This window comes from Capsicum annuum, chromosome 11 (assembly GCF_002878395.1).
Source record: "Capsicum annuum cultivar UCD-10X-F1 chromosome 11, UCD10Xv1.1, whole genome shotgun sequence".
In the NCBI taxonomy this organism is placed as follows: Eukaryota; Viridiplantae; Streptophyta; class Magnoliopsida; order Solanales; family Solanaceae; genus Capsicum; species Capsicum annuum.
This window is the reverse complement of record NC_061121.1, coordinates 217,878,804-217,950,892: the sequence shown is the minus strand read 5'-3', so window position 1 is coordinate 217,950,892 and position 72,089 is coordinate 217,878,804. Positions and strand designations below refer to the sequence as shown.

Below are 72,089 nucleotides of genomic sequence, written 5' to 3'. Positions count from 1 at the left end.
CTAACAATCTCTTACTTTAACATGCTTATTTTTGAATTTGGGATAGCGAAAGTTCATTACTTTTTCTGTTTTCTTTGCATGCAATATATTTTTTTCCAGGTTGTTAGGAGCAGTGATTCTGCCATTGCTTAAAATGGGAGGAATTTTTCATTGGATAAATTGTCGCAAGAAAAGATAAACAGTTAAAATCAAGAAAGCTTTAGCAGAGGTATGTACAAAATTTGATTTTGATGTTGTCGCATTAAAAACAAATTGGCAATATTAATAAACATTTTATGGTTATTTCGGAATTCTTTTCGTCTGAATTTTGAGTATTTTCCTGCTTATGAAGGAAAGGAGAAAGCTTTAGCATAGTTATGTGCAACGTCTGTTTTTGATGATTTTAATGGTGTCTTACAAAAGCAAACAAGTTATGGTTATCTAACTCTTTATATATATAATATTAACAATGGGATGTTCTTTCTTGTAAAATACAAACTTGTGGGTCAACTTTTGCATTTAAAAGAACCTCATATCATGATATGAAATCTCAAATCACATTTGTTTTTAGAGAATTTGAAATTTCATATTATGATATGAAATCATGAGATAAAATCACACATCTAAATGTTAGTTTCATCTCATAATTTTAAATAACAATACTTCATACTTCATATAGTATTGGCAAAAAATTTAGGAGGGGGCCTAGGCCTAACCTCAATACAGAACACTTATTGAAGATTACATCTCCCCAACCAAAGAACAAGGACAAAAAGCCTAACTAATATGAAAGTTAGCTTTGTCAAATTTAGATCTTATACTAGGCATTTGCCACTTATCACGTTGAAAAGGCCCTTTTGAGTCTTTGGACGAGTCAAAAAAGGAACGAATAATGCAATTGTTGAGAGAAGCCGAGGCTAATTTAGCCAAACTATTCGCAACCTAATTGCATTACCTGTAATAGTGTTGCACTTGGTAGCTGACCGTATTCTTGAACTTTATCAAGCTATCAATGATGCTCTTCATCTTCACATTAGTGGAATCCCATTCCACTTGGCAACTATTACGGAGTCAGTTTTTGATTCAACTATTTAAGTGTTGCCACAGGTCATTACGACTTTATCAATATGTTAGATTTGATAGTAGTAAAACTGGGATCTAGCTATGAGTTTGTGTTAAAAATAATACAGATAACGCGATTTTCATCGCTTCTTAATTATTTTAGTTACTGTCATAGTTTGGATTGTTGCTATCACATTTTGTAAGAACCGGAAATAAGTAAATCATATGTGACTATACTTCATCGATTATTATACTAGATCATTTAGTTTTTGGTTGTTAATTCTCCTTTTTATACAACATTTTGTTGTTGTTGTTGTTTTCAGGAAATTTTACGTATCGCACTTCCGTTGAAGCATTCATCAAATAGCAATCGAAACAAATAATCAAGTAATTTGCTTTTCCATGAAGCTGTTCATACCTGTTATACTTGTGGATTACAGGCCTATGTTGCTCGGACTCTTCAAATATGTTGGCGGGGTGCGTGTCGAATTCTCCAAAAAGCAGTGTATTTTTTGAGAATCCGACACGGGTGCGACATCGAAAGTGAAGAGTCCACGCAACATAGTTACAGGCACCTGCGGGAGTAGACATGCATCAAAACCCACGCTTTCATTTTCCTGATATGTCGCTCGGATTACAAGCACATGGGGGAGGAGATATGCTGCAACTACATCCAGCTTCCGGATTAGGTCGGAAGGGGACTTCACTATTATGTGTCGACTTTACGTCAGCAGAGTGATTCGCCTTATGATGTTTACCTTAAGCCTGATAATGCTCATATTTTTAATGAGTTTATTCAATTTAGAAGAGAGTATCCCAATTTGGTTATACTTTCTCCTAATGGACACTGACACCAAGTAGCTACAACCAATCCACTGAGAAGAATAATAGCAAGATTCAGCTCTCTATTAATGGGAGCAGCTACAACAAACCCACTGATAAGAATAATAGCAAGAATCAGCTCTCTATTAATGGAAGGAGCAAGGTTACTGGGAGAGAAGGATCCTATAGACATCGTGGAAACTGTCAAAGTCATAGTATAGTTGTGACTAGGGGTGGTAAAATGAATAAATAATATGGTTATCCGTCAGTTTTATCATGTTAAGTGAGTTGGATATTCAATCAATTTAATAGTAGGTCAAATATGGGTCAACCCATATTATCCATTCTAAATATGAATAACCTACGGGTATCCTCCAATTACACTCTCCTTAAAGTACGACATATGAAATGTATCAACCTCGAAAATATTTATAATCTATAATATATAATATATAATATATAATCTATAGCTATATCTATATCTATAATATATTAAAAGTGTGAAAACTTTAGAAAAATGATTTGAACTTTTTATCCATCACTAAAAGACTTTGTAATAAACACAAGCGTCTTTTCACCTTTTTCCTTATTATTAATTAAATTTAAAATATTTAAAATTAAAGAGTTATAGAATTTTTTGTTATTAATTTTTTTCTTTAATTAAACAAATAAAAAAGTGCATTAATTGTTTGCTATAATAATAATTACACGTACACAACCATATTAGATTGGGATTTGGACTCTAAATCCTAAAAAGTAATGGGTGAAATCATTTTCCCTCCTCAAGTTTACTTTAAAATCAAACTCCTCCTCTACTTTGAATAATAAGTATTCTCTCTCCTTTTACCTTGATAATGTCTATTTTAACCTTGGTATTAGCAATATCTTCTTATAATATACATTATTTATTTTAGTCAAGTATTTATATATTTTTATTTAAATTTTTTAGTTTAACTTTTTTACTGAACTTGTCACAAAAGTTAATGTTATTTTTTATGATTGTTATTTTATTGAAATAACACGCATGTATTTTTCAACTCCCCTAAAAATAGAACAAAAATATTCTGATACTTGATGGCCAGATCAATAAAAAATGAGTTTAGGTGGTAATAGGTCCCCGTAAAGTTTAAGTGTGTCATAACAACTTTAGATATAGTTTAGGGATACCTTGTACCTTATCTCTTATTTTACATGCATTAAGTTTGTGCGTGTGTAATATATATATATATGCACATGAGTTTCGATATACTCCCTAAGTTCTTTTTTACTTGTCACTTTTTGTTTTTTCAGGTCAACCCACATAAATTTTGATAAATATTTTAAGATATATTTTTTTATTTTATTAATATGAAGAAGGATTGCAACTTATAGCATTTTTCATATATTTTCTGATCATCTAAATTTTAAATTTAAATATTGAATTATACATCTTAACATGTTAGTCAAAGTTCATGCAGGTTGACCTCAAAAAGCAAAATAGTGACAAGTAAAAGTGAACGGGGGAGTACATATTAATAACATAAGTAAACTTTTGAATTAATTTAGTATAAAATATATCTCCATTTTTGTTATATGTTATTAATATTACATGCATTGGAATATGTTTATAAAATTATTTTTATTTGTTATTTTCACTAGTATAAATAGATATTACAGTTTTAATTATTACTAATAAACAAATTTCCATATCATGGTCATTTATTACATTTAGAACATCACTAACTTATATATTTAATATATGTTTCTCAGTTTTGTCAAGAAAATAATTGTCTTTTTATTTACAAAAATTTACTTTCTATATTAAAAATAAAAAATATAATAATTTTAAATAGGTAAAGAAAAATAAAGATTAATAGTGTAAGGGTAAAATAGGTATTTAAAAAAGATAAATAGGAAAAGGGGGAGAATGCTTATTATTTAAAGCTGAGGGGGGTTTTGATTTTTAAAGTAAAGTTGAGGGGGGAAATGATTTTCACCCAAAAAGTAATACTCCTATATATGTTTTATTTAACTTTTTTGAGGAACAATTAATATTTTAGAGGAAGAATTCATCCAGACCTTACATGCAAGAAGAGAGATTTGTTTTACTTCATTGGCATTGCTACTGTCTCTATTTTCATGGGAAGAAAGTTTACATGTATTTTAGCATTTATTGTTATTTTAGAAAATTTGTTGCTCTAATATACAATATTTTAGTGATTGATATGATATATACACATACGATTATCTAATAATGTTATAAATATAAACTGAAGACTGTGTTTTAATTTTAAAGCATAATATTCAAATATAATATATAAGGTCTAACATTATATTAATTTGTAGGTGTTCATCAGCTATTGTCACATGCATAAAGTATTAGCTTGACGTAATTTAAATTTCTTAATTACATGAATTTTTTTGTATGTCATGGTTTAGAAAAATAGCTATTATTATATATATAGTTGGAGGGTATATGCAGTGAGCTACATTTTTTTGTTGAAACCTTGGTAAGTTTTTTTCTCTAGATGAAGATTGTTATTGATATCTTTTTAGTTTGTTACAAACTATATATGGTCCTTTTTATGTTATAGGTTGGATCGAGTCGAAATTCTACTTTCACCAACTTTGTATAGCTTTGAATGTCTCAAATTATAGCTAATGTATGAATTTGCTTGTTGTCTATATTCTTTGATTAAATATTTTTTGTACCTTACTACTGATTAGAGACGTTTGTACACTTTTCTTACTAATAATCAAAAACTCACGTAGAATGTACGTATGCTATATTAATATAGAAAAATCCTTAGAATAAATATCACGTGCAAAGCACCTACTTTAAACTAGTACTTATTAAAGGTGTGTTTGGAATGAAGAAAAATATTTTTATTTTTTTTTTAAATAGAAAATATTTTAATTTTTTAAAATTTTTATTTTCTTAAGATTTTGAACTTTTAAAAAAAAATTGACTTTTTAAGTTAAATTATTTAAACTACCCTTTTTCTCGTTTTTTTTCTTTTATCATTTTTTTATTTATTTTTTCTTTTTTTATTTTCTTTTTTTCTTTTTCATTTTTGTCTCTCTTCTATCTCTTACTTCTATTTCACTTTCTTCTTCTTTTTTTGTTCTTTTTTCATTTTTTTCTCTCTTTTTTCCTTTTGTATTTTCTTTTTTCCTTGTGCCCCGTTTTTTTTTATCTAGTTTGATTTTTTGCTATTTTTTTCATTTCTATCTTTCTTTCTTTTCTCTCTAGTTTTTATTCCTCTTTACTCTTTTTTTTGTATTTTTTTTTTTTTATTTTTTTTTTTTTTTTTTAAATTTTTATACTTTTGAAAAATATTACTAGACTGAGAACAAAAAATATCACAATCGCTTATTATATTTGTATGTGTATCATCATTTATATTTTTATATTCGTTGATACAATTGTATTTGTATTTTATAATTTGCATTGTTTATATTTTTAAATAATTAAAAAATAATTGCTTGAAGTATTCGTTGATACAAATGATAAACTATACATATTCACGTTTAAACTATTCAAACAAAAATATTAAATTTATTTGAAGTACATTGTATGATATAACTAAATATAAAACACAACAACAACGAAAAAAAATGAGAGGAAAAAATGCAAAATAAAAGATGACAAAAAAGAATAAACAAAACAAAGAAAAAAGAAAAAGAAAATACGAAAAAGGGGGGGAAAAGATGGAAAAAAAGAAAAAATGAAAAAATAAAGAAATTTTTTTAAATGAAAAGATGAAAGAATCGAAAAGAAAAAAAAAAGAGAGAAATGATGAAAAGAAAAATATGAAAAATGAGGAAAAAAAGAAGAAAAAAAACGAAAAGGAAAAAAGAAAGAAAAGAGAAAAGAAAAAAAAGTTGGAAAAGAAAAAGAGAGAAAATTAAGAAATAAATGAGAGAGATTATGGATTGTTTTTAATTAGCAAGAGAGGCTATGGAGTGTAATTAATAGAAACTTAGGTTAAATTAAATAATTAGAAGTTTATGTTTGATAAGTCATGTAGTTTTTCTTGTAATATAGGAGTACTTTTGTCTTTACATAATAACAAGTAAAGGATAATATGGATATCCATATTATCCATTGGGTTTAGCCATTTTATCCATATCAAATATGGATTGAGTCAGATATTTTATCCATTTTCGACCCGCCCATATCCGACTCGATCCACCCGTTTGCCATTCCTAGTTGTGACTTATATAAGGTGTTTTACATGTGGAATAACTATAACACATGTCTTTTAATTTGGCCTCAAATCACATCTATAACCTCCAACTTTGAGTGTGCACAAGTAGGCACTTAAACTTGTATAAAGTTGAATAAGTAGACACTCACTTCTTATGTGACATAATACAGGTACTACGCCATGTAAGATGAGAATTGACCGCGTAGGACATCACATAGTACCTCTGTGTCTACTTGTTCAACTTTATACAAGTTTAAGTGTCTACTAGTGCACACCCAAAGTTAGAGGTCATAGATGTGATCTGATGCCAAGTTAAATGGCATGTTTATGTATTGTGTCTTTAGAATAAATGTTGGATAATGAGATAATGAAACATGTATTAGACGTGTCAAATCAAGCATCACTTAAACTGAAAAGAAGGGAGTATGTAACAACCAATTAATCGTCCATTTTTAGTAGCAACATAAAAAATAATCTCACGTCCCTCCTCATTTTTGCAGTCATAATAAATTTTGTAAGACTTTGTAATCAAACTTCTACGTACCTTTTGAGAAACCATTCATTATGAGATTTCGACTTCTATAATTCTTGAGAAATCAATTTAAATAGTTGACACCCAATACTTACACCTTTACCCAAAGTTTTCTTAGCATCTACAAATACTTATTATAATGAATATATAAGGTAGTTCAAAACTATCGGGTAAGCATCTGATTTTTTGGTTGATATTTTAGCTTCTTCTCGAGCAAAAGTTTCAATAAACTTGACCAAATTTTGAAATTTGATCTTCAAATTCATTCATAAAGTTTTAAAAAAAATTGAGTAAATTGTATATCCAAACACATCTTCAAATCCATTCACAAAATTTTAATTTTTTACAAGTAAGATACATGTTCAAACACATCTTTAAATTCCAAAAATCACAATTTTATAAACTCAAATTTAAATAAATAGAATTTCACGTTGACAATTTGAAATTCTCAAAAATACAAAAATATTTTTCAATTTATGATCTTCACCAAGTTGTAATTATTATGTTTGATCACTTTAGTTCATAGAATATTGAATCACTTCGGTCTCTTACGGTGTTTCAAAAGCAATTTCTTTTCTCAACGAGGTAAAGATAAGATCTGCATATCTTTACTTTCTCAGAACTTCACTTATTAAATTACTTTGAGTATATTGTTGTTAAATCATCACTTGTATCTTTTGGTATTTGCTAACGTTGAATTTTAATAATTATAAAAATTTATAATATATGATTAACATTTAGAGAAAATACCCAATTACCCCCCTGAACTATACTCAAAAGGGTTATGTCACACCTCAACTTAAAGAGGGTCTTATTACCCCTGAACCAATTAAAAGTGCAATTTCCACCCCCTTAGTGCCTATGTGGCACATACATGGCACACATGTGTGCCTACGTGGACACTTCAGTGTGTTGTGCCATGTAAGTGCCACGTATGTGCCACATAGGCACTAAGGAGGTGAAAATTTCACTTTTAATTAGTTCAAGGGGGTAATAGGACCCCCTTTAAGTTGAGGTGTGGCATAGCCCTTTTGGGTATAGTTCAGAGGGGGTAATTGGGTATTATCTCTAACATTTAAAATAATTATATAGTAGAAAAATATAATACAAATTATACTTATTTAGTAAAACTAATTTAGGTGTACGCTTCTCGCGCGTGTATCTCACTTTAATGAGTTCAAACGTTATATTAAATACGATATGTGTTTAATTAATTAAAATAAATACAATAATTAAATTAAACATCTTTTAAACATGTAAAGATGGAGAATTTATTTAATTAGTTATATAGTATTTGTAAATATCTAAGATACAAATAAGGTAGGTAAAACGTATTGACAACACCTTAAATTTGCATAAATTTTATCTAACCACTTGAATTACGGTTTATTTCATTGATCACTTAAACACACGATAAAGTATTTTTAATAGAGACCTTCAGTTTTAAAATAATTTACACATAGAGATACATTGCACGTGTATGTCATGTCAATATTATTAACTTGAATAGATATTTGAAATTTGGTGTTCGAAATCTACATATATTGAAACTCGACTAATCTAAATTTGATCAATACTAACATAAACAAAATTCAACACACAAACAGGGAATGCAGGAGTGAAATTAACCCAGGTCAAACCACAAATCAGGACGCATAACTGAGAAGTATTTAGAGCTTTGTACCAATGAGATTGCCTTAGCAGGAATGCTATACAACTTTATCTGGATAAAGCTTTTAAAATTGTTAGGACAAGGCAAATGGTACATCTAAGATATCAAATGGTACACGGTTATCTCAAAGTAAGTATCATGGACAAACATAACAAATATTTCAACTAACCCAAACACAAGTCTTGTAGCTAGAACAAAATACATTGCACTATTTCGCTTGAAACTAAAACCACTTCTCTAAGCTTCAAACTCAACTAACTATTCAATTATGTTAATATTTATAGTTTTCTATTATTCTCTTCAAAACATGAGAATGTAAGTAGAGAAGTTGATGATAAATATTTCGCTTGAAACTAAAACCACTTCTCTAAGCTTCAAACTCAACTAACTATTCAATTATGTTAATATTTACAGTTTTCTATTATTCTCTTCAAAACATGAGAATGTAAGTAGAGAAGTTGATGATAAAAACACTTCAAAAAATAAAATTCACCTAAAAGTATCAATAAGTCATGACTAAAGCAACAAAATAGCAAAAATGTATATATATAATTAAAATTCTTTTTTTAGTGAAACATAAATTAAATTTAAACACTAAGAAAATTAAATTCTTAAAAACTTACACGTAATCGACTTTGTTATGGATTTCTTTGTCACCAACGTTGAATCAATTGCTGTTGAAATTATAAACAACTGTGTCATACCTTGAATATATAATGTCAATAAAGTAAGTACTTAATTTAGAATTTGTGCTATAGTCAAATAAGGTAAGATTTATTAATAATTAAAATTTTAACCATTGATTTAAAGCAAATTCATCCCTTCAATCATAGACATTATCAAGATTTCACACACAAAAAAAAAATTAATTAGCAATTATTTACATGAATACATGATAATTTATTATTAGAAACTTCAAGAACATACTAAAATTTTAAAAAAATTACATCAAATCATATGATTCTTAAGTGAAAAGTGCCAAGTTCATATAAATTCATGTTGAAAACATGTAACCTAAAACATTGATCATCACAATCTCTTATTTCTAAAAGCAATTGAATTGGATGATGAAAAACACAAACGAAAAATAATTAATTCAAAATTATAATAAAAAATATAAAACAAAAAAAAAACTATGAACTAAACATAAAAACACTATTACATAATAATAAGTTCAAGAACTCACCTGGCAAGGAGGAATACTTTTTTTCAAAGACTGTCGGCTTAAAGAATTTTAGTAAAAGAATTCTAAAATTAATATGGTATTAAATACTTAAACTTAGACCTAATTTTTTTCCCTTTCCTTTGCAACCTACGGCAATTTTTGTGGAAATAATCCTAAACCTAAAGTGAATTCCAAATATAAACAAATTCTAATTCAAAAGTGAATCTTAAAACTAATAAACAAAAGATTAAATTAATAATAATTTAAAAAATAGTAAAAGATGATTTTGTCTATTATAGTCTTTTAATGAAGAGCAAAAAGTTCAATTCACTTTTTTAAGGGTCTTCACACTTTTAATATATTATAAATTATAGATTATAAATATAGATTATATATTATAGATTATAGATATAGATATTACATACTACTATTTTTTTAATCCTCCTAGAACTAGTAGTAGCAATATAGCATGTATTGATGTCAAATTCTAAGAGATATTTTTGTCATTTTCTCGCCAATAATGCTTCCCCTTTTCAATAAACTTTAGAAATTAATTTATATACACCGTAAGTGAAATGACTATTTTATACTGTCAAAGTTTTTAAGACTTATAATAGGTAAAAGATTCTCAACTATTTCATTTTTTTAGTATTTAGACATAATAAGAAAATAAAAGTATAAGGTAATTTGGACTCTAATTATTTTCTACTTTCTTTCCAGATCTCCATCTTCATCTCCTTTTGTATTTTGTATATACTGATCGAATTACTTAGTACTACTATATCCAATACTTCTAAAATTTTGCTCTGATAAATTAGAAATTTTTAGTTTATATTATTACTAGAGGCAAATTGCTAGGTTATATTAAATATGACATTAACTCTTGAATGTGGGAAGATCATAGGTGTGTGAGAAAAATAATGAAGACGTGGGTATTTTAGTAATTTGAAGGAGGAAATTATGGACATCTATTCATCAATAATAAGATTAATAGTCAATTTGATCAATGTTTTTGAGAGATCAAAAAAAAAAAAAATTCTAAAAGTGCTTATTTAAAAAAAAAAAAAAAAACAGAAAGGTGTTTTTTTTCAAATCCAATTACCCAGTGAAGCCTGGCTTATGTTGTATTATTTGAATAAGAAAAGAGGAGGGCGAGACCATACCTCTATTACAACACAAAGGTGATGCAAATACTTCGAACAACTGAAGGAGGCACACATCAAAAACTTACATTACTCCTGATGAACAAGTATGTACAAGCAACTTACAAAAAAGTTGGCGTTATCATACCTAGTCTTAAGACTTGGCATTTGCCATTTATCTAGTTGAAATGGACCTTTTGCACTTCTATGAAGCTGCTGAAAATTGTAGAAAATCTCAGATTAACCAGAAGTAGACACCTATTTAGCAAAGCAATCGGCAACCTAAATTTCCTCTCTAAATATGCGAGGGATATGCACATTGCTTTGTTCCATCATCTTGACAGTTCTCTGAATGACTTGCTGAAGCTTATGCTTGGTTGTCTTCTTTGCGATTAACATATTGATAATTAACAACGAGTTCAATTCAAGCGCGAAAATAGCATATCCATGTTTAATACGCCAGTTTCCTCCAAACACTATGACAAATGCTTCTGCCATGTTATTATTTTTGCACAGTATGGGGATGGAAAAGGCCATTATTAGGTCACCATTTCTATCCTTAATTGTATATGCCCCCAATGCCAGTTCTTTTTGTATCAAAATTGAAGCTCCCATCTGTATTTACTTTGACGTTATCACCTTGAGGTAGTGACCATTGTACTTGCTTAGTTCTTTTCACTGACGGAAGCTTTTCAATCAATTCACAAAGATCAGTCCACTTCAATTTGCATTTGAGTTGGCCATACGATTAATCTAGACAAAGCAAACTTAATAACCCAAATACTTTGGTGCTTCATCCTTATACAATGAAAAGTTTCTTGACCCTCATATTTATATGCGTATTTTTGTTTCCAAATTTCATAACATATAAAGATAGGAACAGTCTTCAAAACGTCTCTTGAATATTATATATTTTGATATGCAGTAGTCCATCATCTATTTAGCACTGAGATAGTAGGTTCATTTGATGGTATTGAATTCCAAAAGGATCGTTGATAATGCTCTACAACCTAATAGTTCCTTCATAGTCAATAAAACACATGTTGTATTGTCTCACTTTGTGGTATCCAGTGGCGGAGCCACATGCAATTCACGGGGTTCAAAAATTATACTATTTTTATATGGTCAAAAATATTTTTATGTATGTATTATAGATGTTGAACCCCTTCGACCAGAAGCTTCTTTTTAATCAGTCGCCAAGTAAGAAAAGAGACCATGAAGGGGATCCTAGCATGCCAAACATTTTGGAGAAGGTTATTTCTCTGCTAGTGTTCCATAATTAACTGCCAAGCGACTTTAGTAGATAAAGTAGTTTTTTCCAAACGGTGTTTAGGTGGGAGTAACAAAAGCTAAAAAAATAGTTTTTCCCAAAAATACTTCCGTAAAAATCGTTAGAATATTTTTTAAAAATTCGGTCAAACACTAATTAATGTTTGTACCTTTTAATTTATTGGTCAACACAAATTATTTTTCGCAAAAAGTACTTTCCTAAAAAATCATTTTTCAAAATAAATTAATTTCAGAACTCTGGCCAGAGTTTCATTTTACACCATTAACAAAGGAGGCAAATAAATATCTCTGAGTTGATCAAGTTTGGAAAGAAGAAATTATTGCCCTCCATATAGTGTGCTAATTAACAACTTAATTGTTTAAGAGATATCGAGATATTGATCATTTGTTTCCAGCAATATTAAGTATTGGCAATATTGAACTCTCTAGCTATTGAAAGATAGAAAGTCAATTTTAAAATTAGGGATAAAACATTGGCAGCCCCTAAATTTGACACAAATTTTTATTTGGCACCTCAACAACAACAACAACAACAACAAACTCAGTGTATTCCCACAAAGTAAGGTCTGGGGAGGGTAAAATGCACGCAGTCCATACCGCTACCTCCGAAGAAGTAGAGGTTGTTTCCGATATAAACCCCCGGCTCAGTATAGAGAATAGTACACAGGGTCATAGTGGAACATGAAGCAGGATGGATGACAAAACAGAAATAAGGACTAAGAGAAATACTAAAATAGATATTAGAGAAATACGAAATACGAGAAATACGAGCAATTCAAATAAGAGATAGGACACCCGCCTAGTAGTAACATATACTCACGGACCAAAGACACCCACCACTCCCAAACTCTCCTGACTAGAGGCTCCTACTAAAGGACACAGTCCTAGGATTACTAATCCGGCTACACAAGAGCTCTCCTAACACCTTGCTACAACTCACACACTCACCCTAGCCTTCTACCCTTATCTGTAACCTTCACACCTTCCTATCTAGGGTCATATCCTCAGTAAGCTGTAGTTGCTCCATGTCATGTCTAATCACCTCCCTCCAGTATTTCTTTGGTCTACCTCTACTCCTCCTAAAGCCATCCAAAGCTAGCTTCTCACACCTATGAACTGGGGCATCCGTGCCCCTCCTCGTCACATGTCCAAACCATCTCGGTCTTCCTTCTCGCATCTAGTCCTCCACCGAAGTCACTCTCATCTTCTCCCTGATAGTCTCATTCCTAACTCTATCCCCTCTAGTAAGTCCACACATCTACCGCAACATTCTCATTTCCGCCACCTTCAATCTTTGAATGTGGGAGTTCTTGACTGGCCAACACTCCGCTCCATACAGCATGGCCGAATGGACTGTAGAATTTGCCTTTAAGCTTAAAGGGCACCTTCTTGTCACACAACACTCCCGAGGCGAGCCTCCACTTCAATTAAGCATTTTTCATCTTAAACACTCCAAGTAGTGTTCTTTGTATCATTTTGACAATCAACTAAACAAATAAGAGTGTATTGATGACGTGGCAGACAACAAATAAAATAATTACATATGTCACTTTAAATTATAAAAAACCTTTGTCCACCTCTTCCGGGGGATCATTTTCTCCATTAAAATGTGATACAAGCTTTCACCATTTCCTTAAGAACTCCTTCAATGGAGATAGGATTTTGATTCTTTCCATTTTTCTATATGTTTAATTTTTTTCAAGTTTAAATTATATCTTTTTTATCAAAATTAATATTCGGTTAAGTTAAAGATGGTAAAATCATGGATGATATAATGATTTTTGATGATGAATATTAAAATTGGGTGGTGAAAGTTTGACAGTGATATTGAATTCAATTGTGATACAAAAATTTTAAAATTTAAATAATAAAATTAATCGCCGGAGTTCAGTGGATGCTGAAAATGAAGGTGTCTGGTTCACAGGTGATGTAACAGAGGAGGATGAAGGAAAAGTGGTGACTAAGATGGGTTTTGGCGGTAGAGTTTGTGCTGAGGTTCGCTGGCCGGAGTCACTGGTTGTTAATGGAGGGATGGTGGAAAGTGCTAATTTGTGTTTATGGAGGTTCAAAAATAGTGAAGAAAAGATAGAGAGAAAAGGTTGTGGTTGTGTTCTGTTAATAACGTAAATAGTAGGTTAATTGGTGAAAATAGGAATTGTAATATTTTATAGTGAGTGAATATTAATCTATACTATTTTAAAAGTATGAAATTCCTTATAAATGCGGTTTGAATTTTTTGCTCCTCACTAAGAGTCTTCGTAATAGATAAAATTGTCTTTTTACTTTTTTCTATTATTTTTATGGTATTAAAAATTAAAAATTAGGTACAAAAATAATATCCAAAAATAATTTTTAAAAGAACATTTTCCAACTAAAATATGATTGATCCAAAAAAAGAATAGCTGAAAAAACCTTTTCCAACTAAAAAATAGGTACTTTTTGCCAAAAGTTTTCCCAAGTATAACTTGGTTTTGTTAATGGGTTTAATCAAATCTATTTAATTAGGGTATTACGACTTATTGTTTCTTTCTTTTTCTTTCTAATCTTGAATTTATTTTTGACTTGTTGATGTAGAATGGGTATTACACCTTATTGTTTCTACCTCACATTCTAATCTTTAAAGTAGATATTGTTAGCTTCTTTTGAAATTTCCTCTTTAATGCTTTTACTCTAAAGTTATTGATCCTTTATTTCTTTTTATGTATATTTTTTTGATAGTAGAATCAATATTTTATCTGTGCTTCTTATCTTCCTCTATGGAATTAGAGCTATGTGAAAGTTAACTCAGACTCCACGGTTATAAAAAAAATATTGAATATGTCTACTCATGAAAGAATTAGCAAGGATCCTAAATATTTTGAATGTTATTGGATTATGAAAATCTTTTGATTTTCTTGAGAGAAGAAAAAAATAATTTTCTTTGAATTGTAAATTTTGGATCGGTTGGTCAACTCTGTCATTTCAACTCTGAAAATTATTTCTACTAAGTTATCAGTTTTGTGTTTTGATTCTTCTTTGTTTGCAGAAACAGTGCGAAAATTTCTGCGTAGATACAATTCTTATCTTGGTTTTCTTAACTACCATACTTATAGGTGTTTTCGTTAAATCTCGAGATTTTAGGGTTTCCATTCGGCTACTATTGATCAAACTAAGGTTTTGGAATTTGTGTTGTGATTCTTCTTTGCTCGTAATTGATTATTTTAGTTGCTTAGGTTAGCTTTTGAGTTTTTTTTTTCTATTTTATCGGTGAATTTGATGGATTGAGTTATTTCACCTTTGTTTGAATATTTGAGAGATATGATATTAGTGTTTCCACGATTTGAGGTTATGATATTGTGGCAATGCATGGTCCATGAATCACTATTTTCTTGGAGAGAAAGACGGCAGATAGCAATAATGAAAAGAAGAGAGTATACACTTTCTGATTGTTCAAGCCAATATAAATTGACTCCCTCATTCCACTTTTCGCTCAGATTCTCATAAAAACAGTCTTCGTCGATAAAATGTCAACTCCGATGGCCTAGGATAGTGACTTCGAAGATGACTAGCTTCATGTTATGTGATAATATTATTAGGGCTTCACGTCGTCTTGACAACGAAATTAAAATCATGAATGTTCCAACTTCTCTTTGTTTGTCCTACTTATAGTTATTATGTGTTTGTTGAATGCTTTGTTATGTTTTTTGTCTCAATTTTGGGCGCGCCCATAACTTGTCAAGAAATTAACTAGATTCATCACTAGGGAATATGGCACTACAGAGAAAATGAGAAGTAATTAAAGCATGACAAACTAAGTTGTTAAAAAAGAGAATGTTGAAGTTGTATGTATTCCGAAAACTGGGATACACTTATGGAGTACGTTATTATCTAATAGGATAAGTTAAGAACGACTTTCAACTATGATTATATAACAAATACAATTACTAATTGTTTTTGTTTTTTTTTGTCCTGGAGATTAATTAATAAAATGTCAGTAAAGGTCTGGAGCTTTCTAGAAACTAGTTTTTGAGCAACATTAAGACGTTCGATTTGTTTTTAAGAACTATTGGTTAGACATAGAAAGAGTTGGGGAGTCTATCAGAAACCACCTCTCTAGTTCATCTCTGAGGTAGTAGTATGGACTGCGACACTGCGTACACTTTATCCTCTCCAAACTCAATTTGTGAAAATACACTGGATCTGTTGTTGTTGTAGAAATACTAAGGGGTCGTTTTGTAGGGTGTATAAGAATAATGCTAAATATGGTATTGTGACACCCCAGATTCTGGTCCTTGAAAAACTCCCTGAGTTCCGAGCTTACTTCCATGACTACAACTCATTATACGAGTCATAAGGTGTCTATACAGGTCTTACGACTCCAACTGTAGCTTGATCAGTGTGATACCCTGAAGTTTCTATTGTGACTACGACTAGGGGTTTTAATTTGTAATGACTCTATATGAGTGGTAGTGTATCAGTCGTAGGTTAACCAGTGTGTATCTTAAATGCTTCTGTCTTGGTTACGACTATGACCTTATAAGTCGTAGGATCTCTTGATAAGTCATATGGTGTGAGTCATCGGGTCACAAGAGAAGGGTCCCTCAGCTACTGTCCAGACTACAACTCATGGTGACAAGTCGTAGTGAGTCCTTATGAGTCATTTACTGACCCATAATCACTGGCGATGAATTTTCAGCTTTTAATGAAGGGCACTCTGGACTTTCCCTCTTTACCCACTTAAGACCCACGACCAAAAAGAACCTTTGGTGCATCATTTTCAACACTCATCAAGCATAAATACCCTCTCAAAACTCTCTCAAATTCCTAAGGCAAGAACAAGCTAGTGTTCCTCGAAGTTGGTCATCTAAGGGCTCAAGGGTTGATTTCTCTCCATAATTCTCTGTACTTTCAGGCATGTTACTCTTCCCCTGATCTTATTTTATGAAAAATATATGTTTTAAATGGTTTATTTATATGGATTTGAATGTGGGTTTTGATATGGGTTGAGGGTTTAGGAATGGTTGATCCTTGAATTGTTTTCCTATGATTTTTATGAGTTATTCATGCTTTGAATTGAATGTTTTTTAAGCTAATGGGGTCTATGGGTATGGGAATTGGATTGGGGGTCAAGACATTCTCCCAAATTGATGTTTTGAACTTGGAATTGATTTTGAATAATTGTGTACCCTCAACCCACTTGTGTAAATGGCTTTGAATTATGGATTTGTCACTTGGTATGACTTACTCACCTTGACTATTGCATTGCATAAATGGTTAAACAATGAACATGGGTTTTGAAGACCTTGTTGGCTATGTTTTGATTTAATGAACAAAAAGGGTTGAGATATTTCCTCAATTTAATTTGATAAACTAAAGGAGGTCGAGGCATTCCTCCAACTTAATTTAATAAACAAAGGGGGTCGAGGTATTCTCCCAAGTTAATAGAATTATAATGGCATAATTACGAGTTTGCAAGTGTAAGGGTATGACAATACCTGTGGTATGCCATAATGTGTAATTCCATGGTTTAATTATAGGGCTCTGTGAAACTTATTTTAATATAGGATTAAGGGGGTTATGTAACTAAGCCATGAAGGTGTGAGTCTTGAAGAACTTGTACTGAAAACTCATATTTGCCGGCGTGAGTGTTGATCTTAATGATTGTGTACTTGCGACACACTTGGAATATATATATATATATACATATATATATATATATATATATATATATATATATATTTGTGTCCTGGATTGACGTGTGGTTGGTGCATTCTCTGGTCTTTCTTGATACCTCCAGTTCGTTCGGCAAGCACACACCGGGGCCCTTTTAGTAGGGAGAGCTGAACCGATATAGCCCGTGGCTTCCTATTTATGACGGTTGAGCCACATAATCCAAGTTAATGTTTTACTTACATGATAAACCTTGTTTTCTACCCCAACATGTTATATATATATGTGTGTGTGTGTGTGTGTGTGTGTGTGTGTGCATGTATGTACAATGTGTGCATATGAATTTTTACTGTGGTTTTGACTTTATGTTATCCCATTCCCAAGTTACATACTAGCGCTCAATATGATAACCGTTCTCGAATGTTGTATCCCCATATGATGCAAGATACAGAGTCACATCTACTTTTCCTGTGTAGTGATAGAATTTTTGGATTGTCAGTAGTCAGCTTGAAGTGGTGAGCTTTCTTTTTTTGGAAGGTCGTTGCTTCTTAGTCTATCTATTATCATATACTTTTCCTTGGACTTATTTTGGCTATCGTTGGGGGCATGTTTCGACTTAGATTTATTTGATTTTGTTAAAGGCTTTGTGGATTACTATGGAATAGGTATTATCATTGTTGTTCTTAGTCTCTTTGGAGATTACATTATTCTATCTTGTCATATGTTTGGAATTCTGCTGCTAGCTGTATTATGCTCTGTTTGGATAAGCAAAGGGAGTAGTCTCCGGTCCTCTATGGACTTGAGATGTTCGTCACGTCTAGATCCTAGTTCGGGCCGTGACAAAGTTAGTATCAGAGCCTAGGTTCATGGTCAATTGGGTACTCACAAAGCTTTGTCTTTATGGGTGTGTAGCGCGCTACACTTATAAGGGATATGCTAGAGACCTTTCCTTTCTTATGCGCTATTTTCAATCTTCAGAGTCTAGGATATTGAGGTCTCCTCTAATTTTCGTTTGTTCACATTTCAGATCATGTTTTCCCGAAGATCTGATGCTCGTGGAACTTTTTTTGGCCCACCTGAGGACAATGTTGATGAAACTCGTCCTACTTATGGAGTTCAGACCCAATCTAGGGTCCCAGCTTCTGATTGTACTGCCCCTCATGGAGTTCTACCTGTCCCTACAGTCATCATCGGGCTTCCGAGCTAATGATAATCATGCACCATTGCCCGAAGAAGACATTTCTAATGCTAAGTTTCGTCGGTCTATTCATCTGCTGACATAGTTGGTGACTTCTCAGTCTCGTCAGCCTGATCATGTTGCTCCTATTGCTCCATCTTTTGAAGACACTGGGGTTGGCCAGCTTATGAGGCTGAATTTCTCGACCTTTACTGGCTATAAGGTTAAGGAGGATCCTCAAGGGTTCATAGATGAGACGAAAAAGATTTTTTTAGTGATGCATGCTTCTAACTTAGAGGGTGTGGAGTTTGCCGCATATCAGTTGAAGAATGTATCATATTAGTAGTACGGGGAGTGGGAACAATTGAGATAAGATAATGCTGAGCCAACTACATTGGATGACTTTTTTGGTTCTTTTCTTGATCGTTCTTTTCCTCAAGAGCTGAGGGAGGTGAAGACTGAGGAGTTTGTGAATCTGAGACAGAGAAAGATGACCATAAAGGAGTATGTCCTAAAATTTTATCAGTTGTCTCGCATACTCCGGAGTTGGTGTCTTCTATGAGGGCTAAGATAAGAAAGTTCACTTTGGGATTATCTCGAGACTTGGTGTTGGAGTGTAAAGCTGCCTTGCTAAATAACGACATCAATATCTCTAGGCTTATGGTGTATATGCAGTAGGTTGAAAAAAAAAACAAGCGAAATGGGAGAAAGGCGAAGTAAGAAGTTCAGGTATTTTGAGTAGGGTAGAGGTCGCCAGAATAGTGGTAGAGATGGAAGGCAATGGTCTAAGAAGAAGTGGGGGAAATTATGGTTCTTATTCTATGACTAGTGTTTCATATCCTAAGGCATCTAGTGATTGTCACTTTCAAATGGTAGGTTTAAGGCACAAGGTGCCCAATCTTAAGCTAGTAGGGCCCAATAAGCTCCATCATATCCTCTTTGCAGATTTTGTAGATAGTTGCACCATGGTTTTTGTGATGAGAAGAGAAATAAGTGTATTAGATTTGGCCAGCGGGGTCATATTCGGAGGAACTATCCTCCCTATGATGTTGCCATTAGGGCTAATAAGGTTTCGATTGCTTCTTCTTCAGCTCCTACACCAAAGGGTGCTACTTTTAGTACCGACACTGGCTGAAATCATCTGTATACTCTTGCCAGCAGTCAGAAATATGAGGTATCTCCTAATGTTATCATTGATACATTACAACTATTCTCTCGTGATGTATATTGCTTGCATGATTTGGGGTCTAATCTTTCTTATATGACCCCTTATGTGGCTATTCATTGTGATTTTTGTCCTGAGTGTATTTTTTATCCCTTTTCCATGTCTACATCGATGGGTCACTCTGTCGTGGCTAGAAAAGTTTATAGGGGCTTTGTGGTATCTATCTATGGTAGGTAGATGTTAGTGGATCTAATAGAGTTGGACATGTTAGATTTTGATGTAATTTTGGTAATGGATTGGCTTCATTCGTGCTATGCCTCTTTAGATTGTTAGACCCATAAGGTCATTTCCAAATTTCCTAATGAGCTTGTTATAGAATGGGTAGGGAGTTCCCTAGTGCCTAAGGGAAGGTTCATTTCTTATCTTAGAGCCCAAAAGTTAGTATCCAAAGGGTATATTTATCAGTTGGTCCTGGTTAAAGATTCTAACTCGGAGGGTCCTCCTTTGCAATCCATTCATGTGGTTAATAAATTTCCTTAGTTCTTTCGTAATGATCTTCCCAGTATTCCTCTCGATAGCAAAATAGACTTTGGGATTGATTTTCTCCCAGATACTCATCCTATCTCTATCCCTCCTTATAGAATGGCTCCAGCTGAGTTGAAAAAACTTAAGGAGCAGTTGAGAGATCTTCTTAATAAGGGTTTTATTCGCCCTAGTGTTTCTCTATGGGGTGCTCCTGTTGTCTTCGTAGGCAAGAAGGATAGTTCCCTTTGGATGTGTATAAATTATCGCCAGTTGAATAAGGTGACAGTGAAGAATAAGTATCCTCTTTCTAGGATTGATGGCCTGTTTGACCCCCTTCAAGGTGCTAAATACTTTTCTAAGATCGATCTTCGATCGAGTTATCATCAATTGAAGATTAGGGAGGGGAATATCCCTAAGACTGCTTTTCATACCCGATATGAACATTATGAGTTCTTAGTCATGTCTTTTGGGTTGACTAATGCCCCAGTGATATTTATAGATCTTACGAATCAGGTATTTCATCATTTTTTGGACTTATTCATCATTGTGTTTATTGATGACATCCTGGTTTAATCTAAGAATGGGGAGGACCATTCCAATCACCTCTTTATAGTGCTGCAGATTTTGAAAGATCAACAGTTATACGCCAAATTTTCTAAGTGTGAATTCTGGTTAAATGTTGTGACCTTTTTTGGTCATGTTATTTCTAGTAAGGAGATCACGAAGGATCCACAGAAGGTAGAGGCATTAAAGAAGTGGGCTAGACCTACGACTCTAACCGATATTCAAAGCTTCTTAGGCTTAGCCAGGTATTATAGAAGGTTTATAGAGAGTTTTTCTTTGATTACTGGTCGTTGACTAAGTTGACTCAGAAGAAGGTGAAGTTTCTGTGGTTCGATGCCTGTGAGGGTAGCTTTGAGAAGTTGAAGGATAAGTTGACTTTGACTCTAGTCTTGACCCTACCCGAGGGCACCGATGGTTTCATTATATATTGTGATACATCCTGTGTGGGACTGAGTTATATGTTGATGCAGTATGGCAGGGTAGTGGCGTATGCTTCTAGGAAGATGAAATCCCATGAAAGAAATTATCCAACTCATGATTTGGAGTTGTTGGCTATAGTTTTTGCTTTTAAAATTTGGTGTCATTACCTGTATAAAGTTCATGTTGATATATATTTAGACTATAAGATCTTGCAGTACGTGTTCACCCAGAAGGGGTTGGCAAAGGAGATGGCTTGAGTTACTCAAGGATTATAATATGAGTCTCCATTATCATCCAAGTAAAGCTAACATGGTTGTTGATTCTCTTAGCAGGTTGTGCATTGGGAGCTTATCTCATGTTGATGAGGAAAAGCGAGGGTTGATGTAGGATATTCACCATCTGGTTAATCTTGAAGTTCATGTTTTAGATTCTGAGAATGGTGGGGTGATCCTTTAGGAGGTGGTGAAGTCTTCTCTTGGTGCTGAGGTAAAGGAGAAACTGGTTTTGGATCCTACCTTGATGCAGATTAAGGAAGATGTGGGTCAGCAGAAAGTCTTGGCTTTTGAGATTGATGGTGATGGTATCCTGAGGTACAAAGGTAGATTATGCATCCCCAATGTCGATGGGTTGCGGGAAAGGATTTTAGCTGAGGCTCATGAGGCGAGGTACACTATTCATCCTGGTTCGACGAAGATGTACCATGATTTGAAAGAGATCTATTGGTGGAATAACATGAAGAAGGATGTAGACAATTTTGTGGCTAAGTATATGGTTTGTCAGCAAGTAAAGGTGGAGCATTCGGGGACTAATGGTTTGTCTTAAGAGATAGAGTTGACCGTATGGAAATGGAAAGTGATTAATATGGATTTTGTTACCGATCTTCTGTTGTCTCGTAGTCAATTTGACTCGATTTGGGTCATCATGGATAGAATGACTAAGTCCGTTCATTTCTTGACAGTAAGGACTAATTATTCTGCAGAAGATTACTAATTATTCTGCAGAAGATTATGCTAAACTTTTCATTCAGGAGATTTTCAAGTTGTATGGTGCACCAGTTTCTATTATATTTGATCGAGGTACGCAATTCTTTTCTCACTTTTGGCATTCTTTTCAAAGAGGTTTGGGGACTAAGGTGAACCTTAGCACCGCTTTCCACCCTCAGACGGATGGACAAACGGAGAGGACTATTCAGACTTTGAAAGATATCCTAAGGGCCTGTGTAATTGATTTTGGTGGATAATTTACTTCTCTTAGAGTTTTCATATAATAATAGTTATCACTGGAGTATTCAAATGGTCCCATTCGAGGCTTTGTATGGTAGGAGGTGTAAGTCTCCCACTGGATGATTCGAAGTTAGCGAGACTAGATTGTTTGGTCTTAAATTAGTTCATCAGGCCATGAAGAAGGTGAAGGTGATTAGGTATAGGCTTAAGACCACCCAAAGTCACCAAAAGTCTTATGCGGATGTGAGGCGTAGGGAGTTGGAGTTTGATGTTTATGATTGAGTATTCTTTAAGGTATCTCCCATTAAAGGAGTGATGACGTTTGGAAGGAAGGGGAAACTTAGTCCCCGTTATGTTAGCCCTTACTTGATTTTGAGGTGAGTGGGCAACGTGGCCTATGAGTCGGAGTTGCCTTTGAGTTTGGGTTCTATCCACGTGGTCGTTCATGTTTCAATGTTGACGAAGTGCGTGAGCGATCCTTCCTTAGTTATTCCTTTGGAGAGTGTTGGTATTTTGGATTCCTTGTATTATGAGGAAGTCCCAATGAAGATTTTGGATAGGAATGTCTGTCATTTGAGGACTAAGGATGTGGCTTCTGTGAAGGTTCTATGGAGGAAACATAAGATTGAAGAAGCTACCTAGAAAGCTTAAGAGGACATAATGTCTAAATATCCATTCCTGTTTTCAAGGATATACAAGCCTAGGTTGCACTATTACAATGTAACTTTGGACCCACCAGATCCTAGCAAAGTCAAAAACAACACAAATGGGGCTAGTAGACAGAATTTAGGTATGAGTCCTTTGGATTTTGTATAAGAGATGATAGGGGAGACTTAATTTATGCTAGAGCTAAAGGGATAGGGATGGAAACAAATACTGAGGTAGAGGCCTTAGCAATCCTTGAAGCAATTATATTTTGCCAAGAGAATGAATAGAGGAATTCACAACTGAAACTGAATCTCTCAATCTCAAAAATATGATTCAAAATAAATGAAGAGCACCTTGGGAATTAGTGGAAAGAGTAGAGGACATCAGGAAGAGAATCGAACAAACACATGCACAGAAAGTTCACATTTTTAGAGAAGAAAATAGTGTAGAAAATTACTTAGCTAATGAAGTGATTGAAACTCGGTAGTTAATGCAATATCATTTATTTCAAGATCTTCCTACTAAAAAATTTAAGGTGCACTTAACATAGACAAAGCACAATTTCCTTATCTACGGATGAGAACTCGTAAAATCAATTACACATCAGCAGAGATGAATAAGAAGCAAAAAAAGGAAGCATCACAATGCATCATATACCAAACAATAGGCAACAATATTTACGGCATAGTTATAAACAGAGCTATTAGAAATCACATCCAGGAGTTTAATAATGTATGGCTGGAAGGAAACATCAGTGTGAAAATAAAAGCTAGAACTACATGCTCTAGCTATCAAAAAACTTCACCAAAAAGTTGAAACAGTTGGGTCTTTCAATGTTGTAGCAGATAAGCTGCAACTACTCAAGTCTAGCCGCAAAGAAGGCACGAAAAAAGCATGAAGCTATAGGAAGAAACAAAGGAAGAGGAAAACTAAAGAGGAAGAGAGAAGTGTGGAACATACCTGATATACCAGAGCTGATCAGCCAAGAGGTGTGTGTCTTGTCCCTTGGAGATAAATCCCAACCACCTGACGAAAAATGTATTAGATCTAGAAGAAATCATCAAGAAAAAAAAGTGAAGAAGCAAGAAAGCTCACCAAGTAACAGTGAAGATGATAGAAAGTGAATCATCAGTGGAGTCCATGGCACCAGTATACTGATCACCCAAAGAAAAAGCATCTTGATATTGGAGTTCCATCGGTAGCAACTGGGAAGCATCTTGAGATAGTGGCGACAAGTTTGTAAGGGAAGTACAACATACCCTCATCTGAATTATAAGTACTTGTACTTATTGGATTTTTTTTTTTTTTATGGACCACAAGTTTATTTAAAAAAGATGTTTATTCTTCAAAAAGTGCTCCAATGATCATAAAACCATCATAAATCAACTTGAAATCTCAAGGGTGAACTCAATTCAATACCAAATCAGTAAGCTAGACCAAGATTGGCCCACGGCGCACCTTCACGCGTGGTTCGAGCTAGACAATCTTTGGTGTTTTCATCACGCGTGAGTTTCAACTCGCATCTCCTCTGGCCACCAGATTTTGGGTAATGGAGGATTAGAGGGAGATGTTTCTCCCTAGGCAGTTCTGCCAGGCCATATGTCCGTGGGTGTAGGATTCTTCAGAAAAGAGCAGGCTAACTCGAAGTTAACTTTCACCCAAACAAGATCTGTGAGTGCTTCTCCAACAACCAGTCATGCCATTTCTTTTGGATCTAAAAGACCTTTTATTGGTTGTTCCCCAACTGAGCACGCACCTCCAGTTAAGTTTGTATGAGTTTTGGTTTGGTGACAACTAATTTTGAAGTCACATAAATCGAAAATAAGGCATTGGTAATTCCGACACTCGCTAGTGGTGACGTTCACATAATTCAAATCTCACACCTCCAGTAAGGCTCTAATACAATGTAAACTAATTGGAGAGAATCACATGTATATTATTCAATAGGTAAATATGTATAAATACAGTAACATTAGAAGCTAAGTAAGGAAAGATACAAAGGTGAAATCATAAAGACCTACAACCTATTTATGATTTTATATAATATAAGAAAATGAGTCTATATATATTTTGTAACTGATATCACATCGAACACCCAAAAAAAAATCTAGATTAACTCAAAGATCAAGATGGAAACCTCAGTTATACCAACAAAGAAATAACATAAATCTTAAATAAAATGCTAACAACAGAACAAACTCAAGCTAAAATTTAACGTAATTAAATTTACAAATATGACCAAAATAAGTGAACATGAGTTTACAAAGCAAAAGCTCAACGCTCAACTTCAAAATGATTTTAATATCAAAATCTGACACCAAAAACACATAATGACGCAGCTTAACTTGAAGCTCAAGATGGAAACATCAGTTATACAACAAAGGAACAACATAAATCTTAAAGAAAATGCTAAAACACAAGTTGAAGCTATAAAGTAATTGAGCTTCCATAAAACATTAATCATAACCCCAATTCAGCAATTTAGGTTTTTACCTGAATTAATGCCAACAAAGTTTTGAAGCAAAACCACTGGTAATGATTTTCTCAAGAAAACAAGAAAAACAAACACCCATGAACTAAATAGTGAAAAAAAACAAGAATTCAATAGAATTGAACCAAGAAACGACTTAAAACTCCAAATTCACAAAGAAAAGAAAAAAACCACAACAACAATATCAACACCCACAAGATAGACACACATATATGACCAAAATAATCTAGTTTCTTCACTTTGGAGGCGTCAAAAGCATAGAAAAAAGGGAAAGAATACAAAGCTACAATGTGAAATCAAGAAAATGCTCAACTTAAAAACAAATGGACAAGAGAGAAATTTAAGAAGAGTTCTGAGACTAATACACTCATAATCTGATATCTTGGGGTGAAATTTGTGGCAGCCATGCCCCTTTAAATGGCAACTCCTCTTCTTCAGAGCCCAAATGGCCTAAGAAGCATGAGTTCCCTTCGAACAAACTCAGATGGCGAGTTGGGGTTCACCTTCCCCATTTCCTTCTATGGAGTCTTCCAATACTTTGATTCAGTCTCCTCCAAATGAGCATACTTATTCATGCAGTTTGTCACCTCGAAACAATGGCTTTTTTTACGCCATACTTTATGGATCACAAACATCCAAAGCTTCAATGAATTATTCACATTAGGAGACTTATTCTGATGGCTAATTTGTTTCCTAGTCTCCGAGAGATTCAGTGGGAAACTTACACTGATCCAATCTCCCCTTCAGGTCACTCTATTGCATCGGTATTTTTTGAATACACCCCTGGTGAGGTTCATTGGACAAGCACCAGTCATAGCAACAATGAATGGTGAGAATGGTTTACTATCTGCACAGTTGCAAGTGTACATATGTTTATGCCTTTTTTTTTTTTTATGATTTTGAAGGATATGATGTTGATCAAGAGAAAGCTAGGATGATACATTCCCCACAACAGAATGTGGTAAGAACCATAAAGAAGTCAAATATGCGTTTGTGTCTGCTCTTTTTTTATGGTTATAGCAGGGACTGAAAGCAAATGGCTAACTGAATAGCCACATCAACTGGTTGTGGACGCGATTGTTGTGCATGGATGATGGGTTATTGTGTATGATTTCTGAACCTCAACGAGAGCATGATTTCTGAACAAAATTTTGATAAAAATGTAATATCCTCTGCAAACCTCCTGTTTTAGTAACATTAGTCTTAGTTAGTTATAGTTTGTTAATCTGTTTGCCATCTTCAATACTGCTGAAGCCTGTTTGTGGGATATTAAACAGTACCTATACCACTGCAGATACAGTTTTACTGAATTGGTCAAATTGGTTTCACCACTAAATGAACTCAGCACATCCAAAGCAGGTATCAAAGATCGTGCGGAAAACTTAAATGTCTGTCTTTCCAGATATTAAGGTAGTTTTCAATAACAAGAAGTGCTGGCAAAGTAGAACAGAAAACTATTTTTTCAGGTCAAAAATCACTAGATTAACTTCTCTTCAGAAACAATCAATAGAAAGCACTAAATGGTAAGATACATATTTTCTTTCACAGTATTTTATCTTCCAACAACACAATTAGAAACTCGTAACTACTGCTAATTCATCCAAAAGCCTAAATGATAACAATATCAGTAAAACAAAGCTGATCCAACATCTTTTTACTATACAAGAACATGCTTGAATGCAAACAACACTATCCTTACATTGAGGATTTACAGATCAAGTTTTACCTTAACTAGCCAACGTAAACCAGAACTCGGTGTCATCAAAAAGGTACCAATTGGTGCATTTAGCAACTTTCAGGTTACACCACACGAGACGTTTATCAAAGATGCTACAGAGAACTAATGAACATTTACCTTTCTATTAGTATTATTTTTCTAGTTTCATGACATTTCCAGCATATCCTCCTCCAATATACATACACAATAAAACAAATTTAACAATTTCCTATATCTGAAATCAGGTCCGTTGCCTGACTCTCCTTCCGTTGGTGTCGCCACCGTCTGAAAGCTGTGCCCAAACACTTCTAGACTTTCCACCTCCACTGCTACAATCATCCTCACAACCTGCCACGGTTTTAAGAAGCTCTGACTGAAGAGAGGGACAGTTCTCCTTAAGGTATTCAAAGTCATCTGATTGCATAACAGCTGCCAAAAACACAAGAAATAGATTAATGGAAATCTTTAGTGCAACGACAGTACAGAACACAAAGATAACAACTACACTAAGTCCCATACAAGTTGGATCAGCTATAAGCTCTTCTTTTTCTAATCAAGTAAATGTATTTTCATTCATAAACATAGCCAAAAAACTGACTGTATACCAAACGGTGAAGAATCTACAAAAGAAATGATCCTCTACAAACTCCACCCAGTCTTCTATATAATTGGGAACTCTATGGTGTACCAAAAGAAAACAAGGTATCGGAGACCACTCCTTAATTGAGAAAAGCTGGACTCCACCTCCTCAAAAGCTCTCCTACTTCTTTCTCCACACCAACCACATTAATCAGGTTCCAACCCCCGCATCCTCCTCTTTCTCCCACTCTTCCAACTGAACATCAACTCTTTCGCAGTTTTTGGCATTGCCCAAGGAGTGTCAAGACCACCAAAATGTATCCCACTATAAACTCAAAAGTATGACCACAATGATAGATAGATTCACATCCTCACCCGCGTCCTTGCACATAACACCAGTTGATGCGGACAACCTTCCACTTTCTAAGATTTTCTACCATCAAAAGATCATCCTCTAGTAGTTAGCCAAGTGGGGGGAAAACATCTTCCTCGAACCTTTGGTATCCAGACTGCACTAAAAGGAAAAACTTCCTCTTCCCTAACCAAAAGTTTCTCATAAAGGGACTTGACGGAGAACATACCATTCTTCCCCAAACCCACCAATGTATGCTCATTTCATATCATCATCATCTGGACACAAAAGATGCAAATTCAAAATATGTTATTTGCAGATGTAGTATAAGTATTCCAAATCCAACCTAACTCTTTTATATAGGTAAAATCCAACTAAACAGTGACACTAGTGGAACTGTGAAAGCCTGACTACTTAATGACAGTGCTTCACACATTAGCATAAGCACGGGACGGGAATGTGTAAAATCGCATTCATAACAACATCCAAATAAATAGCAATCACTCACAGAGTAGCATGGATTACTAAGAGTTCAGAAGACTCAAATTATTTTCCCTCTTCTATAGAAACTTCTATTGTCTTAATCAGTTTCAGTGGTTTATCAGAAAATTTGTTTAGAACAAAAAGTCAAAATTTACTTTAGAAGCGGCCTACACAATACCCACAGAGAGTGACAGAAAGAATTCTAGTAGATCCATGCATTGCACCTAACTACACAAGCTAGCAGCTAGCTATTGTTTTTGACCTTCTTCCCTTCCTAAAATAAGTTAAAATGATGGTGCTGTAATTCTTTCAGGATCTTCTACTCGCATTGGACATCCTCACGTTCAAGGCACTGACTAGTTGATTTCACGATTGTTGCAGGTGTAATTTGAGGGGATGTAGCGACTAATAAAGAAACCCAAGACGTATTAACTTATAAACTCATCATCAACTGAACTTAAGTTTGCACCAACAACAACATACCCAGTGTATTCCCACGTAGTGGGGTTTGGGGAGGGAGAGTGTATGCAAACAATACCACTACCTCAAGTGAAGTAGAGAGGCTGTTTCCGATAGACCCCCAGCTTAGGACCGATAATAGTAAGTTTGCATCAATAAGTTTAATGATAAGTGGAAACCCTCGGGCTTTAGACTGAACGTGTGATGTGTGACTTAAGCGCATTATGGGTTCAAATTCTTTTTTTTTTTTTTGAAACTGGTAATTGTATTCTTTAGCATTAAGGGCTATGTTGTCCACCTCCAAAAAGATTACAAAAAGAAAAAAAGATTACTTACGGAGAACCTATAAAGTCCACTAATTGGATTTCCTCTTCTACACTCTGTTCTTTACACCAAAAACCTAGAGAAGTAATAACTTTCCACTTAATTTTCTGAATAGTGGAATCTTTTCCTTCAAAGATCCTCTGGTTCCTCTCCTTCCAAATGATCCACCAGATGCAAGCTGGAACTATCCTCCACCATCTTTTCTGGCTCTTGCTTCCTCCTCTTTTGATCCGGCAGCTGAGCAAGTCAGCAAATCTGCAGTATGCTCAGGCATGATCCAATTAATTCCAGCAATGGAAGTGAACATTGTTCAAACTTGTGATGTCATTTTGCAATGCAAGAAGAGATGTTTGTTGGTTTCTAGTGCCTCTTTACACAGAAGGCATCTACATGCTATGTTGGACCCCCTCTTCTGTAATGCCTCATGTGTCAAGCATGCTTTCCTAATTACTAGACAAGTAAAGCACTTTACTTTAGTAGGGGCTACACTCTTCCAAATAGCAGTCCAAGGTCCGGTTGATCTGCCTGCAGCTTCATTCAATCCCCTCTTGTATAACCTATTAACAGTGAAAATTCCATCATTGTGGTGCTTCCAAATGAGGTTGTCCAGATCCAAATTAGTGTCGGGGAAGTCTCCAATTAAATTAAGAAGATCAGTTACCCATGGTATTTCCCAATCATTTAGGAATCTTCTGAAGGTCAGGTTCCACCCTTGAGGAGTCCACACTTCTTGTAGTCCGCAATTTGGATTCAAGCTTATAGAGAACAGTCCAGGAAAAAGAGATTGGAGAGATCCATGACCACTCCAGTCCTCCTTCCAAAAAAGTACCATGTCTCCCCTACCAACTCTAGCTTTAGTGTGAGTCTTGAAAGTCAACCAGAGATTCCTGATTGACTTCCAAACCCCAACCCCATAAGTATTAGTCACCTTATTAGTGCACCACTGCCCCTCTAGACCATATTTATGTAGAATAATCTCCTTCCACAAGGAAGGTTGTGGAAGGTTCTTGGTTAAATGCAAACTCTTACTATGAAGTTTTAGGTTTCTCACTCCCTGACCTCCAAAACTCTTGCTTTGCTGAACTGTGCTCCAATTCACAAGGTTGAAGCTCTACTCAATCTTGCTTCCTTGCCTCAAGAAATGAGGAGCCTCCTCAGCTTGTCTAAAATTTTCACCACCTCACCAGGGATGGGAAATAAAGACATTACATATGTTGGCAAAGAATTTAAAACTGCAGTAATCAAAACTACTCTACCTCTTAGGGAGAGATACTGAGATTTCCAAAGAGCTAGTTTTTTTTTTCTGTTTTCTCTATTATTCCATCCCAAATACTCACAGCTTTGTTTTTAGCACCCAAAGGCATTCCCAAATAAGTAGTGGGCAACTCCTTTGTCTCACCCCTCAAAATATCTGCAAAAGCGTGAATTTGTTGAACCTCTTTGACCGGAAAAATGTTGTTTTTTCTCCGTTGACCTTCAACCCAGAGCAAGCTTCAAATACAACCAGAATCACTCTAAGGAAACAAATTTATTCTTCTTCAGCTTAACAAAATACCATGGTGTCATCGGCATACAATAGGTGGGTCACCTCCATAATTTCACTGTTCCTGTTTTTAATGGTAAAACCCCTTATCCAGTTGCTTGTTGCATCCTTTCTCATCAGATTGTCCAGCCCTTCCATAGCTATGATGAATAGGAAAGGAGATAGGGGATCCCCTTGTCTCAAACCTCTTTCAGCTGGAAAAAAACCCGCAGGTTCTCCATTAATACAGAACTCCATCCATTTAAGCCACCTGCATCCAAATCCCATTTGTCTGAGTGTGTTCAACGAGAAATTCCAGTTCAAATGATCAAAAGCCTTTTCTATATCGAACTTGCACATAACTCCTGGTACATCTCCTCTAATCCTAGTGTCAATGCACTCACTACCAATTAGAGCGGCATCCATTATTTGTCTCCCTTTGATGAAGGTCATCTGGTGGTTGTTTATAACCTTGTTTATCACCTTCTTTAATCTCTCAGCCAGCATCTTCGCTATGATTTTGTAGACACCAGAGATTAGACTGATGGGTCTAAAATCTCTTAGATCATTAGCCCCAACCTTCTTAGGAATTAAAGCTACAAAAGTAGCATTGAAGCTCTTCTCAAACTTATGATGAGAATGAAATCTGTGGAATGTCTGCCACAGATCATCCTTTATTGTTTCCCAAAAAACTTGGAAAAAAGCCATGATGTATCCATCTGGACCGGGGGCTTTATCTGCCGCACACAATTTTATCCCTGCCAATACTTCTTCTTCAAAAACTCCTTCAAGACTATCTCTTTCCTCTGATGAAATGTTCTGTACTTCATGAAGGTTCAAAGCAGGTCACCAATTTTCTAATTCTTTGTAAAGATCTTGATAAAATTTAACAATGTAGCCCTTAATGGCTACAGGATCATTGGATTGCTCTCCATTGATCAGCAAGGAATCAATAGTGTTGAGTCTCTTGTGTGCAGTGGCTATTCTGTGAAAGAACTTAATGTTCTTATCACCACTTTTGATCCACTGGACTCTGGATCTCTGTCTCCAATAGATTTCTTCATTTCTGGCCACCTCCTCAAATTCCATAGCTAAATGGGCCTTTATCAGTTGTTCATCATCATTTAGAGGTCTGTTCTCTTGGATGGACTCCAAGCACCCAATTTGATACTTTTCCTTGTCTTCCAGTTCGCTCTATGCTCCTTGCTCCATTCTTTGAGTTTGGCTTTTAATAAGCTTAATTTTATTGCCAGGATGTGGTCAGGAGTACCAGACACAACAAAAGAACACCACCATTCCTGGACTTTTTCTTTGAACCCTTCTACATTCAACCACCATTTTTCATACTTAAAGGAAGACTTCCTAAAGTTTTCATCTCCACAAGTCAAAATAATGGGATTGTGATCAGAACCAAGGCTAGGAAGAGAACTTTGCCTAATCTGAGTGAACATTTCATCCGTTTTCATCTCCACAAGTCAAAATAAGGGGATTGTGATCAGAACCAAGGCTAGGAAGAGAACTTTGCCTAATCTGAGTGAACATTTCATCCCAAGGAAAAGAATACAGAAACCTGTCAATTCTAGAGGCATTCCTGTGATTTTCCCCTCCTCTCCAAGTGTAAGATCCCCCAAAAAGAGGGGGTCTATGAGTTCTAGTTCATTTATGCAGTTGGAGAAATCAGCCATTGCTCCGGATAAGTTAACACAATTGGTTTTTTCTGAAGGAAATTTTGTTGTGTTGAAATCTCCACAAACCACCCAAGGACCCCCACACAAGCTCTTGATTGCCCCTAGTTCTTCCCATAGATCCCTTCTTCCAGTCCTATCACATGATGCATAAACAGCTATGAGAAACCAATTTAAATACTGGTTGATCCCACTAAGTTTACAAGTAATCATCTAACGGCCACTCTCTACTACTTCCCCCCTCTAAGCCCTATTATCCCACATGATAATAATTCCACCCTTAGATCTAAAGCTTCCATCCATACTCCCTCCATCCATCTATTTCCCCCCAATTGGTGAATATATCTACCCACTGTCCCATTTCGTTTTGTCTCCACCAAGACAATTATGTTTACTCCCTTCTGTTGAATTCTACTTCTAACTAGTTCTCGTTTCTCCTTTCTCCTCCCTGTTCAACCCCATGACATTTCATGCTAGAATTTTCAGCTTCATAACGGCTGAATGGATTATTTCCTCCTCTGCTTTTTGAATCACTCTTTGGTTCTGAATCTTTGAATTTTACATCAAAGATAAGATTTTTGAGTTCCTTTGGAACCATCTGTTTGTCAAGATTTCCTATTGTTGGGCCGCCTTCCTTCTCTCTCCTTTGATCAATTTTGAGCAGCAACGATGTGGCCTCTTCTATACACCCCTCAAAAGCAACCCCAAATTCTTGGCTAAGTCTGAGAATGTTTTGTTAAACCCATAGGTTTGCTCTTTTCCCTGCTTTTTTACTACACTTTGATGGGACGAAATGAATTGGAATTGGATCCCCCAAAAGAGTAATTTGATTCATATTGCTTTGGTTTTCTATCTCTCCTTCACTACCTTCCTCCCCCTTATAGTTGAATTTACCTCTCCGGCATGCAATTGAATTTCTACTCCCAGATGATTGATTTCTTGTTGTTCGAGCAATATCTCAGCTTCGGAGGCTAAGCTTTTATTTCATCTAAAAAAGGCTCAGCATTTTTTGGTTTTAGAGGTCCGGCCCTTGGCCCATCTGATATATGTTGGTTTGAAAAGCTAGTGGGTTCCACTAACACGTGGGATTTTTCCCCAAAAAGGCCACTATCAACTTTATATTTTGAATTGCTCTGACCCCTTTCCTTATCCTTGTCTTGTCAAGATGCTATGGACCTAGGATTTTCTGACGACCCTTCACCTCGAAAGAAGCCCCTTGTTTTCTGTCTTTCTCCGGCATGAATGCTATCATCTCTTTTCCGGTAGGTGGTAGGTGATTCCACCCAAATGGGTAGTGAAAAGACATAATTCTCGTCGGCGAAGTCGATTGATGCCAGAATTTTGGTTGCCAGACCTTTTACACAAATTCTGGCCCATCTCATGTGATTCTTTAGTTTTGTTTCTTCTTCTGTTTCGAGTCACCCCACACACTTTTCACCTATTTCCTTCATCAATGAACTGGACCAGAGGTGGAGAGGAAGCCCTAGCACACGAATCCAACACCTGTTGAATTCATGACTCGCAGGGAAAGAGCCGGCAGTCGGATTCCACCATTGAAGTTTGAGCGTACAACCTTGTCTCTTCCAGGATCCCATCAGGATGTGTTCAGCTTCTTTCCTAGAATGGAATTCAAAAAGAAAGATTTCTCCGCTCATGTCATAGACCGAGACTCCTTGTGCTCCCTTCCAAGTTTATTGAGCCCAACGCCTCACCTCATTTCTAGTGGGTGTCCTCTTTGCCAGAGAAAAATCTGACTAAGCACCTGTTCAAAATGTCGTTCTCTGCAAGATGGACTTTCGCCTTTATCACATCTCCTTCGGCAGAATCCTCTATTTGTGAAGCTATCTTTGTTTCTGTCTTTGTCCATTTCCCTTTTCGAAGCATCTCCCCATAACTCCAGTTCCCCTTGTTTGCAGCCTGTTCTGCCTCCCCCTTCGTATATATACACTTCTTTGGTGGTTGAATCTCTATTAATGAAGGTATTTATTTTGCCTGCAAGTTTCCCCCACCAGCATTAAAAGCCTTTTCTGGAATGATAATAACTGTTCTTTCTGACCCCTTGACTGTAATCAAAGATAGAAACCTTCCATATTTGTTGGCTTTCGGAGAAAGAAAAATGTTAGTGAAATAGTCTTTGCATTTCCAAGTTTTAAAAGATCCCCCTCTCATTTCTGATGCTTCGTAAAATCGCTTGCAAATCTAGAGAAGAGAATCTTTGCTCAACACCGTTCTCCTCAGATGGTATCTGCCACTTTCTACCCGGTTATACCAAGCTCGGTGATGTCGTAGGATTTTCCCCCAGCGAAAATAGATCCTATTTTCCATCCTTTCATGAGGAGAGGATGGTAGATGTAAAGAAAAAAAGGAACAGAAACTGAGAAGGAAGTTAAGGAAGAAGGACGAGAGTGTTTTACGGTGGAAGAAGTCCACCGGAGACAATCTCAAAGTCCAGAAGGGACCTTAAGTCAATGCCTCGAAAAGAGTGCCTGAGAGCATTTTTTCATGTTATAATGAGTATTTGATTTCATTCATAATGGGTTCAAATTCTAACGCTAATAAAAACCTGGTTTTGAAGTGGAGAAGGGTACATGAGCCCATTATCCACCAAGTTTTGAGTGCTCACCATACCTGGGGGATTTCACAGGATACCCAACAACAACAACAACAACAACATACCCAGTATATTCCCACCAAGTGGGGGGGTTTGGGGAGGGTAAGTGTACGCAGTCCATACCACTACCTCAACGTGAGATAGAGAGGTTGTTTCCGATAGACGGATTTCACAGGATACCCAAAAATAAAAAAAAATTAGTGACAAGAGGATCCATGCCAAAGTTCACTAGCACGAGTCTAGCTACCAAAGTGACCAAAAAAAGGATCAGCTGGAGACAAGATGTCCTTTTGATATTGGACTTGTTGGTATGTATGCTGGCTGCAGAATATAGTCTGGATAATCTGCAGCCTAGTTATACTTGTACAGAGGGGGTGGTTGTACAACGGAAGAAGGCAAAGAAAGATGTCATAGCACCTTTTTTGATAAGGTAAATAATTTTATTAACAATTGGGGGAAACCCGAAGAGAGAGAGAGAGAGATCTTATGTGGCCTCGGGTGATGCAACTTTTACATGATCAGGGGATAAACTTTCAGTCTTCTCTGCGTTTCCATGAGAAGATAGAAGGGAAAAGAGAGAACTCCCTTGTCAATGAACATAGACTAAGCTTTCCAACAGCAGTTTTCCCTTTCTCCAAAATACTAAGTCAGCATACTTCTTTTTTCAGCTTGATTGCAATCTTCAGTCACAAAATGATTAGCTCTAGAGAAGAAAACACAAACTTCAACTTGCATGGATTTCAAACTAAACATGCTATATTAACCATCAAAACCTAAAAATACTGTATTATCCTGGATATCTCCAGAGTGACTTTCCAATGATGCCGCACTGAAGGTTGATAACCTTTGCATCTTTAGGCCCCTTCACTAACATGGATCATTATCTTTCACCCATCTACCAAGCTTAATTTCTCCCCTCCGTTCCTTTCCCTTCCCTGAAGAAGTACTCATAAATTATCTCAATCTATTAGAGGCCTCCTTGGCACACAAAACAAATGCTTATATTATGTCTGAACATTTGATACAACGGACTACGACAAAGGATATTTTTTTCCCTTCCCCATCACTCAATTTATAAAATTTGTGAATTATCAGCTGCCACAAATCCTTAGCACTGAATTTTCCCAAAAAGGCAACCTCAAATATGTAACCAACAGTTCGTGTCTTACAACACTAAAATTTGCCAAGGTATCAATGTTTCACAAAACCCACCGGCACTAAATCAGCCTCAAACTAAATCAATGTTCTAAACAAAGTATTATCTCTTCCATTGACTCTTTTTTTTCCTTTTGAAGCATAAATGAAAAAGCATGCTGAGAGTATGTAACTGATACTGGAAAACAAAGTAAACAAGTCAAGCTTTATAATAGGACAAACTCCATCAGTAAATCAGTAATATAAGTTCACTTAAGCTCACACGAGCTACTGAAAATGATTACTCTCAATATCATAGTTCTGGATCCTTCTCTACATAAGTTAAAAAGGATCCTCGTGTACGATGAACTACAACAATGCTAAATGATACTCACATAAGGACACTGAAACTGTATCCATGCCCACTACAGGTAAAGTACAATATCGAGATAAAGAAAAGAGGTAGGCAGGTGGATGGCAATGACACCTGAGAAGGAACGTTGACATGCCAAACATTATCTATGTGACAAAATGAGGAGTTTTGTGTTTGGTCAATGTCTCGTAGCAAAGATACATAACTAAACATAACCAATCCAACAGATGATGAAAGCAACAAGTTATATCTACAAACATGAGATCTCGACAAAGAAGGGAGCATGATACAGATATATATCTCTCGTACCAGCAAGATTTTCAGCAGCAAAACTTAGGCAAACTGATTTGAGCTCGGCAGCATGGTAACGGTCTGCTAAAGCAAGAATTTGTGCAACAGAGTTGACGGAGATATCTTTGCAAAGATGAGACTCGCACAACCTCCTCAGTCGTGTTAAATCATACCGATCAGCTGCTGATAGCAATTTTGCCGTCATAGTGTCAGATATACGGGGGGTAGAAGAAGAAGTACTAGTTGCTTCTAGCTCTTCTTCTACAAGAGCATCCCTGTATATGAAGTGCAGCATAGCCTTGTCCAAGAAAATTACCAAGAACAATGAGTTAGAATTCCACTTCTAGTTTGAAAGAGCTCTAATCTATTTTGCCAAAAGCAAATATGAAGAAGCATTATAGCCAAATAGATGGAGAAGTATAATGATGATATTAAAAACAGATAATAAAGTTTCGAAATGAGATCAAAGGAGATACTCACTTTGAAGACCTCAGGTTCCATATCATTAACCACAATTTCCTGCTCATTGCCATCCTGTTTATACACAATTTCAGTGCGGAATACAGGAGAACGAGCAGCCATTACCAACTTATGAGCATGAAACTTTTCACCAGCCACATTGAAAATAATATCTGAGGCTTCCATGTTTTCCAAAAGCATGCCAAAATGTGCTCCAATGTCCGGATCCGGGACCTGAATTGTATGCAAGCTCGAACAATCTATCGTAGAGCGCACAACTCCAACAGTGCAATTAATCTTTAAGCAGTCATCCTTCAAATAATCTGAAGTCTCAAGCAATGCTCGTCTAAAAAACCGTTTGTATCCCCTATATAGCACATAGATAAACTACTTCAGGAAAAGTCGTCAGTTTCAGTATAAAAGATTACAGAAAAAAGTAAGAGAAAAGTTTGCTCGCGCAAGGATTCTTCTTTTTTGTCATTTTTTCAATTTCATGCTAAAATGGAAGAGGTTAACTTCCTTTTTTTTTTGAAAGATCACAAGGACAAAAGCTTCCCTATTTAGATAGGAAATCACCAACGTCTAGTATTTTTTTATTTTTTTATTTTTTTTGATTAAGGTAAAGTTGCATTCTTCAGCATTGAGGATATGCTTCACCAGAACTTGACCAACAGCTCTATTACCTTTCTTAACCAACCTTCTGTCTAGAGTAGCTTCAGGTTGAGTACAGTATGGACTTGATAGCTGAATAACAGGAAACATGAAAGCCTGGGTGAAATATTCGGTTTTGCAGCTCATGAACTTCTTTTGTTGTGTATTAAGAGGGTGTTTGGATTGACCTATTTTTAGATGCTTTTGACTTTGGCAACCTCCAAAAAATTACAGTGCCAATAAGTCATACTTACAATGAACCTAGGAAATCTACTAACTGACCTGCTTCATCTATACCCTCTTCTTTACACCAAAAATACAAAGTACTAATGCAAGAATCTTTGACTCTCTGCATGGGGTTAGTAATATTCTCAAAACATCTATTGTTTCTTTCCATCCAAATGGACCACCATATGCATGAAGGAATTGTGTTCCACCATTTCTTCTGTGCTTTTCTCCCTCCTCTCTTCATCCAACAGCTAAGAAGATCTGCAGTGTTCTCAGGCATTACCCAGGGTCCTTGAGTTAGGTGGAGGAACATGTGCCATATCTGGGAAGTGATTCTGCAATGAAGGAAAAGTGGCTGTTTGTTTCCTCTTGTTCATTACAGAAGAAACACCTGGAGACAATTTGGAAACCCCTTCTTTTCAATTTTTCCTGAGTCAAGCAAGTTCTCCGACAGACCAACCATGTGAAGTACTTCACCTTGGTTGGAATGTTACATTTCCATATTTGTCTCCATGGTCCATTGGTTGTACCAAAAGCTCTCTTTTATAAAGTCTCCCTACTGACAAACCTCCCATCCTTTTCATGTCTCCAAGTTATACTGTCTAGTTCTGCATTATAGCCAGGGAAATCATCCAGGCTCTGTAGCAGCATAGCAACTCTGTCAACCTCCCAATCATTCAGGAGCCTTCTAAATGTAAGGTTCCATCCTTGAGGAGACCAGGTCTCTGCAATTGTTGCTCCAGGATTACCACAAAAAGAGAATAGGTCAGGGTAAGCATCCATTAAAGGTTCTTGACCAATCCACTTGTCCTTCCAAAAGTAGAGTTTGGTTCCTTCTCCCACTTTGTTGCAAATGTTCTCGGACAACTTAGGCCATAAGTTCCTAATTGTCCTCCAAACAAAGACCCCGTAAGTACTAGTAACTGTATTGGAAACCCACCGGTCAGGTTTGACCGTATTTACTAGTAATAACTTCTTTCCATAAAGCATGATCTTCTTTGACGAACCTCCAAAGCCACTTTGAAAGTAAACACTTATTCTGGTGCCTTAAATTCTTGATACCAATCCCCCCTGATTGTTTGCTGAGTTGAGCAGTTTGCCATTTGACTAAATGAATACCTTTTCCTTCCTTGTTGCCCAACCACAAGAAGTCCCTCCACAGTTTGTCTAGTATTTTCTTTATGCTATTCAAATTTGATTTTTACTTTTGTCATTTTCATCTCCTTGTAACTATGCCTTCTGTAGTTTTGCATCTTTGTGATGCTTTCTTTTTAATGAAACTCATTACTTCATCAAAACAACAACAACAACAACATAACCATTGTATTCCCACATAGTGGAGTCTGGAGAGGGTAAAATGTACGCAGTCCATACCACACTACCTCCGAAGAAGTAGAGAGGTTGTTTCCAATAGATCCCCAGCTCAGAACAAAAGACAATAAACAAAGTCGTAATAAAATAAGCCACGAGATGAAATAACAAAAAAGAAAACACCCACTAAGTAGTACTCTACACCATCACGTGCGCACACACCTCACCCCAACTCTCCTATGACTACTAGCACGGCTGCAACCAAAGCACTCCTATCTACTAGCTACGCCTCACCCACCCGCACTAGCCCTCTAACCTAATTCGCGTTCTCCATAACTTCCTACCTAGGGTCATGTCCTCAGTAAGCTATAGTTGATCCATATCATGTCTAATCACCTCCCTCCAGTATTTCTTCGGCCTACCTCTACCCCTCTTGAAACCATCCAAAGCCAACCTCTCACACCTAAGAACTGGGGCATCAGTGCCCCTCCTCATCGCATGACCAAACCATCTCAACCTCACTTCTCGCAACTTGTCCTCCACCGAAGCCACACCCACCTTCTCCCGAATAGTCTCATTCCTAACCCTATCTCCCCTAGTAAGTCCACACATCCAACACAACATCCTCATTTCTGCCACCTTCAATATGAGAGTTCTTAAATGGTCAACACTCAGCCCCATACAACATGGCCGGACGGACTGCCACTCTATAAAATTTACCTTTAAGCTTGGGGGCACTTTCTTATCACATAAAACTTCCAAGGCAAGCCTCCATTTAATCCACCCTGCCCCAATTCAGTTCGTGACATCCTCGTCAATCTCTCAATTCCCCTGAATAATAGACCCAAAAACTTAAAACTATCCCTCTTACAAATATCATAAGAATCCATCTTCACTACCATCCTGTCCTCAAGCGCCAATTCACTGGACTTGCATTTCAAGTACTCCGTCTTGGTCCTACTCAGCCTGAACCCTTTAAATTTCAGGGTTTGTCTCCAAACCTCCAACTTATCATTAACACCTCCCCACGTCTCATCAATAAAAACTACATCATCCGCAAATAGCATACACCACAGCACCTCTCCTTGAATACGCCACATCAAAACATCCATCACTAAGGCAAATAAAAACGGGCTAAGAGTAGATCCCGAGTGCAACCCTGTCAAAACAGAAAAATGCTCTGAATCTCCTCTCACTGTCCTCACCCGAGTCTTCGCTCCATCATACATGTCCTTAATCAATCTGATGTACGCCACAGGGACCCCTCCAACCTCCAAACATCTCCAAAGGGCCTCCTTAGGGACTCTGTCGTACGCCTTCTCCAGGTCAATGAACACCATATGTATGTCCCTCTTCCTCTCCCTATACTACTCCACTAGCCTCCGCACGAGTTGAATTACCTCTGTCGTCGAGCGACCAGGCATAAATTCAAACTGATTCTCAGAGATAGACACGATCCTCCTCAACCTCCGCTCGACCACCCTATCTCAATCTTCATAGTGTGACTCCAAAACAAAAAAATACATCTACACTATAAATACAAAAAGAATAGGTATTCAGCTTAATCTAAGATCCGCTCAAAAACATCCATTGTCTGTTTACTTCTGTAGCACCAAACAAGCATAAGGAAATTGAGTTTCACAGATTCTTACTACCATATTGCACTCAAGCTGATGAAGATCAACCACGTAAAACTTTCCAAAGAACACAAGCCGGATTGCATAAGTTTAAAGAATTAATCAAGGCAGCAGCAGAAGGGTGGCTTTAAAGCCCAGGTCAGTTCATCTTTTTGAGATGCATCTGGAGCCCAAAAAGAGGGATTTGGAGATACACAAAGTCCACCCAAGCCTTGAAGAGGTCAAAGGGACTAAGGCGTGAATTAGAGACCACCATAAAGTTGAGATGAAGAGGTGGAATCACAATGTTTAGAGGTACGATTGCAGTGTAAGAGTAAGACCGTGAATCCAAGCAAATAGCTGCAATTTTGCAACTTAAGGAATGAGATCACAACCTTACAATGGATGAAGAACTACCCCGATCAGTATAGTTGCGACCCACAGAGCACACAGCCCGATTATAGCCCAAAATAAATTCAAATAGCGCAAGTCGGAAGATGTTATTTTAACCCACTTTAGTGCAACCACCGTGTACCTGTTTTTTCTCCCTTTTTTTTAGGAGAACAGAAATCCGTGCTCGGTTCAAAACTCGGTGGATAGTGATCTTGTTCCTTACTGTAAAGCTCTATAGATTTTGAAGCTCATTACACTAATTACAAGTGCTATTTATGTGATCAATAGGGTCAAAAAGGTGCTACAATGCCATATGATGTAGGTGATAACTGATATGCTTACACCTTCAATCATAATAATATCTCACCTATATGCCAGTCCATTTTTCTTAATTCAATCATCATAATATCGCACCAATGAGACAATCATCACTTGGTGAGTAAGAGGAACAGAACGGAGAATACGACAATATGGAAGATTGTGTTAATAGGTTTTCTTTTGTGAAGTAAGATGTTATATTGAAAAGGCATCAAGGAGATACAAAGTAAATACACGGAAGAATTATGGTTAACTCCCGAGCACAAAAACATCCTTTGGAGGATTATGTTATTACATATTTTTATGTTTTGGATTCATGAAATACTCTGGGCCCTGTCCATTAAGAAAAGCAACAAATACAATAACTGACTTGTCCATTAAGAAAAGCAATAAATACAATGACTGACTTGAAAAAAATATGATGTTTCCGTGGGGTTTATCTCTACCAAAAACCAACTCGGTAACTAGCTTTTGGGTTGTTAACAAAGTCCACCAAATGCTGATGACTTGATTTAGATATAAGAACAAACAAAGCAATATTTGTTTCAGCTATTGCATTATGCATATGACTACTCAAACTAACTATTTTCCTGAAAAGGAACAACTGCATTATGCTAGCCCTCTTAGTTATCAATTTCAATTTAATTTAACCATTCTTATTTGTGCAACTATCAAATTGGCACTCAAACGTGTCTTAAATTTTATTTTTTATAATTGTTCCACCAGATACCTGTCACCTCGCACCAGCATCCTATCCACCGATGCCTACCACCTCCCACCAGCTATAGCAATTGGTACCAAGTAACTCCTATCCACCAATCCTACATTCCCAACATCAGGTATCAGGTACCAGGTAACTCCTATCCACCTATACCTACCACCTACATGTACCAGGCGGAAAGAAATCACCTAATACTTCTGTCCATACCGATATTTAAATCTAAGACCTCATGGTTCTTAACCCATTGCACTAACCACTAGGCCACACCCTTAGGTACACAAACGCATCTTAAATACTTAACTAGTATTTTGTTTAATTCTTGATTTGACATGCCTATGGAAGTAAATTGAATACGAGCAAACACTACGGTGATTTTTGGCCATGAAAGTTTCTAATTTTTTTTCCGAGTTCACATGTTTGTCCATAAATTTTTGAAAAATACCTAATTCTCATAGATTAAGAAAATAACAAGAAACTATTTTCACTTTTTTCAGTCCAACTTACTCCAAAAAAATTCAAAAATAACTTCAATTTATATTCAAGGCCGAACACAAATCCTTCTTCCAAATATCATTTTTTATTTAGAAAACAAAAACTACCTTTCCCAATTTTCACAATGGAACATGGCCAAACGCCATGTGTGGCCAAACACAACTCCAATTTTCAAATAGGAGTATCATTTTTCACATAGAAATCACCTAGTGTTTTTGTCCTTTCTAAAACTTAAACCTGATACCTCGGCATTCTCAGCACCACCTCATTAACCACTAGACCATACCCTAAGGTATACAAGCGTTTCTTAAATTTTTTTTTTCTTCATTTGATATGCCTATGGAAGGAAAAATGGATACTAGCAAACACTATGGTGGTGGTTGGCCATGAAATTATTTTTACATGTTTGGCCATACAATTTTGGAAAATTTTGGGATTCTCATAAATTCCAAAAAACAACAAACAACTGTTTCCACCTTTTCACTCCAAATTACTCACAAAAATTCAAAAAACAACTCTAAATTATTTAATCCAATTCTCCTTTTTCACTTAGAAATCAAAAACTCCTTTTTTCCAATTCTCACAATGAAACATGGCGAAACGCTACCAATGTTCAACAAAATTAGCTAAATTACACGAGCAACAACACAAGTTGTTTAATTCTTCATTTGCCATGGCTATCGAAGCAAAATCATACACAAGCAAACACTACATTTAACAAAATCATCCAAATTACAGCATCAAACAACAAATTAAATTTACCACATGCTGCCACGATACTTCAACTACTTTTTTTTCAATTTTTGACAACAAAACATGATCAAACACCACATATACTCACCAAAATTATCCAAAGTTACAAAATCAAATTTATGACATGCTGCCACGATACTTCAACATATAAGGTCCACTCTCAAGCGACCGATAAAAATGACTATGAACCTTATGTTTACCTTTCCCACTCTGAACAATCAAAATCAACTCAAACATCGCCCTAACATCCGTTCCTTCACTAGCTAACGCAACGAAAACTGACGCATAAATCGAATGATCTTCCGGATTTTTCCATCAGGATAAAAGGAAAAAACACTTTTTTAACTTTTTTCACTCCAAAATACTCACAGACATTCAAAAACAACTCTAATTTGTTTCATGTCCAAACACGGCCTCCAATTTCCAAATTATCATTTTTCATTTCAAAAACAAAAACTAGTTTTTTCCAATTTTTCACAACGAAACATGATCAAACACCACTTATATTCAGCAAAATTAGCTAAATTACACAAACAACAACACATTTTTCACTTTTTTCACTCCAAATTAATCACAAAAATTCAAAAAAAAAAAAAACTATATCCACAGCAAAACACAACTCCATTTTTCACCTAGAAAACAAAAACTATTTCAATTACATAATCAAACAACAAAAAAAAAAATTTACCACATGCTGCCGCGATACTTCAACGTATAAGGCCCACTCTCAAGCGACCGATCAAAATGACTATGCACCTTATGCTTCCCTTTCCCACTCTGATCCACAAGCGTCAACTCAAACAACGCTCTAACATCCGTTCCTTCACTAGCTAAGGCAATGAAAACCGACACATACGTCGAATTATCCTCCGGATTTTTTCCATCTGGATAGAAGTAAATCGCCCATTGATGACCTCCGATTGTAAAAGTATCACTTGCTATATGCTTTCCGATTCCCATTCCTTTAGCTAATGAATAACCTTCGATTACGAAACGGTGTGAACCGTTAATCGTGTCGGTGACGGAACGGGAAGTTGTCGCCGGTGATAATTCGCCGGCGTCGGAGATTGTTGGTAATTCCGACATTGATATAGGGTTTTCTTTTTTGGGGCAGAATTTTAGAATTAGAACTTATAAATATATAATATAACCGCTATTTATAAGAATCTAGTGTAGTTAAAGAAATGAGTATAATGGGGACTTCCCCAACTAACTTTTAAGTGTTATGTATATATCTGCGTCCCCAAATAATGATAATATAATATAGTAAAATTACGGAACACGCAATCATGTCAATGAATAATTATTTGTTTTACTATGTTTATGTATAATAATAATATTATTAGTTTTTTAATACATAAATAACAAAGTTTCATGATTGTTATACTGAGTGAGGTACATTTAAATTTCATTTTAATTGTTACAAATAAAAATTAAAATGAGTGTGAACTAAAAAATTGGGAAGAAATCGCTACATATGAAAATTCAGCTAACAAATAGGCTAAATACATATACAAACAAATCTCTTAACTATTTCACTTTTCTCATATAGACACCTCAATTAAGACAGATACCTATTGAACCCTTTATTCCTTCACAAAACGTATCAGTTGAACACAATCGCTAATGTGGCTGGCATGTGTAATACATTATTCATTAGGAGAGTGAGAAGCCATAATTTATTGTAATTTCCTTTTTTGAAAAAAATTTCTTCCATATCAACAACAATATGATTTTCCATTACATTGAACCCTTTTTAAATTTTCATTAAAATTACATTGTAATTTTTCCATTTCAAAATTAAAAAATTAATTTTGTCTTCTTTTTCTCTTCTTTTCTCGATCTCTCTCCCCTGTTTCTTCTCTCTCTCCCTCCGATTCTCCCCCTTTCTCTCTTGTTTTCTCACCTTTTCTCTTCTTTTCTTGATCTCTTTCCCCTGTTTCTTCTCTCTCTCCCTCTGATTATCCCCTTTCCTCTCTTGCTTTCTCATCTTTTCTCTATCACTGTACGCGTGTGTGAATTTGGTGAGGTGAGTGTGTGTGTGTTCTCGTGAAGGTGAGAGTATCGGATATGCTGTGTGAGTATGTCAATTTGTCGCTGTGATGTGTAGTTTGTTTCAGTGAAAAATAATATACGAACACTAGAAAAATAATATACGAAGAAGACAAAAAAATGAAATTTTCTTTTCAAAAATAAATTGTTATTGTTGCTTGTTGTATATGAATGTGTATTGAATTGGTATTCTTTTTCTTGTTGTTGGGTGTAGTTTTGGTGGAAAAATGAGAATTGAAAGTGTGGTTTAATGGTGGAAGAGTTGGAGGAAGAAGAAGGAGGTAAAGAAAAAAAATTATTTTTCTTTATGAAAAAAGAAACAACACTGAAGAAAAACATTAAAATTATTTTTCTCCATTTGTGCGTTCAACAATGGATTTCTCCATTGTGTGTTCAACAATGGAGAAAACATTGTTTGGAAGGGAAGAGGGGGAGGACGAACGGGTAGGTAGCTGGAGGGGGAGATATATTTTTTTAAAAAAAAAAAATTAGATTTAATTATATTAGAAAATTATTTTTATAATTATTTTAAGTAAAAATGACACGTGTTGTTATTTAATTCGTTACTTTGTCACATCATCAACGTGCGTATTACACGCATTTTATATTTTTTGCCACGTCAGCAAATTGGGCTCAATTGAAACCATTTGTGAAGGAGTAAAGGGTTCAATAGATTAAGGTGCCCATACGCGAAAAGTGAAATAGTTCAAGAGCCTGTATATGTATTTCGTCTAAGAAATATGTTAATAATGGTCACTTCCCCAACTAACTTAAGTGTTACCTATACATCGTGTCGTCTAATAATGATTTATATATATTTTCAATTTTTAATAAGTATAGTCAAACTTCTCTATTATGACATTGTTTGTTTGAAAGTTTCATGACTGTTATGATGAAGTACGTTTAGATTTTATTTCAGTTGCTACAAATAAAAGTATGCAAAATTAGAATGAGTGTGAACCAACAAATTGAAAGAAATCGCTACATATAAGAGCTCAGTTAAGGAATATGTATATATAAGAAATTGTGTTGCTACCAGGTATCGAACCCACGCCACTTCAGGCATTAAAGTGGTTAAGTTCCACACTAAAATCAAAACACCCAATATCCGTTTTTGTTTATGTGTTCTTAACAATATATTACAACCGATTTTACTGTATTCTGTATATAAATATATAAAAAAAATCTGAGATTAATGGATGTTCAAACACTCGGCATGATCTCTGGTCATCTATTAGTTGTGTATAAATATTTTTGATGTAAAATAAAAATAATTTTTAGATCGAAAAATATTGTATAGCTTTAAAAAATTACTTTACACATGTTCTAATTGCTTCAAATCCCACTTGAATAAAGAAGAAAATGCAACTACTCTTCTATTTAAACTTGATTTTGATTCATTTTATAAACGAGTAAAAACTAATTGAGTCTTTTAATTTGTATAAGGTTGAGGCCGGGCTTGGGGGATGAAAAATATGAATAAGATAGATTTTTTAAAGTCACCTGACATTTTGGAACTAAGAAGTCAGATTTATAAAATAAAATAAAAATTGAATACAATAAAATTAACAAAAAGGATAAATTTACATTATTTGTTAGATGATGAGATACATGTGCATCATTTTGTAATAAATAATATATTCGCTCTAAATCGCAAAACTAATATATATATATATATATATATATACTAGTTGTAAGAAGTTATATCTGAATTGAGAATTTGAGAATCGATACTTAAAAGAAATATAGTGAATAAATGAGTTATAATGATCATATATATATATATATATACACTAGTTGTAAGAAGTTAAATTCTTATTGAGAATTTGAGAATAGATACATAAAAGAAATATAGTGAATAAATGAGTTATAATGATCATTTCCCAACCAATCAAAGAGTTACATATATACCTACATTATTTAATAATAGTGTGTATATATATTTTTGATGTATAACAATATAGTCAAATCCTTCTATCATTGCACCGTTTGTCAGAAAATTTTATAATTATTATAGTGAGATATATTTTGATCTCATTTAATTGTTATAAATAAAATTATGTGATATTAAAAAAAGTATTAACATAAAAAAATTAAACACTAGAAAATTGAAAAAGAACTCAAATCAATATTAAGAACCGCTAGATAAAAGAATTCAGTTAAAAGATGAGTTAATAATGGTGACCTTCCCAACTAACAAAAGTGTTACATATATGTCTACCTCATCTAATGATGGTGAATATATATTCTCCACGTACAGCAACTAGTGTGTATTTACTTTTTTGTTAATAGATTGAATTAAAATAATCTTAAAATTAAACTTTTAGTTTTGAATATGTTACGTGACTTTAGAAAATTATTTTTACACCTTTAAATCAAATTCAACTAAAAAAATTCAATGTCTCTTTTATTCAAACACCCAAATTTAACCACAAAGGTTGATGTGGTGATCCAGTACCTCACCCCTTAAGTAAGAGGTTGGGGGGTTCGATCCCCACCTTTGGTGAATGAAAAACACTCTGTAATCAGTTCCCTACCGCTTAGTGCGCTGACGGTAGAAACAGAGGATTAATCTCACAGCTGCCGGCTAGGGGATACCTTGGGAAACCGAAAAATAAAAAATAAAAAACCTAAATCTAATTTATGACTGACCAAAAGAGTGAATGAATTTTGTTTTGGGAATAGACAAGAATAGTCACTCGACTAAAAGAATTGCCGCTGAGTGGACATTGATTTTGAATTTCCAAAATATAGCCATTTAGGTCATTTTTTGCTACTGCTTTCATGTTGTTGTTGCTTTTATCTTTTAGCTATTTTTTTAAAATTGCTGCTACATTTTTTTAAAAAATTCATTGTTTGCCCTTTTTTTCTAAAAAAAACTTTTTGTCCTTTTTTCCACTATTTTTTTCGCAGTTTCATTTTTTTTAAAAAAAAAAACTATTCTTCTAATTGGTGTAGTTTTTCTAACAATCAAAGACGATTTTTTAACATTGTAATTGTTGCTCTTCTTTTTTATCAATCAAATACAATATTTGGTATCAAATACATGAATCTTTGATACCAAATACAAATACATATTTTATACCATAATTGTATAAAAGTGTATAATATGGTATAAAAGTATATCAATGTGGTATAAAAGTGTATCAATTGAGTATAGAGACTGCACGTGTCCAATTGGGCCAAATGGCTAAAAATAAAGGGGAAAGAACAAAAATAACACCTAAAACTAAAATAATTCCACAAAACTAGTACCTAAATTTAAAAACCTGATAAATAGCCACTAAGGGATGGGCCCTTTCCGTTTTGAGTATATCCATGTAATCACTAACTTTCGGCACAACATAATTCGGCCCTTTTCGTTTTCATCTTTGATGGCCCATGTTTTTTTTTGGCTTATTTTCCCTTTCTTTTGAGAGATTTTCCAGGAAATGAAGTTTCTGGTCCAGTACTGTTGGCTGATTTGCACCTAACACTATTAAGAAAAATAATACATACACATGATTAGTTAATAAACTTTGGAAATATTGTAAAAAAAGAGTGAAGAACATTAAAACTTACATGAATGTTCCAATCTTTGCATTGGAATTTAGGAAATTGAGAGGCTTGTTGATCTTCTTGAAATGAACGTATGATCTTCTTGAATATTAAGGATTGGATTTTTGAGAAATAATTTGATTGTAAAATGGATCAAAATGAATTTTTGTGGACATTTTGAATTGATTCTAAACTTAGATCAAAATTAAATTATTTTCTTTTCTTTTCTTGATGGACACAGGAGGAAAAAGACGACAAATATTAATTTTACCATATATATAGTGGATTGTAATCATATGTATAGTGAGGAATTATAAAATAGGTCATACTTATTATCATTAGTATTAAAATAATTGTACTGAATGAAAGTGATGTATAGGCCAAGGGTATTGGAACAAATCTTTGTCCAACCTAAACTACACACACGTTTTGGACAATAGACGATGTGTTTCACCTCCATAGTTTGATACAATAAACCAAATGAGTAACTATATAATACAATTGTTAAAGATATATATTTGTATATAATAATGATACAGTTTTTATAAATAAACATATTCTATATAATAATTACAGCATTTCTATACATATTTTATACAATTTTTAACTACAATTATTATTTAGATACATACTTTATACGACTCTATATAGTTTCTACATGCATTCTAAAAATGTATCAATCTAGTATTAGAAAGTATCAATTGAGTATATGGACACTACAAGTGTATCAATGTAGTATAAAAGTGTATTAAAGTGGTATAAAAGAGTATCAATTGGGTATAGGGACTGCATGTGCTTGCATAAAATTTCCTTTCTCTTTTTTAAAAATTGTATCAATATAGTATAAAAGTGTATCAATGTGGTATAAAAGTGTATCAATTAAGTATAGAGACTGCATGTGTCCAACTGGGCCAAATGGCTAAAAAGAGGAATTAATTTAGCCAACTGGCTACAGCATGTCCACCTTTTCACATGTGGGCCTTTTTTTAAAAATGGTCATGTCATGTCCTTTTCCCAAAAATAAAAATAAATTGGGTCGACTAACTTTAATTGTCATATTTTCAAATTATCGGCCATTTTTTTAGTATAAATAACACAAATCCCAACCTTTTAGAACTAATTATACCCTATCCCACTTTTATTAATTAGTTTACTCTCTATCCCCTTTAACATACATAAGAAAAATGCATATACATAGCTTGTTATGTATATTTGAAAGTTTTACTGAAGTTAAAAAAAGAACTAACGTATTCCCTTGATTTAAGGATGCTGTTAAGTCAACTAATTAATTAAGTGAATTAATGCTTCCTTAATTTGTGTAACAACTTCTAAATTTTAAATTTTAAATTAATCAAATACAGTAAAATAAAAACATACGGAAATTAAACACCCCCAAAACAAATCAAAACACTGATTTCATTATAGCTCTGAAGAAAAAAACTTCAATTGGAATTCTATAAGATGAATATTGCTATTCTTTTGAGGCACTCTAGTCAACGGAGAACCAATATAGAATATATAAATTATAAAAGTGAAGGGATCATTGCTGCTGAATCAATAAATTACTTAAGGATGATTTCTTCAATCGCTGACGAATTAAACATTACAGTGCGAAAACAATATTGGTGTAAGTTATGTCTAGCAACTTGCCAAAAGGCTTCTTTATTGATGTACGAATTAAATTTATTTTTTCAGAAAAAAAAATCTGTGGTTGAATATATATATATATATATATATATATATATATATATATATATATATCTGGGAGAAGATACATTGTTGACCTTGAAAGTGACTCATACAACTGTGCGAGGTTTCAAATAGACCAAATACCTTATGCTCGTGCTATATCTGTGTTGAAGTCTAAACATGCAAAAGATTTTGGACCATACTGTTAGGAATACTTCAAGCCAAACACATTGGTCAAGACATACGAAGTTCCAATCATTCCGATGTCAGATAAGAAAGATTGGGATGTCATGAAAAGTGTAGATGAGGAAGAAGTGTTGCCACCGATATACAAAACACTTCCAGGAAGATCGAAGAAGGGGCGAAAGAAGAAATCCAATGAAACACTTTCGTCAAGCACAAACCGTTGTGGACGATGTGGACATGAAGGGCACAATAGACGTTCATGTAATTTTTTTTCAAAGGAGAACTAATTTTTTGTTTTTCTCTACTCGTGGAGAGTAATCACTGATTTTTGTTATCATTTTTTTAGGAATTACTTGATTGATATGTTTCAGTTTCATATTTTTTCGTTGAAATAAATTTTAGTTTACTTCCGTTTTGAAATTTCAGTGTTACTTTTTTTGTGTAATTAGTGTGTCACACAATTATGTATATTAGCTAACATACATAACCTGTATATATAGCCTTTAAATCATTTATCTGTATTATGTAAATTAAATATACATTAATGTATATCATTTAACATACATAGCTACAATATAATCTGTGATTTGTATATGTAAACATATAGTCGTTGTAAAATCGAAAAAAAACACATGTTATTGATTTTTCATATACTCTTGAACTAACTTATTGTTTTTTTATACTATTGAATATTAATAATTGATTTTGTGTTATTAATTATTTATAAATTACTTCATTGATATGTTATAATTTTTTATTAATGCGTTGAAATAAGTTTGTGTTTACTTCAGTTTAAAATTTTAGGTTGATTTATTTTATTTTTTTTGTTTGTTTAAAAAATTATGCTATGTATATTTGCTAACATACATAACCTGTATATGTAAACTTTGACTCACCTATGTTTATTAGGTAAGATTACATGTACATTCATGTATATTCTCCGGCATATATTACTATGTTATGACGTGCTATGTATATGTAAACATATACACTATTAAAAAAATTCAGTTTATTCATTTTCTTTATACACTTGAAAATTTTATATTTGTGTCGATGTAAACTTCAGCTATATATATTAGCTAACATTCATAACCTGTGGATATAAACTTTGACTCATGTAAGTATATTTTTCAACATATATTATTAAGTTTTATAATGTGCTATGTATGTGTAAACATATCCACACATAAAAACAATACAAGTTATTTGTTTTCTATATACACTTGAAAAAGTACATATCTGTTTATATGTTATCATACGTAAAATTTAATAGGTGATGTACAACACAATAATAATAAATATAATTTTCCATCCTCGTCATTCAAACTATAATCCAAAAACATATGTCAAATGTGTTTCATAACAAACAACTAATATTAATTTCAAATTTTAGATTCCTAAAAAATCCACTGGAATATAAAGTCGTCACCATAATGATCTTAAATACTACTCAACACTAACTATTTCAGTTTCATCGGGTAGGTAGACATTTTTTGTCCTTGGTCTTGGAGGATCGTCATTGTCACTTACATAACCTTTCTTCGCTTTCTGAAGACCGTAGTTTCTAAGAAGTGCCGTGCATCGCATACGATGGTACTCTACTTCAAAATCCACTGAAGGCATATCCATTTCTTCACTTAGGTATTTTGCATATCTAGCAACGTAACACTCCACAATTCCTGACATGCATACAAAGAACAATGTTAATTAATATAACACATCATTAGTAATACTTGATAAAAAAAATTAAAAGATTACCTACAAGCTGTCACATTCTTGTTGCGTCGTGTTTTGTATATTATGAACACATACATAACAATATGATGTATCTTAAACTGGAAATTTCATTACAAATCAAACAACATATCAAAACTTATGCATATGTCTGACATATACATATGTAATTTGCATTGCCTCAAACACACATAACAATACATAATTCAAACCCATTCATGCACATGTTCAACAACATATAAACAATAATGTATGTTCATAACAACATATAACAAAATAAGGCATTTCATGCACATCAAACAACATATCAAAACTTATGTATATGTCTAACATATACATATGTAATGTGCATTGCCTCAAACACACATAAAAAACATAATTCAAAACTCACTTATGTATATGTTCAACAACATATAATCAGTAATGTATATTGTTAACACATACATAGATACTAATATATAAACGTACAAGAATCACATATGTATATGAACTATAGATATAACTGTATTTCAAAGTAAAAAGGCAGCACGTATGTATATGTCTATCATATACAAACAAGTGTTATGTATACACATGGAAAACTTTTAAAAGATAAACCAAATTGAAGAAAAATTTCAAAATCTACCGCAGAACTAACAACTATCTCCAAGTAATTAAAAGTTTGAAAACCTCACATTATCAGGTATAACATAAATATCTCAGTACAAATTAACAATGAAATTTAAAATCGAAAAAACAGAAAAATCTTAGGTAGACGTGACCGTGCAATATCATTTTTTTTTTATTTTTTTTTTACGATTCTCTAATTTCATTTTTCGACCTTCCATCAACAACTGAACAAACCCAACAACCCGATTTGTCGGTCCATTAGGCTCTAATTGAATTAATCCTGAACTAAAAGAAGGAGAATCATCTATTTACTAAGTAATATATAGTTAATTTATAACTTGGAAATAGTCGAATTTGAAAACAAAAAAGTATAATCCAGAAATCGATTTTATAATTATGAAGATAGAAAATCAAAAACTTACTCCATTACTATGAAAAATCATTAAATGAACAACATGGGAAAATTTAGAATGTTAAAAGGAGCTTCACTTAAAATTGAATTTCAGAGAGTAGCAGAATTGGACTCGAATTCAAAAATGATAATTTCAATATGTTAAAAGGAGTTTTAGTTAAAATTGAATTGTCAGAAAGAAGCAGAATTGGACTCAAATTCAAAAATGGTAACTGCTCCTTGATTGTAGGCTTCTCCCATGGAGAAACACCGTGGTAATGCTATGTATATGCATTTTTAGAGAGAGAATAAGAAAAAATGAGATTTTTGTAATATGTTTTGAGAGTTGGATTTTATGTAATAAGTGATACTTAAGTTGTGCTTTTATGTAATTTTTAGTTTTTTTTTTAAAGCGGTCAACCCATGTCATTTTCCTTTTTTTTTTTCATTCGGATTGGGCCTAAGTCAAATCAAAAGGGATAAAAATTTTAAAAATTACAAGGCAGGGAAAACCTATGTCCTTGATTATGACCCATAATAATACTTTTAAGAAATTATAAATCATAACAAAAATAGTCATATTTTCGGGTAAATCTCAAGAATAGACCTAAATTAAGGTGACTTTCAAATTTTAGCCCCAAATAAAAAAAACTTCTTTAAAATAATCTTTACCTATTATCTAATATTTTTTTGGATGAAATTATCCCTGACCAATGGAATAAATTACATAAATGATCCTCATAATGGATAACAACTCCTTGATTATATCTTTCAACTTTCATTTTTTTTTCTCTTATTAATTTTACTTTGATTTTTATTTTTGATTTTATTTAACCCTTTTTTCCCTTTTTCCTCTCAACATCTTTTTATTTCCTTTTTTATTTTACTTTGATTTTTTATTTTTCTTTCCTCTTTTTCTTTTGTTCTTTTTAATTTTTCTCAACTCTTACGTTTTTTTTTACACCTTTCAACATCTACTTTTATAAAAAAAATAGATAGATTTTTCTTTGATTTTTATTTTTTATTTTCTTTTTTAAAAAAAATTTCTCGACCTTTATTTTTATTTTATTTTTATTTTTATCAACCTTTATTTTTTTTCCATTCTCTCTCAACTTCTACATTGTATTCAATTTTTATTTTTAAATATTTTTTTCATTTTATTTTGTTTCCGCAATTTTTATTTTTTTTGTTCTTTTCTTCGATTTCTTCCATTCAAGTTACATCTCATAAGCAAGAGTTGACACTATCACATTATAAAGGCAAAATTTAGGACTTTCAAACAACAAGCTATGTTTCATGGACAAGAGTTGACACTACCACATTGCAGAGACAAGACTTATTACTTTCAAACAATAAGTTATGTTTCATGGGCAAGAGTTGGTATTGCCACATTGTATTTTGATTTATGAGATGTTTTATAACTCTTACCTTAAAGGCAAGACTTAGCTCAGTGACTTTCAAACAACAAAGTATGCCCCACGGGCAAGAGTTGACTTTACCATGTTATGTTTTCATTTATGAGATGTTCTACAACTATTGCCTCAGTGACAAAACTTAACTCAGGGACTTTCAAACAATAAATTATGTCCCACGGGCAAGAGTTGACTCTACCACGTTATGTTTTCATTTATGAGATGTTCTACAAATATTGCCTTAGAGGCAAGACTTAGCTCAAGGGGTTTCAAACTACAAATTATGCCCCACGGGCAAGAGTTGACTCTACCACATTATGTTTTTATTTATGAGATGTTTTACAACTATTGCCTTGGAGACAAAACTTAGCTCAAAGACTTTCAAACAACAAATTATGCCCCACAGGCAAGAGTTGACTCTACCACGTTATATTTTCATTTATGAGATGTTCTACAACTATTTTCTTAGAGGCAAGACTTAGCTCAAGGATTTTCAAACTATAAATTATTCTTCACGGGAAAGAGTTGACTCTACCACGTTATGTTATCATTTATGAGATATTCTACAACTATTGCCTTAGAGGCAACACTTAGCTCAAGGATTTTCAAACAACAAATTATGCCTCACGAACAAGAGTTGACTCTACCACGTTATATTTTCATTTATGAGATGTTCTACAACTATTGCCTTAGAGGTAAGACTTAGCTCAAGGACTTTCAAACTGCAAATTATTCCCCACGGGCAAGTGTTGACTCTACCACGTGATGTTTTCATTTATGAGATGTTTTACAACTATTGGCTTAGAGGCAAGACTTAGCTTAAGGACTTTCAAACTACAAATTATGCCCCACGGGCAAAAGTTGACTCTACCATGTTATGTTTTCATTTATGAGATGTTCTACAACTATTGCCTTAGAGGCAAGACTTAGCTCAAGGACTTTCAAACTACAAATTATGTCCCATAGGTAAGAGTTGACTCTACCACGTTATGTTTTCATTTATGAGATGTTCTACAACTATTGCCTCAGAGGCAAGACTTAGCTTAAGGACTTTCAAACTACAAATTATGCCCCATGGGCAAGAGTTCTCTACCACGTTATGTTTTCATTTATGAGATGTTCTACAACTATTGTCTTAGAAGCAAGAGTTAGTTCAAGGACTTTCAAACTACAAATTATGTCCCATGGACAAGAGTTGACACTATCACACTATGTATTTATTTATGAGATATTCTATAACTCTTGTCTTAGAGGCAAGACTTAGCTCAATGACTTTCAAATAATAAATTATGCCCCACGGACAAGAGTTAACACTACCACATTGTCTTTATTTATGAGATGTTCTACAACTCTCGCCTTAGAGGCATGACTTATCACAAGAATTTTCAAATAAGTTACGTATATTGGGCAAGAGTCAACATTAACACATTGTATTTTTAACTTATGAAATGGTCTATAACTCTTGTCTTAGAGGTAAGACTCAGCCTAAGGACCATCAAACAATAAGTTATGCCCCATGGGCAAGAGTTGACACCACTACATAGTGTATTGATTTATGAGATGTTTTATAACTCTTCTCTTAGAGGCAAGACTTAGACCAAAGACTTTCAAGTAACAAGTTGTGCCCCATGGGCATGAGTCATTACCATATTGTATTTTAATTTATGAGATATTCTATAAATCTTACCTTAGAGGTAAAATTTAACCGAAGGACTTTCAAATAACAAGTTATGTCTCGTAGGTAAGAGTTGACACTATCACATTATGTTTTGATTTATGAGATGTTCTATAACTCTTGCTTTAGAGACAAGACTTAGCCCAAAGACTTTTAAATAATAAGTTACGCTCCACGGATAAGATTTGATACTACTACATTGTGTCTTGATTTATGAGATGTTTTATAAATCAAGGACTTTTAAACAACAAGTTATGCCCCATGGGTAAGAGTTGAGACTACCACATTATGTCTTGATTTGTGAGATGCTCTATAACTCTTGCATTAGAGGCTCGAATTAGTCCAAGGACTTTCAAAAAATAAGTTACGCCCCATGGGCTAGTGTTGTTATTGTCACATCATGTCTTGATTTATGAGATATTCTATAACTCTTACCTTAGAGATAAGACTTAGCTGACAAGTTACGCCTCATGGACAAGAGTTGACACGATTTGATTTATGTGATGCTCTATTAGACTTGCCTTTAAGACAAAACTTAACACAAGAACCTCCCAAAAGAACAAGTTACTTCCAATGAACAAGTGTTGACACTACCTCATTGTTTTTTGATTTATGAGATATTCTATAACTTATGTCTTAGAAGCAAGACTTAACTCAAGAATTTTCAAACAATAAGTTATGCTTCACAAGCAACACTTGACACTACCACATTGTGTCTTGATTTATGAGTTGTTCAATAATTTTTGTCTTAGAGGCAAGCTTATACCAAAGAAATTGTTAACAACAATTCATGCCCTTAAACTTGCTTTGATGTCGACCCTTTTGCAGATTATCCAATTTTAATTTATTAGCAAAATATAATAAAAGTTGAGAAAAAAAAAAGATCAAATAAAATAAAGAAAAAAAAAGATTGAGAAAAAAAGGCAAGAAAAAATAAAGATTAAGAAAAAAGCGAAGAATTAAAAAAATTGAGAAAAATAGAAATGAGAGGAAAAAATAAAAATAAAGTTTGAGAAAAATGAGGAAAAAAGAGAAATAATAAAAAGAAAAAATAAAAGAAAAATAAAGGTTGAGACAAATGAATAAAATAAGAAAAAAAACAAATAAATAATTTTTGAGAAAAAAAAAGAGAAAAAAATAAAGGTTGAGACAAATAAATTAAAATATGAAAATAAAATTAAAGAAAAAAATAAGAAAGTGAAAATAATAAAAATAAAAATAGAATTTGAGAGACAAATGAGTATAAAAATTTTAAAAATATTTGAGGCATAGAAGGGCAAAATTGTACTTGTACTATACTAAAAGGGGAAGGAAGGCTAGTTTTTAAAGACTCTTCTTATTAGGGTTAAAAATTCAAAGTCACCCACTATTGGAGCTATAACATGTAATTTCTTGCATATTTTCTCTCTAATATATGTGGAAGAATAAAAAATTTAAATTTTATTATAAATCGTACATCAAGCTCTCCCATTTTTGCTTTCTTCACCATCTTCGTTATCTCCCACCACAATATTATCACGGGCACCACCTCTCTCTCTCATTTTTACTCCCTACTCCATCTTCATTGTCTAATTGGTAAAACTTCGGATATACACTTTAGATTCCTCCTAACAACTTCGTGGTATAAGTTTCACTAATTACATTCTATAGACATTAGTTAGTGACTAAATGTATTTAGGACTCATTTATACAAATAATTAATATTAATTTTTTAAAAAAGGAGAGTAATTAATGCTCATTATTATCTCCAACTTTCCCGAATATTCACCTTCTATATAACAAAAATTGTTGGTGATTCTCCTTTCATAATGGCGGAAAAGTTATTGTTTCCACTCTAAACTATACCCGGAAGTCTAAAACACATCTAAATTATAAAAATAACCTAATACACACCTAAACTATTTAAAAATAAATTTTTTTATCCCTTAAATCTGACGTGAAAAAAATATAATTATTTAAATAAAACGCGTCTAAACATAAAATTAACGCATAAAAATAAAAATTAAAAATCCCCCCAACCCCAAACCATCTTTTTCTTCATCACCCCCCAAACTCTAACCCCACCCCACAGGGACGGACCTACCATAATTTTTGGATGCTCCGATACTCACTAAATTCGACGCGGAATAAATATAATTACATAAAATAATATACAAAAATAGATATAAATTATATAAAAGCACCCACTAAACAAGAGTTGGTTAGATGCACTTACATTTAGGTTGATCTTAAGAATATCCACTAGTAGGTGTGCTCGAATTCAAACCTGGTTAAAGTGACTTTTTTTTTTTTTTTTTCTGTATGTCATCCACTACCACTCCAACCATCACATCTTCTTCATCACTCCCCACCCCCAAACTCCAACCTCACCCCCAAATAACGCAATTGCAGCCTCCAACCCCTGTAAATTTATTCTTTCGCAGAAATTTCAGTATCACATCTAAAGATGTAGAGTCCGTACCCATTCAAAGATCTCAACTTTCTCAACAAAAAGTGAAGAAAAAGCTTTTAGTGATGAAGGGGGAAAAAGCAAGAACTGAAAAGGGTTAAAAATGGGCAAGATTCTGAAAAAAGGAATACAAAAATGATAAAGAGGGAAAAATTGCAACTCACGGATCGAAGGAGAAAGAAAGCAAGCAAGCAATACCCAATTGAAAACATCGTAATAAACAACATCATATTTAACTGAACCGGAGCTGAATATAGATGTTTCCATTAACATTACAACAAAATGGGAGCATTTTGATTTTTGATTTTCAATTTTCAACATTTTGCTTTTCTCTTTGTTGGCTCATTGAATTTTTTATTCTTTATTTGCTATGTTCTTTAGTGTTCACCAATGTCAACCGATCTTTATGGCTTTGGTTTTCTTGCTTTAATCCCTTTTCTCTTTTATGAGTGTGCGTTGTTAATCCATTCAAAAATGGAGGTCTATGTGTGTGTATATATTTAAATTAAAAAAAAAATAAAAAATTTATGAAAATAATAAATTTATTTTTCATAAATTTATTATTTTTTCGTATTATGCTGATGTGGCAGACGCGTGTGAAACACCACACCACATGCAAGTGGTATAATGTTTTACAGAGTGTAGAAAAATTAATTTTATATAGTATATGTGTGTGATAGGTCACCTCAATAGTTTAAGTGTGTCTTAGACTTTTCGAGTATAGTTTAAAGTGAAAACGATGACTTTTTCCTTCATAATTGATCTTTTTTAGTGCAAACGTATAAAAATCAATTGTACTTTATGTAATTGAATTTTTACTAAATATATATATACAATTGTATATACAACAACCATAGAATTTTAATGTATATAATATACATATACATATCAACAATATATTGTATAAACGTGTAATATTATACATATATATGTATGTATATGTGTACCAACATAGAACAAACTTGTATACATATGTAGTTATAAAAAAATCTACATATATACATCAAAACATACATCCAATACATTCATATGTGTATAAAAATATACAAATGGAAAAAGTATACAAGCATACCCACATACAAAAAATCTACACAGCTGAATACAATTAAATCACATATATACAATTATCAAATTCACTAAAATTAGATCAAATACCCAATTATGAAAATAACTCATCAAGATTTATTATGTGAAATTGACACTAATATACAATTTAATTTTCAAATTATACATTCTATTCTATGAAAATAGATGAAATTTGAAGAAACTTAACGGCTCATTCAGAGAATATCTTAAAAATTCAAAAGAAAATAAATCTATATACCCGAAAAAACTTAAAGATTACCACAAAATCTTTAACGCATATCCTCACAGATGTTTAAGGATGAGAAATTACTCCAAAAAAACTTCAATGCAAATCCACAATAAGTGTTTAGGGAAAGACAAAAAATTGACTGATTTGGGTGGAAAATCTATTTGAGATATGTTCAAGAAGCGTGCATAAGTTAATGTCGCAAACTAGCAAATTAAATAAAAGAGATTATGAAAAATTAATTACATGAGAGAAAGAGATTATTTAGTATATACATTGCATATTATATTTGTATATAGGGGCCCACAAAAAAAGAGTTTTATAACTAACAAATAGCTAAATAGGGTAATGTCATGATCCGAGACTATCCCCTAGTCATAACACGGTGCTTAAGGCCACAAGTGACCCCAAGCTAACCCATAATCTGCTATCTGTTGTGAGCACTGAATAAAATAGTAATAAAACATCATATGTGGAGGCTAAACTGATAAAAAAAATTTAAGATGTAATACGAGCACAATACCCAACATGTCTGAACTGCTAATAAAAAATAAAAACAAGGGTATCCTGAAGGACTAGGGTGTCAGTCCTCTACTAGCGGGTGACCCTAATAGAGTGTCAATCCTTTGCTAGCGGGTGACATCTCATAACCTACGATGGCTATGTAGTTCTTGAACTTAGGGACTACTACTAAAGGTCTCAGTCCTCTACTGGCTGGTGAGCCTTCATCCCTAGGTTCTCCCGATGCTAAATCTTACTCCCAACTAAAATGACACTAGTACTGATTAAAGTTAACAGGACTCACAACTGATAATTGCTCAACATGAATATGATAATCTAAATATGATGGTAAAATCATGATCTGACTGATTTATTATTTGAAATCGAAAACATGTATAAATATATAAGTATCGGGTGTTCATAATCCACCAGCACTGAATAAAGCATTAAATACAATAGCATTACCATAATATTTTAAGGAAATTTATGATTCATAGACCCAGAACATAGTATATTTCACTAAGTTGATGAAATCTATGATTATGACTATGAGAATATGTTAAACTTATGAGGATAACATGCTCATATGGTTCAATTATAAATTGATAAATTTAACATGGTGTCAACTGATGATGTGTCTGATTGAAATTATAAAGCATGTAAGAACACAATTCACACGGGGAAATACATTGTCATGGTTTGTATTCAAACCTATTAAAAGAAAATTGAGTAAATTCATACTTGACATTGAAATTTCATAAAAAAAAAAAAGGAAAATGGGTTTGTACTTGGAAAACAAGGAATTCTTGAGACTCAATGGGTAGAGGAACTCATTGATGAATATCTCACATACCTGAGTTGCTTGAATTTTTGAAGAAAACTTAAAATTGAGACCTTAGATGGGTGAATTCTTGGAAGAAGCTTTGATTTTTGTGTTCTTGAGAATGGGAGGGAATTGAAATCGTTAACTGATGATAAATGGGGCAAATAATGCGCCTCTTGAGTTTTAAGTCGTGAATTAATTTTCTAGGTAGAGGGAAAAAGGACCAAAATGCCCCTTTAACTTTAAGAAAATTACCCAATTTTACACAGCCTCCGCGACACGCTGCCTATTGTGGATGCTAACCTCCATGACACACTGCGTATCACGGAGACTGGCCTTTGTGACATGCTGAAATCGCAGAGGCTTACTGCCTGTGTAGTCTAAAATCACTCCGAACCTCTTTCAAAAATTTTGAAACGCTCCCGAATGACCCTTTTAACATTCCTAAACATATCATAAATTGATGTTTAAAACTCGGGAAGGTCAAAATAAAATATTCAAAATTGTGGGATGTTAAAATGGTCATGTCACTTATACTTAGTGTAAAATAATTGCTTTGGAACTTCTAAACATGTGACGAATAGTTGAAAACTTGCCTAGGATCTTGTGGGGTATTACAGACAATTTTTTAAAACCTTAATCATATCATGTAATTAAGGAATTATTTTATTTATGGTGTGTAATTTTTCATATCTAATTTCTTAAAATTCTTAATATACCCACTTGTGTTTCATGACTCATGAGAGTTTATGGACAATTAGAAGAATTCATGTTTTGAAATGTCATAGATTAGTCTTTGACTAGCTTGAACCTTCAAGAATGAAACAAGACGAAGAATATATGTATTGCTAGGCTAGTTGTTTCGTGTGTTAGATAAGAAAAATGATATTGTCCCGGGTCAGATCAGAAAAATGAAATGGCTAAAATTTCAGACAGATCTAAAAATGATTTGTTTTTTTCCAAAGAACTATTTTGTAGTTAACTATATCATTGGATCTGTATTTGACTGCATCATTTATATTTTAATTATTTCATCTATTTTATATGTCTACTAATCTGTAGTTAATTGTATCATTTGTATTTTTAAATAGAACGGTTGATGCTCTTTTATGAATATTTGTATTTGTATTCATTGGTACGAATTATATTTATTGGTATAAATTGAACCATACAAATATAAATAATTATATTTATACAGCCTGAACCATACAGAAATAAATGATACTTATTTATCTACAAATACAAGTGATAAATTTGACATACAAATCAAAGCGATACATTTGTATCAAATGATACATTCCATATTTGTATATGATAGACTCAAGCAAACACATACAATGCATATACTTATTTGTATACAAATACAAATAATGTTGTACATAATCACGGCTAAACTATCCAAACATAACTGATAAATTTATGTAAAATATATTGTTTGATACAAAAATACATAAAATAAAAAAAAACGAGAAAGAGAACAAAGAAAAGAGAGGTGAGAGATAGAAAAGAGAGAGGAAATCAAGGAAAAAAGTGAATTGCTATAGGATGTAATTAGCAAAGTGTTGCTATGAAAGACTTGATTATGGACCCATGTTTGTTAGTTAAGAAATTCCTCAAAAAAATTATGGGTGCGTTAATTTTTTAAAGCCACATACCATTTTTAAAATTAAAAAATATTTTTTTATAAAATATAGAAAACATAGATTCATTAATGAAAAGGTAAATACGCACAATTGTTATAGATATGGGTATATATGCATCACTTTTTAATGGGAGGTATCTCTCTCCCTCTCTATATATATAGCCAAAACTAAAAGTAAGACAAGAAGTCAAGTGGCAAGATATTAAAAATCCATATGAAATTTTTTAGGACAAAGCTTGACAGTATTGTAATAAATTTTTTGAATTAAATAATATTAAATATCTGCATTTAAAAATATTAAGATTTTAGAAGCATTAAAAAAGAATTTCATTATCTTAAAGTTAGGAACCCATAGTTGAAAAGTATTAATAAATTCTAATTATTTCATATAATAAGAATAATTTATATAAATAAAAAAAGCTTGATAGTATTGTAATAAATTTTTTGAATTAAATAATATTCAATATTTTCATTTAAAAATATTAAGATTTTAGAAGCATTAAAAAATCATTATCTTAAAGCTGGGAATCCATAGTTGAAAAGTATTAATAAATTCTAATTAGTTCATATAATAAGAATAATTTATATAAATAAATAATAATAGAAGTCATAATATCAGTGCATACGTTTATTAATTTTAACACCACCACCACCACCACCACCACCGCCACCGCCACCGCCACCGCCACCACCACCACCACCACCACCACCAACAACAACAACAACAACAACAATAATAATAATAATAATAATTATAATATAATAATAATAATAATGATAATAATAATAATAATAATGATAATAATAATGATAATAATAATAATTTTAAAAAATACATTTTGGATCTTCTATTTGTAGAATGCTTTGCTTACAAAATAATAGCAACATGTGAGCCTATTAACTTGCAACTTAAGAAACAATACAACTAATGAGAACTTTGAATTTAAACTGAATATTATAAGAACCTCTATCATTTTAGAGTTTTAGTGTTATCTCAACTCTTAGTGTTTATCATTACTTAATTTAAATTTGAGTTTAAAATTACTTAATTGAATTTAAATTTAAAATAATGTTATCCCAACTCTTTATCATTATCTCTATGTAATTCAAAAGCTACAATACTACTATAAATACATACTGATGTATTTGAAATTCATCATCATCAAAAAAAATTATAGAAAATATCATCAGATTTTCTGAATAACTATCAAGGTATGTTATTTGTGCTTAATTTAATTTTTTTTTAGTTATTTTGCTATTATTTGTGACTAACGTTAAATTTATCTTTTGTCACTAATGTACCTAACGAAATTGAAGTTTTTCTGCAGATCTGACATTCGTACATCTCTCAAAAATGCGAAATGAATATTTAAATAATCAACAAGTATAATGAAGAATCATAATATACAAAGAAAATTTATAACATGATTTGTGTTAAGAATGAATGTAAATATATTTATATGTGCATAAATGTCATTATATCAATTTTTTTTTTTGTCTTAATATATTTCTCTTGAGCATAAAAATCTATTCTGGAACATTACTATACTACATTTGCATATTTACTCTCTTTTAAGAAGCTTGTATAGATTTATAGGTATTTAAGTATTTCAATTGATTTGTTCTTTCCATGAATACTTGCAAATTTACATTTCTGTATATATTTTTTTTTTACTAATTTTGTGTGTTCTCTATCACTTATATTTTTTAATATCATGCAACAGAAATTTTGAATCAACGTTAACTATAAAGATCTAAGTAACATAAATTTAAATTCAATATTTCATATTTCTCAATATAAGAAGAGAAAACTCAACTGCACATAATACAAAAAAAAAAAAAAAGACTCAAAGACATACTAAAGTAGTAGTAGTCGTTGTAATAGTGATAGTGGTGGCATTATTATTATTATTATTGTGTTTTTATTACTATTATTACTATTTAATAATAATAATAATAATAATATCTCATTAATTTTAAATATTTATCTCAATTTATATATATTAATTACAAGATACATACACATTATATTTGAAAAAAATAAGGGTAAAGAATAATACTAAACTAATTTTCTTTCAAAAAATTGCTATGATATTATTTGAATTTATAAGTTTGAAAATATTTGAATTTGAAAATATTAGACATTTGAAAATATTATAGTTAAAAATTGATCCTCTTTCTTTTTTTCTTTAGGGCAGGCGGGGAAAATGCTAAATTGTGTTACTATTTTTGCATTATTATTTCATTAAAATTCTTTAAATTATAAATAATATAATATGAAAAAATCTGAATTTTTTTTTTTTTTTTTTGCAATTACATGATTATTTTTACTCATATAAATTTGAATAAAGATGGGGAGGGGAGGGGACGGGAGGAAGAATATTAACAATCTAATATCTTTAAACTGTGAATAATATAGTAAAAATGAATATATTTTTTTTTTTTTTGTAATTACATGATTATTTTTTTTGTATAGATTTAATTAGTTAAGAGGTGGGGCGATTCGGGTGGGAAAGGATGGGTGGAGTGGAGGCATGTTAGATGGAAGGGGAGTAGAACAAAGTTTTTATTTATATTTTTTTGTAAAACTGAGGGTGTAGGTGTGTGTGGAGATGGAGGTGGGAGGTGGGGTGGGTGGGGGTAAAATAAATATTATTATTTTTTATGTTTCATTAGAAATAACATGATAGCTAATTTATTTTAAGATAATATGATTTAACATGTTTGAATGAGACATCCAAATCTAAAATGGTGAGAAATAATATTTTAATATATTATCCGCGCATTGTGCGGGTATGTATACTAGTATGATCTAAATCACAAAGTTGATAAGTACATTAATCAATTATTTTGCAAAAAATAAAGTGAGAAAAAAATTCAAAATTTCATATTATAAACATATGAAATTAAAAAATACACTGCAAAAATCTGATGCCATAAGTACAATAGTATCTTAAATACAAATATAAGCAGATTAAGTCGCAATAAAATTTTCTCGAAATAACGGAACAAACAAAAGACAAAGAAATAATAGAGGATGGTATTATGGATCAGCCAAACAACTCATCTCGAATGCTCCAACTAGCAGATTGCAGTTAAGAAATGGGGAAAAGTCAGCGTTTTCATTCCAAACTATACTCAAAAAGTTCAAGTAACACCTAAACTATTAACATGACCTAATATACACCTAAACTACTTTAAAATGGATTTTTTACCCCCTAAATCTGATGTGGAAAAAATATGATTATTTAAATAAAATAAAGCGCGTCCAAACATAAAATTAACGCAAAAAAAGTAATTAAAAATTCTCCTCCCCCACCCCGAAACTATCTTCTTCTTCATCACCCCACCCCCAAACTCCAACCCCACCCCAACCAACACATCTTCTTCATCACCCCCACCCCCAAACTCCAACCCCATCGAATCAATGTCAATTTCACTAATTTTGAAATCTCAAAACTAAACCCGAATCACTAATTTCAAACTAAGCTTAAACGGGCTCGCCGGAATCCAAACTGAATTTGTTGTTTTCACTTCGCCGGCATTCCGGCGAACTCAAACGGTGACGAATATCAGAGGATGGATCGAGGTTTCTACAGCAAGGAATGTGGTGCAATTTTTTAATTTCATCACTAATACTATTACCTCCATATCCACTAATCCCTGAAGATGAAGCACCTATACAACCCTTAACAAACTTTTTATTATTCTCCTCCAAATTATCCCCACATAATCACTCTTTGAATCTTCCCTTTCCAACCCCAATAAGGGTGTGGTACCACCATCACTACCCCTTCTTCCTCATCGTTCCCAACAAACGTCATCACCACAAAACTCAGCAATTCAATTCCAAATATCCAATCAAAAATCACAAAACCCAGATGGTTTTTCCTAATTAATCAACAAATTGATCACAATTCCAACCAAAACTAACAAAACCCAGATGAATTTTTCTTAATTACCCAACAATTTGATTACAATTTCAATCAAAAATTACAAAACCCAGATGGGTTTTCTTGAATTACTCAACAAATTGATCTCAATTCCAAGCAAAAATTCAAAAATCAAGAATTTGATTACAATTTCAATCAAAATCCACAAAGTTCATATGGGAAAATAAAAAATGACCGTTAAATATAGGAAAAAATAATAATTGAAGCCCAAATAAAGGCAAATTGGGGGAAAATTAAAGTGATTTTGCGTAAAGATACACATTACATATACAAAAATTAGAGAAATAAATTGAATACTGATGAGTGAATGATGATGAAGAAGAGAGAATAATGGTACATGACGAGAAACAATCAATAATAATAATAATGTAGTAATGAATTACATAGAAAGAATACAAAAATAAAAAAAAGGGGGTTTTGATATTTTTTATTATTTTTTTGTATAATGCTGATGTGGCACTGACGTGGCAGACGCGTGTAAAATATCGCACCACATGCAAGTGGTATAATGCTTTACATGGTATATAAAAATTTACTTTTATATAGTATAGATGTGTGATAGGTCACTCCAATAGTTTAGATGTGTCTTGGACTTTTCGAGTATAGTTTAAGGTGAAAACAATGACTTTTTCCTTAAGAAATGAGTGATCCACCAATTAATCACAATATTACATTTATACCTACGTCTTTTAACAACGGTGCATATATATATATATTCTCGGTGTCTAACGAATGATTTGAAAGTTGAATTTTCAATTTCAAAAATGTTACTTTGTAGCTTTAAAAATTTACTTCATCCATATTTTAACCCCTTCAAACTCAGCTTAACTTTAAAAAACGCCGGAAAAGGACCTAAAATGCCCTTCAACTATGTGAAATGGTGCAAAAATATCATCCGTCTACCTATTGGGCCTAAAATATTTTCTTGTCTACCTATTGGGCCTAAAATGCCCTTTCTGTCTACTTATTGAGACTATTTTGCCCTTTTATTTTAAAAAATTGCATAATACCACCACTTATCTTTATTAAACTACATAAAAATTCCTATCATTTTTATTAATATTAATCAAATAAATAGTGCACAATATCAATTTTTCGTTATTCTAAGTTGATCTGTTAAATAAAAAGAAAAAAAAACATAAATAGCCATTTTAAAACAAATTATTGCATATACATAGTCGTATTAGTTGGTTGTCAAATGTAGCATATAAAATATTTACTTTTATAACATATTCTAATATATAGAAAAATAATTATATATTAAATTTCCCCATTTCTTATTTATTGCCTATTTTTACGGAAGCCTTTGTTCATTCATTTTTATATACTATATCAAAATTTTATGTTTTTCATTTTTATTGCCTGCTTTCACGATGCCTCCATAAAAATATATGGTATATTTATACCATAAAAATTCATGGTATATTTATATATTATACAAATTATATTTATATCATAAAAATACATGGTATGTTTATACCATACAAATTATATTTATTCCATATAAATATATTTATACCATGAATATACATGATATATTTTGGATATAAAAATTTTATACCATGTAATACTGTAAATTTATATTTATATTTAATAAATAATTTTTTAACAAGAAAAGTATTTTTGACATAATGATATATACAATGAATATTTATCCCCTAAATTATATCAAAATATAAGAATAATCCGACTTTGAAATAAATTGTATTTATACAACAAAAATACATCATATATCTGTACTTCCAACATAATGATTTTTATTTCATAACTATTTATCCACGAAAAATTATGATTAACCTATTATATTAGAATTAAAAATACATGATAATGAAATAATACTAAATGATTAACATACATGAAAACAAAACGAAACATGCACGAGCAAATAATGGAATACTTAGTTTATTTAAAAATATTTGAATTTTGAATATAAGATAGAAAGATTTGAAAACAGAGATTATCTTTTCCACTTTTAATTTGAAGATTGAAAATATATTTCTTAAATTAAGGTGAATTGATAATTAGTCATAGCATTAAATTAAGAATTATAATTATCTTTTCTGATTTTTTGAAATGGCTATTTATGTAAAAAAAAACATTTTTGTATAATTGAAAAGTACTATTATTTATGTAATTAAATTTTAAAGATAACCGCTCCATGTAATTTGCCTAAATAAAAGGGTAAAATAGGCCAATAAGTAGACGAAAATGACATTTTAGGCTCAATAGACAGATGAGAAGGCATTTTAGGCCTAATAGATAGCTGAAAAGGGTATTTTAGGCCCAATAGGTAGATGAGGGACATTTTTGCACCATTTTACATAATTGAAGGATATTTTAGGCCCTTTTTTGAAAAAACAAAAAATCAATCCCTCTTCTATTTGGATTTGACCTAAATTCATTTTATGACTGAGTAGAAGAGTGATTTAATTTCTTTTTTAATCTGTGTAAGACTGGGATCGGGTATAAAGGTTAAAAAAATATATGAGATAATTTTTTTAAAATCGCACAATATTTTAGAATTAAAAAGTCATTGATTTGTTTTTTTAATTCAATAAGTATAAGGAAAAAGGATAGAAAAGACACTGCAGTCCAAACAAATGCTACGAAAATAGCCATCGAATTCAATTTTTCACTTTCTAACCAATTTGCTAGCTCCCTACTCCTATTTTGACACTTTTTTTCTACTCTTTTATTTTTTTCACTGTTTTTCTTTTGTAGATTTTTTTATTTAAAATAATTATTTTTAATTATAATTTTTTAACAATCAAATACAGTTTTATAATGTCGAAACTGCTGCTGTCTTTTTATATACATATTTTATACAAGTCCTATACATATTCTAGATATATACATATTCTAGATAATAATGATAAAATTTCTATATACATCTTATACATATATATATATTCTATACAAAAATGATGTAATTTCTATACATATCATATACATATGCTTAATCAGTCAAATCGTGAAGAAATAAGCATAACAATCAAACAACTTTGACATGTCTCTCGGTACCCGGATTAAAGGTTCGTCACTTCGCCTATACGTTACCCGCATATACATGGTGCCTCACATATTATATTTAATTGGAATTTTATTTTATCAAAGTCAAAAATTTAAATTTTAACTTACCTAAATTACAAGTTTAACCTTCTCAAACAACATACATCTCTTTCCTCAAAGCCAAAATGGCCAACCAAAAATGGACACACCATGAATATTTTGGTATAAATAATATAAATACCAACCTTTTTGGAAGTAATTACACTTTCTCCCATTTTTTTAATTACTTTACTCTCTCTCCCTATTAATATATATAACATAGCCGACATATACATAGCATTCTGTGTATACGTTGAAATTTTTGTAATATGTTTAGGGAGTTGAGATTTTTTGTAATATTGGAAACATAAGTTGTATATTTGTGTAATTTTCAGAATATTTTACGCTTTAAATTGAGTAAAATGACCCCGAGGCCCAATTACTATCTTGGACCCTCTTGGTCTTTTGCTGACCAGCCAATTTTTATCGGGGCAAATCACATAAATATACAATGTAAGAGTCAATATTACAAAAACTACCACTAGTTTTTTAATTTACAAAATCTACCAAAGTTTAAAAATAAAAACAATTAAAATTACCATGATTTAAGGAGACAATTTAATGATTGATATTTTATCTTATAAATTCTCCTACTTTATTTTTCAACTAAGTTTAAAAAAAAAATAGTAAATAAGATAACCATAAAAACAAGACATTTATTTGATATTTTTTTATGTTTTTAAATTTAATTTATTTAATTCAATGAACATTCATTTTTAATACTTCTAAGAGATTCAAACCACATCTCAAACAAATTTCATACACCATAAATTTATTAATACATCATAAAATTATTAATACACTTATTTCTATATCGATCAAACACCA

The 72,089-nt window shown here is 33.0% G+C and overlaps 2 protein-coding genes across 4 annotated transcripts; both read right to left on the bottom strand.

The window, feature by feature from the left end:
* Positions 1 to 27,355: 27,355 nt before the first annotated feature.
* Positions 27,356 to 45,390, bottom strand: LOC107847813 (BTB/POZ and MATH domain-containing protein 4-like). Of its 2 annotated transcripts, XM_016692318.2 has the most exons (5): positions 44,877 to 45,390; positions 37,727 to 38,072; positions 37,265 to 37,544; positions 28,594 to 28,642; positions 27,724 to 27,862 (listed from the first exon to the last, which is right to left on the bottom strand). In XM_016692318.2, exons 1-4 carry the CDS (start codon positions 45,272 to 45,274, stop codon positions 28,623 to 28,625), a joined length of 1,044 nt encoding a protein of 347 aa, XP_016547804.1. In that variant the 5' UTR covers positions 45,275 to 45,390; the 3' UTR covers positions 27,724 to 27,862; positions 28,594 to 28,622.
* A 7,523-nt stretch (positions 45,391 to 52,913) lies between these two features.
* Positions 52,914 to 60,401, bottom strand: LOC107847117. 2 transcript variants are annotated; one of them, XM_016691351.2, is made up of 2 exons: positions 60,087 to 60,393; positions 52,914 to 53,331 (listed from the first exon to the last, which is right to left on the bottom strand). In XM_016691351.2, the coding sequence occupies exons 1-2, from the start codon at positions 60,241 to 60,243 to the stop codon at positions 53,099 to 53,101; spliced, it is 390 nt and encodes a 129-aa protein (XP_016546837.1). In that variant the 5' UTR covers positions 60,244 to 60,393; the 3' UTR covers positions 52,914 to 53,098. The 2 variants fall into 2 exon arrangements, 1 of the variants encoding a protein (XP_016546837.1); XR_007047475.1 differs by having other exon boundaries at positions 52,964 to 53,331; positions 59,689 to 60,401.
* Positions 60,402 to 72,089: the final 11,688 nt, after the last annotated feature.

Bases quoted from the DNA above. Each gene is read 5' to 3' on its own strand.
- LOC107847813 (XM_016692318.2), bottom strand. From the start codon at position 45,274: ATGTCGGAATTACCAACAATCTCCGACGCCGGCGAATTATCACCGGCG. The intron at 38,073-44,876 runs GTAAATTTTTTT...TGTGCTATATAG, and splicing joins AAGTATCGCGGCAGCATGTG to GGGATACAAACGGTTTTTTA. The intron at 28,643-37,264 runs GTACGAGAGATA...TTTTGTGTCCAG, and splicing joins TGCTGCTGAAAATCTTGCTG to ATGATGATGATATGAAATGA.
- LOC107847117 (XM_016691351.2), bottom strand. From the start codon at position 60,243: ATGTTGAAAATTGAAAATCAAAAATCAAAATGCTCCCATTTTGTTGTA. The intron at 53,332-60,086 runs GTGAGTTGCAAT...TATGCATGTCAG, and splicing joins CTTTCTTTCTCCTTCGATCC to GAATTGTGGAGTGTTACGTT.